Here is a 72,089-nt window from a genome sequence, read left to right as displayed (position 1 = left end):
CCAGTCAATAAAATCAAACCGCCGGTCAATAAAATCAAACCGCCAGTCAATAAAATCAAACCGCCAGTCAATAAAATCAAACCGCCAGTCAATAAAATCAAACCGCCAGTCAATAAAATCAAACCGCCAGTCAATAAAATCAAACCGCCAGTCAATAAAATCAAACCGCCAGTCAATAGAATCAAACCGCCAGTCAATAGAATCAAACCGCCAGTCAATAAAATCTAGCTCCTAAGTACCGCCAGTCAATAAAATCAAACCGCCAGTCAATATAATCGAACTGCCAAGTACCGCCAGTCAATAAAATCATACCGCCAAGTACCGCCAGTCAATAAAATCAAACCTCCAGTCAATAAAATCAAACCGCCAGTCAATAAAATCAAACCGCCAGTCAATAAAATCAAACCGCCAGTCAATAAAATCAAACCGCCAGTCAATAAAATCTAGCTCCCAAGTACCGCCAGTCAATAAAATCAAACCGCCGGTCAATAAAATCAAACCGCTAGTAAATAAAATCAAACCGCCAGTCAATATAATCGAACTGCCAAGTACCGTTAGTCAATAAAATCATACCGCCAAGTACCGGCAGTCAATAAAATCGAACGGCCAAGTACCGGCAGTCAATAAAATCGAACTGCCAAGTACCGCCAGTCAATAAAATCAAACCGCCAGTTAATAAAATCAAACCGCTAGTAGATAAAATCAAACCGCCAGTCAATAAAATCAAACCGCCAAGTACAGCCAGTCAATAAAATCAAATCGCCAAGTACCGGCAGTCGATAAAATCGAACGGCCAAGGACAGCCAGTCAATAAAATCAAACCGCTAAGTACCGCCAGTCAATAAAATCGAACTGCCAAATACTGCCAGTCAACAAAATCGAACTGCCAAGTACCGACAGTCAATAAAATCAGACCGCCAAGTACTGTCAGTCAATAAAATCGAACTGCCAGGTACCGCCAGTGCCAGTCAATAAAAAGCTATACGATTCGCAGACGAACAGAGTTTTTTTTGCAGTTTCGTCATCTGGCAAATGGTTTGCCCTTACTTCGTATTCTACATGTCACAAACGGCGTATTAATCGTACTTCATACGGAGCTAAAAATAAAAGATATAAAAGCTATGTAAACAGCAAAATTCAGATATTTATTATGTTTCTTTAGAACTAATTACCGTACATAACACCAAATGAAGGTCTCTAATTTCCTGCACAACACTTGTATGTAATATATTGGGTATGTTTCTGTCATTTCCTTCGAAACACAGAAATAGTCAAAATTTCCAATATTTTTCAGCCCGTCAGGCAGAAACACTGTAGAAATATAGTTCAGTAAATACTTCTGGCTCATCACGATGAGGTATTTCCTATGAAAATATCAGCTAAAATGCAGTATACAAAAACAGCTTGGATTTAAATTTTTTTGGGTGTGGTGTGAAGGGAAAAGTTACATGATGACAATACAGGAGCTCCGCCTTTCGAAAATATCTGAATTTGGAAATGGTGACTATATGTTATGTCGCACTTTTATAATAGTGCTTAGGGCTATTTGTTGGTGTCAACATTTGATGTAATAGATTTCTGTGTTTCGAAGGAAATGACAGAAACATACCCACGGTGCGGTTGAACAACTTTTTTTCGAAAAGTTCGTAAACATGGGGTTTTCTTGTTAAAAATGATTGGGGTGATCCTAACGATTATTTTTCTCCTAAATTTAAAATGTTTTGCCCGGGCCTTCTCGAGAAAAGTTGATTTATCTTGTCAAAAATGGCCCTTTGTGAAATGTTTTCTACTAGGAAAGCTCGGTAATGTATTTTTTGGTTTTATAAGCAAAATTTTAAGAAGTAGAGACTCAAACCTTTACAACGGTACCTTACACACCATATTCGAACCTTTGATATATGATTGGAATCACGTTTTCGACGAACTTTATGGAAATTTCGATGGTTATATGGGTTTTCCCGGTATTTTTTTTAGGTAATAGGTCCGAGCTAATTTTTTTCAATTGTTTTATAAAGATGACATCCATACCTTTCAATTGATACCAAACAAGACATATAAAGACTCGACTAAGGGAGCCGTAACTGATTTCCTCTCGAGAAATAACGATTTTTTATGAAATAATGGAACTCGGTAAAGTGTTTTACAGCAGGAAATCTCATTTATTCAATTTTTTAGGTTTCTTATTACTTTTGACAGAGAAAGAGACTCTAACCTTCGTAACCTTCAGTTCTAAAGAAACATAATAAATGTTTCTATGGAATTGTGTAAATATCGAATCTATATCTTCAAGATGTGTTGAACCATAGCACTGAACTACTACAATTTTTTTTTTATTGGAAAATCGGCCCCTATTTCTACATATAAAATTGCGTCGCAGTAGCAGTATATCAACCTTACAAACATATAAATTAGAGAAATTTTGACTACAGCGTCGAGGAGACCACTCTTAAAAATTCTCTTGCTTGGTTCAGTACTTTGGTTGATATATTAATATTCCAAACATTATGCCACGCCACATTTTTCCGAGCCCAATACAAAAAAACAATATTCTACTACTTCTGCTTTTGATCTAAATCTATTATGGAAAAAAACCATTGAATTTTTCAGATATTTGTAACATCTTATATAGAATACCTCGTTGTGAGCCAGAATTATTCACCGAAGAAACTTTGTCGTCAAGTCATATTTTCATAACAAATACCTCTTCGTGATGAACCAGAAGTATTTACTGAAGAAGATTTCTTCAGTGAATCTATTTTTTTCCCTGAAAGCTAATTGACTGGATCGTAGGGCTGAAAAATTGGAAATGAGGACTACAAGTTATGTCGCACTTTTATGTTAGTTCTTAGAACTATTTGCTGGTTTTAACATTTGATGGAACAGACTTCTGAGTTTCGATAGAAATGAGAGAAACACATCCAATACTGTACAAGCGTTGTGCAGGAAATTAGAGTCCTTCATTTGGTCAGATGTACGGCATTTAGTTCTAAAAAAACGTAAATGTTTCCATGGAATTGTGTAAATATCGAATCTATATCTTCAAGATTTTGTTGAACTCTCATATTCTGCGACAGCTGTCACAAATGATTTGATACTACACAATGGAACTTTTCATTCAATTTTCGTCGGGTTTTTGCTAGCTACAGGTCGCATCATGGGAACAGGTGATTTTATCATTCATATAAGCCTTCATACCGCATTCACGAATTATTGATAAGAACGTTTGTGTGTACGATCAAAAAAGAATGGGCACTTAAACACTTCAACTTCTCATATTTAATCGTAGATGCTTTCAAACCCCCATAAGACCCTATTTGGCCCAAAAGCACATAAAATTACCTTTAAAATGATACCCCAAACCACCATGTACGGCTCGTGTACCTGGAGAAATTTTGGTACCTGGCAAATTTTCGGCTTTCGATCACCTTTCACCAGCCATAAAAGCTTCGAAGAATTTTTTTGAGAGTGGTTTTGGCTTCTAGGGTCGAAGCCCTTTCTAGGTACCTATAAAAAGTTCCACCAGAAAACACGCCCGATTTCGGTAGGCTGTTTTTCAAAAGAATCCCTCTTAATACGAAATTCGAAATGTAGTGAAGCAACGCTCAATATTAATACAGAATGAATATTGAATATAAAATTAGTGTATGTTATTGCAGTTCACACAATAAATTGTTAGATTTGAGTATCCTTTTCAACACGTATCCTTTTCATTTACGTTTATGTTTCCGTTTCACTTACGCAACAACGTTTAAGTGCCCATTCCACTAAAAAAAAAAGTACTCCGTGAGAGAGCAATCTGTCAAATAAACAAAGAAAAATTGAAAAAATTCAATTTTGTCTCTCACACGGAGTACTTTTTTTGGTAAGAGGAAACTAAGTATAATGTTTAAGTATAGTTTCCACTTAAAAAGAGCACTCCGTTTAGCCTCCGTTTACATGACAGTTGTAAAATAGAACAAAGGAACTGTCACGTAAACGGAGTAAAAAATTGAAATAAATTCAATTTCCACTTGCGTTACAGACGGAGGCTAAACGGAGTGCTTTTTTTAAGTGGAAACTATACTTTAGTTTCCTCTTACCAAAAAAGTACTCCGTGTGAGAGACAAAATTGAATATTTTCAATTTTTGCTTTGTTAATTTGACAGCTCGCTCTCTTACGGCTCTCTCACAGAGTACTTTTTGTTGAGTGGAATGGACACTTAATTTCCACTTAAAAAGAGCACCCACTTTAGAATTTTACAACTGTCATGTAGACGGAGGCTAAACGGAGTGCTCTTTTTAGGTGGAAACTATACTTTATTTTGACATAGATATACTCAAAAGGCCTTACAAAACTTAGGCGGCCCCAGATCAGGAGTCAGGAAGGATCGACCCAATATGAACTCTCACAATTGCTATTACCATTCAGAGAGAAAACGTATCAAAATCGGGTGACATTTACTCAAATTATCGTGTACAGTTCACGGACAGAAGACGGACGTTTTTTGTTGCAGATTCATTGCAAATGACAATTGAGTTACAAACAAATTTTTTATCGATGGAGAACCTAATTATAAGACACTTTGTCTCATATCATATGCCAAAAAAAGTTAAAACTTTTTTTATAAATCATTTTGAAAGTCACTAAAAACACGAAAATTCGAATAGAAATACAGTATGTCATCAAAAATTTTTGTATTTCGATTCGAATTTTCGTGTTTTCAGTGACTTTCAAAATGATTTATAAAAAAAGTTTTAACTTTTTTTGGCATATGATACGAGACAAAGTGTCTTATAATTAGGTTCTCCATCGATAAAAAATTAAAAAAAAAATTGTTTGTAACTCAATAAGAAAATACTTTTCACTGCTTGGAATTCCATCTTCTTCTTCTTCTTCTTCTTTTTCAGCCTGTTTCTATCCACTGCTGGATGTAGGCCTCTCCAACTTCTTTCCATTTCGTACGATCCATTGCCATTTGCTGCCAGTTTGTACCTGCAATATTCTTAATTCCGTTTGTCCATCTCTCTGGTGGTCTACCTATAGCTCGTCTTTTATATGGTCGCCAGTTCATGATCTTTTTGGTCCAACGTTCGTCTGTCCTTCTTGCAATATGTCCCGCCCAGCTCCATTTCAGAGATGCTATTCTTTCCATGACATCAACGACCCTGGTTTGTTGTCGAATCCATTGATTCGTCATTCTGTCTCTGAGTGTTATTCCGAGCATACTCCGTTCCATGGCTCTTTGTGTCACTCTCAATTTATCTTCGGATGCTTTTGTTAAAGTTAACGTTTCCGCTCCATAAGTGAGCACTGGAAGGACACAAGTGTCGAAAACTTTGCGTTTCAGACTATTATTCATTTTGCTTTTGAAAATTAGTCTGAGTTTTCCGAACGCTGCCCATGCAAGACCAATCCTACGTCTTATTTCTGCAGTTTGGTTGTCCAGACCTAACTTCAGTTTATGTCCTAGATATACATAGCTGTCGACTCGTTCAATGACAGTGTCACCAATTTTGATTTCTCTATCGTCCCCGATGTTGGTCATGACTTTTGTTTTCGATAAGTTCATCTTGAGGCCAACTTTGCTCGCCTCTTCACTTAACTGCTGTAGCATAAGCTGAGCCTGACCTAGATTCGCTGCTATCGGTACAATGTCATCAGCGAAGCGGAGATTGCTCAGGTACTCTCCATTTATCTTTATTCCCATTTTACTCCAGTTTAACTTCCTAAAAATACTCTGCAGAATCGCCGTGAATAATTTCGGTGAAATGGTGTCACCCTGCCTTACACCTCGGCCAATTCTGAATTTCTCCGTGCTCTTATGAAGTTTTATACATGAAGTAGCATTTTTGTACACATATCGAATTGTGTTGGAGTACCTTGAGTCTACTCTACATTCGTCTAATGCGTCCAATATCGACCATGTTTCTACTGAATCGAAAGCTTTTTCGAAGTCTATGAATATCAAGACTATGTCGATGTTGTATTCACGACACTTCTCAATAAGCGTTCTCATCACCTGCAAATGGTCGTTTGTGCTGAAACCAGATCTGAAAGCAGCTTGTTCAACAGGTTGGTAGAAGTCGAACTTGTTAGTGTTCCTCTTCGTAATGATTTTCATAAACAACTTGTAGAGTGTTGACAATAGGCTTATGGGTCGGTAATTTTCCAGCTTTGTTATGTCTCCTTTTTTATGCAGCAATGTAATTACCGCATTTTCCCAGGCTTCTGGTACTTCTTCCCATTGGAGACATCGATTAAACAAAGCCGTGATTGCCTTTAATAATCTTCTCCGGGAGACTTTTTGTTTTTCATCTCGGCTACTGCAGCTTTGACTTCATCAACAGTTATGTCGGGCATATCCTCCGATCCCACGTTTCTTATTATTGGTCTATCTTCGGTTTCTTCCGTTGGGCTCTGTCTTGCTGAAGAAAACAAATTCTCATAAAATTCTGTGATTCCATGATTCCATGATTAGGCATAACTGGTCTACTGGACTATGACTTGTTTTCTTCGGTTTCTGTGCTAATTTTTGACAATTTTTCGAAAGGTACTACTGCCGGCGCTCGAATCTACGACCTGACTTTGCGGCTAACAATCAGTCGAATATAATCTATCTATCTATCTATCTAATCTAATCTAATCTATTGTCAATGGCGCATAAGAAGCAAAGTGTTTACAAAATTAGAAACTGACCGTCACTGATTGCGTTCTGATATTAAAAATTGCTATCGCAATTACCAAATCAAAACTACTTCTGAGTGTGTTTCACGTTATCTCGTTTTCGAGTTTAAAATGGGATCAATTCAAAATTTTCGTCATGAATCATTATAATTTATATTTAATTTCAATATCTTAATCTGGAAAGCGTTTAAACCTTGATGATTGGTCCTTAGGCCATAGAATGCTCAGGATCTGATAAAAAGTCAGGTAATATCTGGTTAAACATTTATTTCCTAAATGTGAGAAACTAGATTTAGTTAACATTTTATCTGAATTTCACTTATAATTGTCAATTGCCTAAGCTTGAACTGCTATTAAGATTTAGATAATAAAGGAAATAAGAAAATCTGATGCATCAAGTAGCGACGACATGGCTTGTAGTTGATTTCTCGTTATTTTAAGTGTTTTGTGTAGTTTTTGTTGAAAGAAGCACATGAATGATCGTATTATTGATTGAAGGCTGATAATATTCATTCATCATCCGCCCATTCGAACATCAATAATTAGTGAAAAACAAACAAAATTCACTTGATGTAATCAATGATTACTAATCATGGCGCCAAGTTAGTAAGACACAAGTGACGCAAGTCTCTAACTCAAGTTTGGAATTTAGACTAACACATGGAATTCAAATCAGACCAGTTCGCTGAACAAACCCTATTTGCCTGGCCATAGTTAACGAATTCGCAAAAAAGAAACATACCAAACACCTCCTCGTGACCGCAGTGGAACGGATCGTTTCAAGCTCCTTTCTTTCTTCAGCTCGACAACTTCAACAAATATATATACATTGCAATTCGTATCTATAGAAGAATCCCAACAAAAATCTCTTCGAGAAAAGTGTGACGCAGTCTTTGAAGTACAATTTCTAAAATGAATGATATCGCTAGAGTTGACGCTTTCAGCTTCGTTACGCAAAAATTAAATTTTACACCCAATTTTAGTTCAAACAAGCTGGCTTAGTTTTTCTCATCATCTGCCAAATAATTTTTACCAAAAAAAATTTGACTGGAAACAACCAAAATTTTACCAAAAAAATCTGCGTCGCATGTGGCAGATAAATTTTCTTGCTGGTCTGTTCCTGAACATAATTGACCCACCCATTTCCAACTTTCGACATTTTTCACATATGCCCCTCTGTTCTACTCGTAAAACTCTGAGACTTTGCCGAAGAAAGTAATTCTCTATCTCTCATAACCCAAAAAAATATTAGTCCTTTCATCCTACGCTCGAGTAGCTCAAAATTTGGTCACTCTAATCACTCTAGCTCAAACGAATCTGCCCCGATTTTTTTAATTATTTTTTTGTTCGAATCGTGTTACGAATACCTTTCATTTGATGGGTCGCACGCCTCTGTAGGTTTCAATACAGCTAAGCTACAGCCGAAAACGCGTTCCCGACCCTCGAAAACCACACTTCGAGGCCAATAAAACAAAATTCTGGTTTTTCCTGGGGTAATGGCGTATCACATTTTCATTTTTATGCCCACCCTGAGGTTCCTGTAAAATTTCATGGAGATTGGCTGACTAGTTTCCGAATTCGACCGTCGATAGATAGACAGATAGACAGATAGACAGATAGACAGATAGACAGATAGATAGAAACATACAGAGTAAGTTGAAAGATTTTGATTGTTTGGAAAACATTAATTTCAAAACGATGTATCTCCGGCAATTTTAAAGTTACACAGAGGCGCTTCTAGCATACTGCGCGCCCTGGACCACTACAATCTAGCGCCTCGTTTTTGATTGTTTTTATTTTGTAAATATATTTATAGGTCAAAATTTATTTGTGAGATTAGAGTAAAAAAATCGAGACATGCGTCTTCGACTTCAAGCAAGCCTTTACCAAACACTACCCTTGATCATACCTGATTCACTCTTCCAGGATTGAACAAATACCCCGATAAAAAATGTACGACCGCAATATGTGTTACGAATGTGTAAGCTTTAAATAAAACTTAGTTTTCGTTGTATTCGTTTAACCACTGGTCAATGACCAACTCCAAGAAAAAAGAGCAGAAAAATTTAACGAAATTTCCATAAACTGCTCAGTTTCCTCAGAGCTGTTCAAACTGCTACAGCCAAATCTATTCTCTGTTGAAAGCTAACAAACTCGTGGTCGTTATTGCGGTCGTCATTGGTCTACATTTTTGAAAAAGGATTCTGGTGGAAAGGTACAATCAAAAGTAAATGGAAATCCAGTGTCCAAATGTATGTTTCGTGTCCTGCAGCAGGACATGTAGGACATTTTTTTGAGATAAATGAAAAAAGCAGGATTCCAATTAAGGTTCAAAAACTGCCAGTCCCTTAATCCATTCACATTATTCTGCGATTAAGCTCGAAAATAAAAAAAATCCGTTACAGTCGAAATATAGATTTCGGGATTTTTAGAGATACCATCGTTTCTGTAATTCTCTCAATTGCCATTTGAAATTACATGCGAAATGAGAGAATACAGAAAAACGATGAAAACGATGATGCCTCTTAAAATCCCGAAATCTATGTTTCTCCGACTGTAAATTGAACCAGAGACGAGGAGAAAAGTACATTCCGTTTTGGCGGATTTTCACTTTGATTCCTATTATTTCCTATAATTCCTAATAATTTCTAAGAATTCCACGATATTTTCTGTTACTATCCAATTCATTGTCTACTTTTTAGAAACAATTTTCTAAAATTTTTCTTTCCTTTTCTTTATTCCGATAATTTTCTAAGATTTCCTCCAAATTTAAAGAAAACGAACAAAAACCGTCGAAATTACTGCAGTGTCGTAGCTGCCGAAGTATCCGGTAAATAATAAGAATTGAAGTAAATACTAGAAATTGAAGGAGTTACAAGAATTGACTGGTAATACGAGAAATTGAAAGTAAATGAAAGGATCAATCAGTGAGTGAACTGTATTTTACAAACCGAATAGCTAGGACCGGAAACCTGCAGCGAGTGAGAAGATCAAGTTTTTTTTTTTCATTCGCTTAGTTCTTTCGTTTGTCATACTTATCCGTATTTCCTTTCATTTACGTCAAATTTCTCGTATTTCCAGTCAATTCCTTGTAACTTTTCAACTTCTAGTATTTCCTTCAATTCCTCGTTTAGAGATATGATCTAAATCAATAAAGTAAACTATCAATTTCTACACTGACGGGATGACGATAAAGACTTGAGCGGTCTGCGTAATTTCCTCATACTGTATTCGAAAGATGTCAGTGTTATGATTTTTCCTTTGAGGCAACATCCCATGAATTTTCATGCAAAGTATGAAATTTTTGTTCGCATATTCCAGCGCCCCATTTTTCCAGCGCCCTGGACCATGGTCCAATTGGTCTCTATGAAGAAGCGCCACTGAAGTTACATAGTCGAGTGATAGCTCGTTTTGCTCGTATTTGAAGCGCGAATAAGATAGAATAGGACTTGTGGTGATACAGGCCAAAGGAAAGAAACTTAAATTCTCGCCTATATATAGTTGCCGCGTCTCAAAAAATTGTCTTCGTTCTTTTTTTGGAAGTTAGACTGCGTCAAGTCCTCCGCTATCGCTCCGGACATGATCACCACAGAATCACAGTGTGGAATTTTTAAAAAAATTGGGCATTTCGTCGAACACATTCTGAGATAACACGTGTAAAAACGGTAGAGGCGGTTCACCTACCCTCTCTGGAATTATCTAATGTGTATACACGTACGATTCCAGCTAGGGTATGTGAACCGTCTTTACCGCCTTTACTCGTGTTATCCAAGAAAGTGTTCGACTAAATGCCATGTTGTACGGCTTATGAAGGTTTGACAAAACTTGCCTAAGTTCAGATCGTATGAGACACAAAAGTCCAAACTTTCTTCACCTCGTTCAGGGTCGTAGATTTTCAGGGTGTGCTCAGCTCCAAGGAAAAAAAAACATTTACAAATTCATGGTATATTCTCCTGTTAAGTTATTCATCTAACATTATGGGTCTAACACAAACATCATGACTAATTAATAGGTTTGGACTTGACATGTATAATCTTCTGTTCTTTTATTGTAAAATTAAAAATGCAAGTAGTCAGGGGGCGGATGCCATTGACGAAATAAATAAATAGTAAAAAAAATAGGTTTACACATACATTTGTAATCCGTCTAATTGGTGATGTCAAATCAGCGAAAAAAAATTATCCGTCCGTCCGCTAACAGCGATCGCTAATGTCTAGCTAAAAAACAGTTTTTTAGTTAAATCATTTGATTCAATATTGTCTTTGTTTTTAATGAGATATAACTGAATTTTTGGGGACAAATTACTAGAACTGGTAATCCGGTAAAAGTAATGTATTTGACCGTGTTAAACAAAATATTTTCAGTTTCAAAGCTTTATTGTTTGAAACCTATTTACAATAGACAACAAATATCAGTTTTAAATTGAAGATTGATCTTTCGGAATCGTAATTGATCAATTAATATATGCATTTTCAATAAGTTTTTGCATTTAAATTCAATGTTTTCAAAAAATCGAGAGTTGTGGTATATGATCCGTGAGGTGTGGTGTTTCATATTAAATCGATGGACCGATAGTTGGTGGTATTAGGAACGTCATAACACAACTCACGGTAATTGGGGGATTATTTTCTTTGCGTGTAAATTTCCGTATACAACTCAAGGTCAGGTTTTCGCTACCACAACTCACGATCAAAAATCTTATTTGTTTTTTATGACTTTTTTTTCACAATATTTTGATAATTTATTCATTAAATTCTAATCCTAAAACGTGAATCTTACTAAGGCCGTTTAGCTCTCCTTTTACAAACGAACCAAGCTCCTCTCACTTCTTATTGTTAAAACTTTCTTTACTCGCACCACCCCGCGAAAATGAGTTATTTCATGCATGGTACAAGCATTCAAACTCACTTTCGCAGGGCTTCTTCAGAAAATGATGACAGTTGTGAATGTAAAATGTACAACGATTTTTTGTTCCTATTTTCTTTTGTAATTTTCATTCTAAAAGCGGTAAAATTTGAGTTTTAGGTTTTTAAATAGCTGGAAAGTCTTATTATTCATTAGCGAAATGGTTAACGATCAGCGAAAAAATTTTCGCTAATGACATTCTAGCGGGCGCTAACGCTAGTAGCGACAATTAATGATTAGCGTAATGATTAGCGGCGCAACTTTGTACAATACCAATTGACAAAAAAAAAGTTTTTGGAAACCGGATGACCGACTCGGGAGTTAGAGCCCTTGGTGTGTGCCAGGTAGCGCAATTACGAAAGCCCGTACCTCTCAAATACAACCAACAATTTACGACATTATTTTAGAATCCCAAGATTTTGCCAACTTTTCATTGGGTACTCAATTACCTCTCAAATAAAACAAAAATTAGCAAATTCGGATGATATTTACTCGATTTATGTGCAAAAAACACTTAGGGCCGAGTAGCGGCCTTAGTCCAAGGGCCCAAATTTAAAACTTTTTTTGCAACCATTCTATTAGGCATTCAATTGTCTCTCAAATGAAACAAAAACTAGCAAAATCGGATGAGATTTACTCGATTTGTGTGAAAAAACACTTTGGGCCGAGTAGCGGCCTTAGTCCAAGGGACCAAATTTAAAACTTTTTTCGCCACGATCTTTTCATTATTCAATTACCTTCCATAAAAAACTAAATCTAGCAAAATCGGATGAGATTTACTCGATTTATGTGCAAAAAACACTTAGGGCCGAGTAACGACCTTTGAGCCCTCCCAACAAGCCCGCGTTGCATCTTACCCAAAAACAATGTTCAGCAACTTTGTTCTACTCGTCAATACCTTTCATTTGATATATCACAAGCAGCTATTGCGTGCGTATTTCGTCGGTAGATATCGTCGAAAGACTGATCTACCGAAATACGCACGCAATAGCTGCTTGTGATATATGAAAGGTATTGACGAGTAGAACAAAGTTGCTGAACATTGTTTTTGGGTAAGATGCAACGCGGGCTTGTTGGGAGGGCTCAAAGGTCGTTACTCGGCCCTAAGTGTTTTTTGCACATAAATCGAGTAAATCTCATCCGATTTTGCTAGATTTAGTTTTTTATGGAAGGTAATTGAATAGGGAAAAGAACGTGTCCAAAAAACTTTCAAATTTGGGCCCTATGACTAAGGCCGGTACTCGGCCCTAAGTGTTTTTTGCACATAAATCGAGGAAATCTCATCCGATTTTGCTAGATTTAGTTTTTTATGGAAGGTAATTGAATAGGGAAAAGAACGTGTCCAAAAAACTTTCAAATTTGGGCCCTATGACTAAGGCCGGTACTCGGCCCTAAGTGTTTTTTGCACATAAATCGAGGAAATCTCATCCGATTTTGCTAGTTTTTCTTTCATTTGATAGATAACTGAATGCCGAATAGAATTATGGCAAAAAAAGTTTCAAATTTGGGCCCTTGGACTAAGGCCGGTACTCGGCCCTAGGTATTTTTTGCACATAAATCGAATAAATCTCATCCGATTTTGCTAATTTTTGTTTTATTTGAGAGGTAATTCAATACCCAATGGAAAGTTGGCAAAAAATTTTGGGTTTCTAAAATAATGTCGTAAATTGTTGGTTTTATTTGAAAGGTACTTCGTTCGGTAAATTTCAGTAAATTTGACCATGCCCAACTTGACTTGCATTTTGGTAACAGACGCATTAGAGGGTTGTAGACGTATTAGGGTTCCGGAGGAAATAGGATTACGGCTAGTACGGGGCTAAGTCGCAGCAAACGCTCCGACTGTTCTGATGCCTTGTTTAAAGTGTGTTCAATAATATACACTAGAGGTGTGCGCCGCCGAGTTCAGCCGGCGCGCCGCCGGCTGTAGGTACTCAGCCAAGCGTCGCCGCCGGCACCAAAAAATGACATCAACCGCAGACAGTTTTCATCGGCTGGAGAAAAAAATAAATTTAGTGCCTCATTCAACTAAATATCACGATTTTTAATTCCTCCAATGGAGCTCAGCTTTTATTTGAACGGTACCAATCGCAAGTCTTTGTTCTTAGCACAAAATGTCTTTTAAAAGTCATAATTTATATTAATGTTTGATTACATGGAATATATTCCATAGATATGATATAAAACGGTTAAATGAGTGATGTATAGAGCGTGGAATAATAGATAGTTTGCGATTTTCACTTATTAGCCCCGTACGAAGTACGAAGGGGCTAATAGGATTACGATGCCGTGTGTAATTGATGGAATTCGAAGCAGACGGTAAGGGCAAAGTGTTTGCCTATGTTCATAGATAACGAATCTGCAATAAAAATTTTGTCTGTCCGTCCGTCCGACCGTCCTTCGGTCCGTCCGTCTGTCACGTCGATATCTTGAGTAAATCAAATCCGATTTCAAAATTTTTTTTCCCTGAAATATAGTCGAAATAGTGAGTGAAATAGTGAGCTCCTCCCGAGCTGATTTAACGTTTTCCGAAGATATCTGCGGCCATTCAAAGGCTAAACATGTAAGTGATACGTCGAATAAAAGGTATTTACAATACCGACCGACAAAAAAAGTTTATGGAAATCAGATGATCGACTCGTTAGTTAGACCCCTTTGAGTGATGTAGGTACAGGGTGGCAAGCCGTTTTTGCTTGTAGGTTGGCCAAATTTGAACGGATTTCGATGGATTTTGCTTTATTAGATAAGTATTGACCGTACCAACCAGGGCAAAAAAAGTTCATGGAATTCGGTTTACAGAAGCGTGAGCTAGGTCTCTTGGAGTGAGCTTATATATGGCTACTCGGCCGTACAGTGAACGTGGTGTTTTTAGCCCCGTACGAAGTACGAGGGGGCTTATAGGATTACGATGCCGTGTGTAATTGATGGAATTCGAAGCAAACGGTAAGGGCAAAGTGTTTGCCTATGTTCATAGATAACGAATCCGCAATAAAAATTTTGTCCGTCCGTCCGTCCGTCCGTCCGTCCGTCTGTCACGTCGATATCTTGAGTAAATCAAATCCGATTTCAAAATTTTTTTTTTCCTGAAAGATAGTCAAAATAGTGAGGCTAAGTTCGAAGATGGGCAATTTTGGGTCGACCCTTCCGGAGCTGGGGCCCAATAAGTGCCTAACTGTTTTTCGACGATATCTCCAGACATTTAAGCACTACACTTGTAAGTGATACGTCAAATGAAAGGTATTTACAATATTAAGGATATTCCCTGCTTTATTAAAAGAAGGCATCGAAATTCTGATAGATCGACTAAGGAGTATTTTCAAGAGCTCCATCGCGCTCAGCCATATCCCGAAATTATGGGAGAAAGTTAGAGTAGTGTTCATCCCCAAACCTGGTAGAACTACGCACCACACTGCTAAGGACTTCCGGCCTATTAGCCTCACGTCATTCCTTCTCAAAGCACTGGAAAGACTGCTCGACTTTTATATCAGAGGGGAAGTCCTGAAAAAGTTTCCGCTTCATGCAAATCAGCACGCCTACCAAGCTGGAAAATCCACGGATACAGCCTTGCACCAAATAACGAATAAAATCGAAAGAATGATTCACAATGGAAAGTTGGCCCTTGGTAGCTTCATGGATATAGAAGGGGCATTCGACAACACAGAATTCGACGTGATAATTAAAGCCGCTAAGGCTAGGGAAATGGAAGACATAGCTCTGAAATGGATCGTTAAAATGTTGAGTAACCGTACAGTGCAAGCGACTGTTTGTGGGACGAGTATTAGTCTAAACGTTACGAAAGGCTGCCCACAAGGAGGAATCCTGTCACCCATTTTATGGTGTATGGTAGTAGACTCTCTACTGGTAAAGCTGAACGACTCTGGCATATTTGCTCAGGGCTACTCAGACGATGTCTCGTGCCTGGTCTGTGGTGACTTCCCTGATACGATGGGAGACATGATGAGAATGGCTCTTGATATAGTTGAAGAATGGTGTCTGGTTAACAAACTGAAAGTAAACCCAGACAAAACAGGAATGATTCTGTTTAGTAGGAGAAGAGTCGACTGTAAGCCTATGTTAGGTGAATTTGTACTCTTCAACAAAATGGTAGATCTAACGGAGGCAGTGAAGTATCTAGGCATAATTTTTGACCACAGATTAACGTGGACTCTTCATGTTGAAAATAAGATAAACAAATGTGTAGGCATCTTCTGGCTTTGCAGAAACGCTTTCAGTAGTACGTGGGGACTATCACCTAAGGCACTGTGGTGGATCTACACCGCTGTGGTCAGACCAACACTTTGCCATGGTTGCTTGATCTGGTGGCCTAGAATCGAAACTCAGGCGACGAAAAAGCGACTCAATAGATTGCAACGTCTCGCCTGTATATGTATCACTGGTGCAAAAGACACAATAGCAACCTTGGCACTCGAAGCACTGCTTAATATCCCACCACTCGATCTGCATTTAAAATCGACCGCTCTCAATGCATCGATAAATGTACAGTATAATGGGTGGTGGTCTCAGTCCTCGGGTAAAAGTCATACAACTATCAGGCATCTCATTGCAGATGATAGGTTATTCATGCCTAGCGACCAAATGAGAGCACAATACATGCTTGAAGATTCCTTCGAATGGCTAATTCCAGATAGAACGGAATGGCTTGGAGAAAGTAATACGTACCCACCAAGGAGTGGTTTGATCTGTTTTACTGATGGCTCCAAAAAGGACGGCTTATCTGGGTCCGGATACTACATTGAATCTATGAATGTACGTGGTAGTCTCCCCACAGGCTCCCACGCCACTGTCTTTCAAACTGAACTGTTTGCGATATCGGAACTGTGTGACAAAGAACTAATCGATCAAGTGTCCAACCAAGAGGTTTACATATGTACGGACAGTCAATCCGCCATTGAAGCAATTAGTGCCCCAGTGGTTAGTTCAAAAGCAGTCTGTGAATGCAAAAACCTTCTCAATCAACTGGGAAACTCCAACAAAGTCACAGTACTTTGGGTCCCAGGGCACGAAGGGGTGGCTGGTAATGAAATGGCAGACGAACTTGCTGGAAAAGGAGCAGATATGAATTTCGTCGGTCCAGAACCGGTTTTTGGCATATCAAAAAGATTGAGGAAGGATATAGTGAAAAAGTGGCTGGCAAAAGAACACAAGAAAGTCTGGAATGAATACGTGGGAGCCAAACACACCAAATTGTTCTGTAAATATCCGTGCCTTGAAGTTAGCCAAAGTCTGTTAAGCCTTCGGAAATCTGACATAAAGAGAGTGGTTGAAGCAGTGACAGACCACTGCGATCTCAATAAGCATCTCTTTAATATCGGTTATACTGATAATCCCAGATGTTTGTGTGGTTTGGACGATGAAACAGGATCGCACGTGATCGGTAATTGCCGGAGATATAGGGCTATTAGGAATACTTTCTTTGGTAAACCGTCTCTCAAAGGTGAAGAATTGTTCCTCACCAATTTAAACATGAGCTATCTGGCCACTTTCCTTAAGAGAACCCAGAGGTTTGCGTGCTGAAAGGTATGCGACAGGATACGATACGATGCTGTATGGCAAATGACGACGTGTAATGGTTGAAGACGACCCATGATCTTTTGGACTTTAACCCTGTGCGATTCTACCATGGCTGTGATTTGGATTATGATTTTGACTTTGATTTGGACTTCATACAATTTATATCTAACTTTAACTCTAATTAATTTAATTGTTTTCAAACTGTGACTCTATTTCTACAGGAATGCTAACTTTAAATACCCCATTTTGTTGTCAAACTATGTAAAATTTAACTTTTCTTTTGTTTTCAATAAACGAAGGAAAGGGGGCTTGGAACAAAGGATCGTAGATCCAGGTTCCTGTTCGACCGATGGTTGGACCCTCCAAAACTCCTATCTATCTATCTATCTATCTATCTAGTTAGACCCCTTTGAGTGATGTAGGTACAGGGTGGCAAGCCGTTTTTGCTTGTAGGTTGGCCAAATTTGAACGGATTTCGATGGATTTTGCTTTATTAGATAAGTATTGACCGTACCAATCAGGGCAAAAAAAGTTCATGGAATTCGGTTTACAGAAGCGTGAGCTAGGTCTCTTGGAGTGAGCTTATATGTGGCTACTCGGCCGTACAGTGAACGTGGTGTTTTTAGCCCGTACGAAGTACGAGGGGGCTTATAGGATTACGATGCCGTGTGTAATTGATGGAATTCGAAGCAAACGGTAAGGGCAAAGTGTTTGCCTATGTTCATAGATAACGAATCCGCAATAAAAATTTTGTCCGTCCGTCCGTCCGTCTGTCACGTCGTTATCTTGAGTCAATCAAATCCGATTTCAAAATTTTTTTTTTCCTGAAAGATAGTCAAAATAGTGAGGCTAAGTTCGAAGATGGGCAATTTTGGGTCGACCCTTCCGGAGCTGGGGCCCAATAAGTGCCTAACTGTTTTTCGACGATATCTCCAGACATTTAAGCACTACACTTGTAAGTGATACGTCAAATGAAAGGTATTTACAATACCGATCGACAAAAAAAAAGTTTATGAAAATTGGATGACCGACTCGTGAGTTAGACCCCTTGGTGTGAACTAGGTACAGGGCGGCAAGCCGTTTTTGCTTGTAGGTTGGCTAAATTTGAACGTATTTAGATGGATTTTGCTTTATTAGATAGGTATTAACCGTACCAATCAGGGAAAAAAAAGTTTATGAAATTCGATTCACCGGAGCGTGAGCTAGGTCTCTTGGAGTGAGCTTATATGTGGCTACTCGGCCGTACATTGAAGGTGGTGTTTTTTGTTAATATCTCGAGTAAACTGACCGAATTTCAATTTTTTTTTGTTTGAAAGGTACTAACGAATGTAAAGCAGCCGTACTACATTCCACCTCCTAACAAAATGGCCGTCGGCCGCCATTTTGGATTTTTGTAAAATCAATATAAATCGGTGAAAATGATACTTACTTAATTTTAGGTCAATTCGAAATTTGTGTTACATTTGAAAGGAACGTCGTACGGGGCTTCGTAATTGCGCTATGCGCATTTTTAAGACGTACACATTTCATAAGAATTTTACTTTACCGACGTTTACGGGCGCAGTAGGCTTACGGTAAGAGTAGGGCGACGGACGAACTAGGGTCACGTACGCATTAGATGTACGGGTTTGTACGGGGCTCAGTCGCAGCAAACGCTCCGACTGTTCTGACGGCTCGTTTGTTAATATATCGAGTAAACTTTGACCGAATTTCATCAATTTTTTTTTGTTTGAAAGGTATTATTGAATGTAAAGCAGCTGTACTAATTTCCACCTCCTAACAAAATGGCCGTCGGCCGCCATTTTGGATTTTTGTAAAAACAATAGAAATCGGTGAAAATGATACTTACAAAGTTACTGATCAGTGGGAAGTGATTGGTTATGTGTGTGTGGTGTTTCAAGCATCCCAAATATGGATATATATTTATAAATATATACAGCGATATTGAGCTATATAACGATGTAGATAGTTCTTTTGAGCTATATACTAGCATATTTATTAGTAAAATGTTTATTTATAGGTAAATATAGGTTAATATAAATTGTTGCAAAAATTTGTAAGTTTGGGTTACAGTTGAAAGGAACGTCGTACGGGGCTTCGTAATTGCGCTATGCGCAATTTTTAAGACGTGCACATTTCATAAGAATTTTAGGTTAGTAGGTTTAGGGTAAGAGTAGGGCGACCGACGAACTAGGGTCGCGTACGCAATAGATGTACGGGTTTTTACGGGGCTCAGTCGCAGCGAACGCTCCGACTGTTCTGACGGCTCGTTATTATTGACATAAAGCATTCGATTTATAAGTCGACTGTCAATACAATTTGTATTGAAAAATTAATTGTTTTTTGATCGTTCTACATCAACTAAATTAAAAACGCAATCTGCCTCAATGCCATATTACAAATATCTTGTGTTGAAAAAGGCGTTTTTAGTTTCGCATGTGAAAATGTTTCCTGAATTACGTATTTCCGCCATCATAATACTGATAAACCTTTCCACAATAAAGTTTTCAAAAGCGGTCATGTATATGTATTCTTAAAGCTGATTATGAAAGACTGGTGTTTGGGGCAGAAAACTCTATTTTTTGCCGTGCGAGACTGGTAGCTCTCGTCAAATTCGATGTCTTTAAAAAGTTTGAAAAAAAAAAATAGTCGACTACAACCTCACCTTGCAATTACAATCCAATCGACGCTATTCACTCCACATGCATTACCCACGTTACGACATTTACGTATGTATTATAACGTGTAAATCGTATGTGGAATGTATATCGTCAGTTGGATTGTAATTACTAAAATTATAAGTTCTCATAATTCTCCCACCGTAGGAATGGCTTTCAGAAAATTACATTTCCTAAAATTAATTAATTGTGAGTCTATAGATTCATGAAAGAACACAAAGAAATTCTCAAAGAAAGTCTGCATTTTCCAGACTTACCAGCATATCTCGTAACTAAGTTTCGATATAGTTCTATTTAGCACTATCTGTAACAAAATGTCCAGACCTACCTCTATGACACTTTTCCGTTATGTTCTTTATGGACCATCCCTCTGCATATTATCAAAGATTAACTCGAGCCATACCATTAAAGTAATTAGGAAATACTATTGGCTTTTAACAATGAACTTTAAAAGGTTTGTTGTTCTTTCGACTATTAACACACCCAGTTCATTGTTCTAGTCGAATTAAATTTTTAAGATTAAGATTATAAGATTAAAGATATGAAGTAGGTATTCTAATGTCGAACTATCTGTAAAAACATTGACTTTTGTATGAGTTTTTAGATTTTTTTAAAAATAATTTGAAATCTATCAGCGCGCCGCGGTTGAGTTGAGCCGCCGAGAAATATCGTTTTCAGCGCGCCGCCGCCGACACATCTACACTCGGCTAGCCGGCGCCGAGTAATTACGAAAAACGGATAAAATTTACTCGAGTTATATGTGAAATACACATAGGGCATTAGTAGCGGCCTGAGGCCAAGGACCCAAATTTAATTTTTGTTCAACAACATTCTATTCGGCCTTCGATTACCTTCCAAATCAAACAAAAATTACGAAAAACGAATGAAATTTACTCAAGTTCTATGTAACATATAGGGCCCTAGTAGCATTTCACTTCTAAGGCCCTAACTCACTGTCCACTCACCCGATTTTAAAAAACTTTTTTTTCCTGGATTGGTATTGACAATACCTATCATTTGCCTTGTCATTTACATTTATTTTGCATCGTTTATTTTGCCATAAGTATCGCCATAAGACCTTAAATCACTTAGGTGGCCCTAACTCACGAACGGCCGACCCGAATATGCCCATCTTCGCACTTAGCCTCACTATTTTGACTATCTTTCAGGGAAAAAAATTTGAAATCGGATTTGATTTACTCAAGATATCGACGTGACGGACAGACGGCTCAAATTTTTATTGCGGATTCGTCATCTATGAACATAGGCAAACACTTTGCCCTTACCTTCTGCTTCGAATTCCATCAATTACACACGGCATCGTAATCCTATAAGCCCCTTCGTACTTCGTACGGGGCTAAAAATAAAATTTTTAGGGCGATTTGAAATTTTTGTTCCATTTGAAAGGAACGTCGTACGGGGCTTCGTAATTGCGCTATGCGCAATTTGTAAGATGTACACATTACATAATAATTTTACTTTAACTACATTAACCGGCGCAATAGGCTTACGGTCAAAGTAGGGTCACATACGCACTAGGGTCACGTACGCAATAGATATACGGGTTTGTACAGGGCTCAGTCGAAGCAAATGCTCCGACTGTTCTGATGGATCGTTGATTTTTCGTTGCCAATATTCCATGTACCAACTAAAATCACAACATTTTGTCAGATGGATTCTAAAACTCTCGAAAATTCTTCATATTTTCTAAAATTTCTTTCAAAAATGTAATTCGTGAAAAAATCTATTTGTGAACAAAGGAATGACCATTCCTAAAATACTTATAAGTTTGCGTTGCATAAGCATAACAACATGTTTACAGCAATCAGCTCCGAAAAATTGAAATTATTTTTAGTTAAGCACAAAGACCAAAATCAAAGAAATCAATCACGGACCAGCGATAACATCGATATCTGCTTTAATCCAGCAAACGCATGTACAAAATCTACCGAATTAAGTAAAATTGACCCACTCGTTGAGAACAGACGGTTTCTGTCTAAGTGTAAAAGGAGGTATCGGAACGAACAGTACTTTAGTAGATTACAAACCGGTCGACACGAAATAACATTTTTTTTTATTTCAAAAGAAAAAAGTTGGCAAATAAAATAGTTCAATTTTTTATTCAACAGTTATTGAATAAATTTCTAATTATTTTTCTTTGCGTTAAAATTGAATTTAGTTTTTGAAATGAAACACATACTGCTAGTTACGCTAATCGTATTACTCTCAAGGCATTTGGTTATTAGTGAATTGATAAGTGGTGAGTTGTTTGGGGCTCCTGATTAAACGACATAAAATTTATGAAATAAAGGGAGACGGTCTACCCACTTAATAATCTATGATTCCCTGATCGTTGTGATTTCGTTTAGATACTGTAATAATTTTTTTATAGTTTTTTTATTTAAAAAAATATATTTGAAGTAGCCTAGTCTATAGGCAGAGTTCGTGGTTCGTCCATAAACCTAGTGCGGCAGCAAGGGTAGTGCATGCGTAAAATCCTAGTGCCCCGGTAATCCTAGTGCGTTCATAAGTCTAGTGCGGCCGTAAGCCTAGTATGGCCGTAAGCCTAGTACGTCCGTAACCCTATTGCGTTTGTAAGCCTAAGAATGACGTCCACCTATTGTTGGGGTCTTTAATATGAGGATCGGTATAAGGGGGGCAAGAGAGGGTTGGGCTGAAGATTTTATTGTCTTCGGAGAAATCGGTCTTGAGTTTGTTTGTCCGCACATAAATATACATAAATTTATAGATAATATTTATCGCCCAAAACTTACAGTGGAAGTGTGATGCAAGTCCTGTTATCCACTTACAAAAGGAATGATATCGGCGTGGGTGACGCTTACAGATTCGACACGCAAAAAGATATGCGTTACAAATGGCAGCTGATGAGGAAAGTACGCAAAAGTTTTATCAAAAAATTTGCTTAAAAAAGTGGCAGATGATTTTGCTTTCTTCCGTTTGAATCCTATTCTTTCCTCAACATTTGCCAGTTTTTTTTCACGGAATCGACAGTAGAAGGTTCCCTGATAACAAAAGTAATTGGTGCGTGGAAGCCCCTCCATGGGGTGCCAGGGCCGTCCAAATTTTTATATATTCCTTTTTTGCATGAATCTGTCTAACTGCAGTCAGTATAATCTTCTTCCGTCTCTGAATCGGTGGTGCTGACATTCGAAAGTTCGGAGAAAGGATTCCTAAATAGGGATAGTAAAAATTATTTGTTTGTACAAAGAATTTTTTTTTGAAAAAGTTCGAAAATGATGCTAATGCCGTTACAAACATATTTGATAAACTAATTAGAATAATTTCTTTGTTAATTTTTTTTTAAACAAGGATGGTTTTTGCGAAATAAACACGCATATAAATAAAAAAAAGGATTTTGTAGTGCAGAGTGTAGTGGTCGCCAATTTGTACAACGAAAATGAAGTTGAGTGTGTGAAGGAAAATGAAGTTGATGGTATTTGCATTTAGTATAAAAATTGGAAAAAAAATCTTGTGATAGCACTGGTGCCTCGGGGAGGGGCAACAACAACAACAAAATACGAAAATTTAAAAAAAAAGTCAAAACCTTGGAGAGCCCTGGTGCCCTGGGAGTGCTTTTGCTGCCGAAAAAATTGTCATCAGTGAACCTTCCACATCAAAAAATCTTAAAAAAGAACAAAAATTTCAAAAAGTATGAAAACTTTGAAGGGTCCTGGGCCGTCGAAATTCTTGTTGTTTCGTCATCAGGGTACCTTCAACTATCGATTTCAACCCCACACGCCCCAATCCCAGTTGTTTCCGTATAGTGTATTTTAGCAATGAACAATGAGCAAAATTAATATTTCAGGCAATGAATCGAACGTAATATATAGCGTTGTGCCGAAAAACAGCACGACCTTGGTAATACCACTTGCCAAAGAAGAACATCTATTACACCATTGGTTTCCATGGAAAAACGAACGTAGCTATCACATTCATGAAGGCGATGAGGAGGAAGAATGTGGAGAATCGTCATCAATTGATGAATTTCCCGACGATTTATTCACACGTAATACACACCAAAAATTTGTTTGATCCATGAAATAGAAAATTGTTAAGATTTTTTTTTTCCATAGAGGAGCAACGTCTTCAAGGTGCAATTGTTTTGCATTTTATTGGTGTCATATATTTCTTCACAATGACTGCATTGGTTATTGACAACTATTTCATTCCATCTGTTTTATGTATATGTCAAGATTTAAACATTAGCCAGGTAAGTCCAACCATTCATTTTTTGTAATGTTCTACTGAAGTAGGGTCAGTGGTCAGTGTACCAGTGTCCTAATATGTATGATTAGTCTGTTTTTTAGCCCCGTAAGGGGCTTATAAGAACACCATGCCGTTTGTAACATGTGGAATTCGAAGCAGACGGTAAGGGCAAAGCATTTCTCTATGATTATAGATGACGAATCCACAATAAAAACAAGGCATCAGAACAGTCGGAGCGTTTGCTGCGACTTAACCCCGTACGACCCGTAATTCTATTTCGTCCGTAACCATAATACGTCCGTAGCCGTAATACGTCCGGAACCCTAATACGTCTACAACCCTCTAATGCATCTGTTACCAAAATGCAAGTCAAGGTGGGCATGGTCAAATTTACTGAAAGTGTTCATTTTTAAAATTGCGCATAGCGCAATTACGAAAGCCCGTACGAAGTACCTCTCAAATAAAACCAACAATTTACGACATTATTTTAGAAACCCAAAATTTTTTCCCTTTATTCCATTCGGTATTGAATTATCTCTCAAATGAAACAAAAACTAGCAAAATCGGATGAGATTTACTCAATTTATGTGCAAAAAACACTTAGGGCCGAGTAACGTTCTTTGAGCCCTCCCAACAAGCCCGCGTTGCATCTTACCCAAAAACAATGTTTAGCAACTTTGTTCTACTCGTCAATACCTTTCATTTCATACATCACAAGCAGCTATTGCGTGCGTTTTTCGGTAGATATCGTCGAAAGACTGAAAAACACCCATTTTCGAACTTGACCTTACTTTTGTCGATACCAATCGGGGTAAAAAAGAATTTTGAAAAAAGGTTGTGATTTACTCAAGCTCGAGGGTTCACGGACAGACGGACATTTTTAGCCCCGTACGAAGTACTGAGGTCTTATAAGATTAATATGCCGTTTGTAACATGTTGAATTGGAGACAGACGGTAAGGGCAAAGCATTTGTCTATGTTCATAGATAACGAATCCGCAATAAAAAAAATGTTCGTCTGTCCGTCTGACCGTGACCCCTCTAGCTTGAGTAAATCACAACCTTTTTTCAAAATTCTTTTTTTCCCCGATTGGTATCGACAAAACTAAGGTCCGATTTTGCTAGTTTTTGTTTCATTTGGACTAAGGCCGCTTCTTCTTCTTCTTTTTCAGCCTGTTTCTATCCACTGCTGGATGTAGGCCTCTCCAACTTCTTTCCATTTCGTACGATCCATTGCCATTTGCTGCCAGTTTGTACCTGCAATATTCTTAATTCCGTTTGTCCATCTCTCTGGTGGTCTACCTATAGCTCGTCTTTTATATGGTCGCCAGTTCATGATCTTTTTGGTCCAACGTTCGTCTGTCCTTCTTGCAATATGTCCCGCCCAGCTCCATTTCAGAGATGCTATTCTTTCCATGACATCAACGACCCTGGTTTGTTGTCGAATCCATTGATTCGTCATTCTGTCTCTGAGTGTTATTCCAAGCATACTCCGTTCCATGGCTCTTTTGTGTCACTCTCAATTTTTCTTCGGATGCTTTCGTTAAAGTTAACGTTTCCGCTCCATAAGTGAGCACTGGAAGGACACAAGTGTCGAAAACTTTGCGTTTCAGACTATTATTAATTTTGCTTTTGAAAGTTAGTCTGAGTTTTCCGAACGCTGCCCATGCAAGACCAATCCTACGTCTTATTTCTGCAGTTTGGTTGTCCAGACCTAACTTCAGCTTATGTCCTAGATATACGTAGCTGTCGACTCGTTCAATGACAGTGTCACCAATTTTGATTTCTCTATCGTCCCCGATGTTGGTCATGACTTTTGTTTTCGATAAGTTCATCTTGAGGCCAACTTTGTTTGCATCTTCACTTAACTGTTGTAACATAAGCTGAGCCTGACCTAGATTCGCTGCTATCGGTACAATGTCATCAGCGAAGCGGAGATTGCTCAGGTACTCTCCATTTATCTTTATTCCCATTTTACTCCAGTTTAACTTCCTAAAAACACTCTGCAGAATCGCAGTGAATAATTTCGGTGAAATGGTGTCACCCTGCCTTACACCTCGGCCAATTCTGAATTTCTCCGTGCTCTTATGAAGTTTTATACATGAAGTAGCATTTTTGTACACATATCGAATTGTGTTGGAGTACCTTGAGTCTACTCTACATTCGTCTAATGCGTCCAATATCGACAATGTTTCCACTGAATCGAAAGCTTTTTCGAAGTCTATGAATAGCAAGACTATGTCGATGTTGTATTCACGACACTTCTCATCACTTGCAAATGGTCGTTTGTGCTGAAACCAGATCTGAAAGCAGCTTGTTCAACAGGTTGGTAGAAGTCGAACTTGTTAGTGTTCCTCTTCGTAATGATTTTCATAAACAACTTGTAGAGTATTGACAATAGGCTTATGGGTCGGTAATTTTCCAGCTTTGTTATGTCTCCTTTTTTATGCAGCAATGTAATTACCGCATTTTCTTAAGCTTCTGGTACTTCTTCCCATTGGAGACATTGATTAAACAAAGCCGTGATTGCCTTTAATAAGGAGTCTCCACCTAGTTTAATGGCTTCCACTGGAACACCATCTTCTCCTGGAGACTTTTTGTTTTTCATATCGGCTACTGCGGCCTTGACTTTATCAACAGTTATGTCGGGCATATCATCCGATCCCACGTTTCTTATTATTGGTCTATCTTCGGTTTCTTCCGTTGGACTCTGTCTTGCTGAAGAAAACAAATTCTCATAAAATTCTGTTGCAATATTTAATATCGCATTTCGATCCGTTTGGATCGTTCCTGTTTTGTCTCGTAATTTGAAGATTTCTTTTTTGGCGTTTGTCATTTTTCTCCTTAGGACTTTCATATTACAGTTAGCTTCAATTATGTTTTGAGCCAATTGGACATTATATTTTCTTTCATCTGATCTCCTTGCTTTGTTGATACTTTTAGACAAGTTCCGGTATTCCACCGAATCTCGTCCTCCGTTTTTTACCAACTCTGCTCTGCTTGCGATCAGGTCTAATGTTTCTCTGCTGAGTTTTGATTCTTTCCCTTGGACGGATTTGCATTTGGATTTCATGAAACCCATTATTGTATCGACGATTTTGGTATTCAATTCGTCCAATGTTTCACATTGATTGTTGACGTTATCTAATTCGGCAGTCATTTTCGTAGCAAATTCTTCATTTTGTGTGTAAAGCCGTTGTACGGAGTTATGCGATCCGACCACCGCTTGTTTCTGAACAATCCGACACTGTGCATCAGCATCTGACTGTCACTTCCTCGGTAGAAGAATGTATGCCCTGATTGTAATTTCAGGCATTCCTCTCCAGGTTTTCTCACTTCGCTCACTCCCACAACATCCCATTTTATCTTTTCTAGCTCTTCTTCCATTTCTTGCATTTTTTGTCTTGACGACAATGTTCTGGCATTATATGTGGCCGCTACTCGGGCCTAAGTGTTTTTTGCACATAAATCGAGTAAATCTCATCTGATTTTGCTAGATTTACTTTTTTATGGAAGGTAATTGAATACCGAAAAGAGCGTGGCGAAAAAAGTTTCAAATTTGGGCCCTTGGACTAAGGCCGCTACTCGGCCCTAAGTGTTTTTTGCACATAAATCGAGTAAATCTCATCCTGACCTAGATTCGCTGCTATCGGTACAATGTCATCAGCGAAACGGAAATTGCTCAGGTACTCTCCATTTATCTTTATTCCCATTTTACTCCAGTTTAACTTCTTAAAAATACTATGCAGAATCTCCGTGAATAAGCGTTCTTATCACCTGCAAATGGTCGTTTGTGCTGAAACCAGATCTGAAAGCAGCTTGTTCAACAGGTTGGTAGAAGTCGAACTTGTTAGTGTTCCTCTTCGTAATGATTTTCATAAACAACTTGTAGAGTGTTGACCGGCTTATGGGCCGGTAATTTTCCAGCTTTGTTATGTCTCCTTTTTTATGCAGCAATGTAATTACCGCATTTTCCCAGGCTTCTGGTACTTCTTCCCATTGGAGACATTGATTAAACAAAGCCGTGATTGCCTTTAATAAGGAGTCTCCACCCAGTTTAATGGCTTCCACTGGAACACCATCTTCTCCGGGAGACTTTTTGTTTTTCATCTCGGCTACTGCGGCCTTGACTTCATCAACAGTTATGTCGGGCATATCCTCCGATCCCACGTTTCTTATTATTGGTCTATCTTCGGTTTCTTCCGTTGGACTCTGTCTTGCTGAAGAAAACAAATTGAGCCAATTGGACATTATATTTTCTTTCATCTGATCTCCTTGCTTTGTTGATACTTTTAGACAAGTTCCGGTATTCCACCGAATCTCGCCCTCCGTTTTTTACCAACTCTGCTCTGCTTGCGATCAGGTCTAACGTTTCATGAATCCCATTATTGTATCGACGATTTTGGTATTCAATTCGTCCAATGTTTCACATTGATTGTTGACGTTATCTAATTCGGCAGTCATTTTCGTAGCAAATTCTTCATTTTGTGTGTAAAGCCGTTGTACGTCAATCCTTTCACTTTTCTGAACTAGTTGTGATCTTTGAAATCTGGTATTTAACGTGACTCTTGCACGAACCATTCGGTGATCACTACCGGTTGAAAAATTGTTTAGGACCGTAACGTTCTTAACGGTTGACTTACAGCCAGTTATGATGTAATCGATCTCATTTTTCGTTACACCATCTGCACTAGCCCAAGTCCATTTCCTTTGAGGCTTTCCGGCAAAAAATGAATTCATTGCGTACAAATTGTGTTGCTGTAGGAAGTTGAGTAAAGTATTTCCACGCTCATTTCTTTGGTCGTTGCTAAAACTACCAATAGAAACTTCTGAGTCTTCTTCTCGTTTTCCCAGCTTCGCATTGAAATCACCGATTAGATATTGGTAATGTGATGGGTTTTCGTCCAGAGCTTTCACGACATCTTCATAGAATCTTTCTACTTCTTCGTCATCATGGGTGGACGTGGGTGCGTAAACCTGAATTAATTTAACACTGTATCTGTTATTTATCTTCAGGCTTACGTATATCACTCGATCGGATATGTTTTTCGTGTGAGTTATGCGATCCGACCACCGCTTGTTTATGAACAATCCAACATCTGACTGTCACTTCCTCGGTAGAAGAATGTATGCCCTGATTGTAATTTCAGGCATTCCTCTCCAGGTTTTCTCACTTCGCTCACTCTTACAACATCCCATTTTATCTTTTCTAGCTCTTCTTCCATTTCTTGCATTTTTTGTCTTGACGACAATGTTCTGGCAATGTATAATTCGTTGTGGCTTCGTTTGAAGGTCTCTAGCATTAAAACACCACGCTTGCTACTGCGAGGTGGTGAGTATGAAAGCTTTACTTTGCTCGCCCCCGGTAATCCCCGAGCTCTGACCCGCACATTTCTGCACGTTCCGGGACCACAGTGCCTATCAAAGTGCAGAGTGCCCGACGGGGTAGTGTTACTCTTTTTGAACATTCTTTTTCATAAAGCGTTGCCCATTCTTTTGAACCTATCTGAGAAAAAGGTTATTGGCGTCTTTTAAAGGACGTCCTTTAAAAGCTTAACCTAGTAGCTAATAAGAATTATGGGATCGTTCTATCCTTTGGCTTCCCGATCGTGTTGTTTCACCTCAACGTTGGTCCCTTAACCCCAACTCTTTCGACTTCCAGCTCAAGATTCATTTAGCCTTAGGATCTATCTAATCCTAATCCTAATCTACTGCTACGTCCTCGTTAAACTTCATTCCCTCCACTCTATTTCAAACTGGCTTGGGACAGTCTTTGGCGGTGTTTTTTTGGACGATGCTATCGTTTTTTTAGATGATACTATCGTTAATATCGTCCTGTATGAAAATATACCCTGGACGATATTATCGTTATTTTCTTTTTCTGAACAATTTTATCGTTATTTTAGGCGATAATTTTTGGGACGATAATATCGTTTTTATTTTTTATTTTTTTATTTGAGACGATAATATCGCCCAGGACGATAATATCGTTTTTAATTTATTTTATTTTTAAATTTGAGACGATAATATCTGCCAGGACAATAATATCGTTTTTAATTTATTTAAAATAAAAATTCTATACGATAAACTGGGCTCAAAATAAGTTTTTATATTCTGTGTGGTTCAAGAGTTTTTTGTTCCACAATACCCACAGCGCTTTGAAAGCTAATTTAATAACCATGTCCTGCTGCCCTCTCATTCAATTTAGTCGAAGCTATCAATTTCTCTTGAGACAATACATACAAATTTTTCGGTTGAAAAATGACTGTACCAACTACATAAATACCGACCTATTTAAATGAAAAGTGATGCAAGTCAGGTTCTATTTTTAATTGATCAATTAGTTTTCGCGTTTCTTTAATAAATTCTGACGCGTTACGTGATTGTAGAGTGAGGCTTTACTTTGCACACATCAATTTCTTCTATCTTAGTTCTTACTTAGTTTATGTATCAATCGAGTCCGCTGGTGATGTTTTATGTTCTCATATGTCTAATGAAGGACAAAATACAAAATTCCTAAGAACTAACCGAAGAATAAAATATTTTTAGGATTGTTAATAGTCTACGTTCTACAATATGAAAATGTAACGACATTTTAGTGGACAACATACCGAGGCGATTATGGAAAGTTCAGTTAGAACAGACATCTGAAAAGAATTGCGATGGTCGCTTCTATTTTTCTTGTGAGGCTTGATCTATGAATTAGATAAATAATTTTGTTTTCAACTATTTTCCCTAAGAAAAAGTATGCAGAAAAGGCAAATTCAAACGTTGCACTGTCGTTTTATTTAAAATTTCGACAGTCAACGGTTTGATTATCTTTTCTCATGCGAATCGCGTGTTTGGAATTTTTTGTCTTTTGTGCTGACTTACAAAATGTTCGTCGTTTTGGTGGCCAAAATGAAATTATAATGAAATTTCGCGAGTTTTAGTTCTGAAAGTTATCTAATGAAACTTCGGACAAGCAGAATATTAGCAACATACTTCTCGTTTTTCTTCATTTTTTTTATTACTGAGAAGTTAATGGACAACAAAATAAAATTACTCCGCAAATAAATTAATCAACTTTTTCGTTTCGACCGTTTAAATGACCTGAATTAAAATCAAAACTTCCGACTGATTTAAGCCTAAATGTGAAATTATGTTGATGATCACTCAAATGAGAAGGGTAGGAAAAAATGTTCTATGTGAAAGCAGAGTCGACAATGGTAGCAATGTACCTGATATTTTATGTTCATAGCAATTTTTGGAGTCCCTTTTTCCTACTTTGTTTATGATCTGCTGTCCTATTTGATAAGCGACGTTTCTGTTGCTCTTCCTACTTAATTGCTTGTGTGCTCACATTACTAGTGTATTGACAAGGAACTCCCGTAATAATCTACAGTTTAACTTAATTTTCCGTCAAAACTCAATTGATATTTGGATTCCAATTAAAGGTTCGATCAAACAAAAACAAAATGCCTGGAGCTGTCTTCTACATTTTGAAATTCTCGGACGATTTTACGCAATACAAAATTTGAATGTTTCAAAATTGTTAGTAAAGTAACTAGGTCAAGGTGCTACTACCAGAAGAAAAAAGAACGGTAATCCGCAGCGTTGAATATACTAAAATATTTGACGAGATCCAGCATTTGTTTGGCGATTGTAAATATAATTGTAAAACCACTTCTCTATTGAAAGCTTCTGCTTGTCCGAGCATCAAAAATTACAAAACGAGCCGTCAGAACAGTCTGCGACTGAGCCCCGTACAAACCCGTACATCTATTGCGCACGTGACCCTACTTCGTCCGTCGCCCTACTCTTACCGTAAGCCTATTGCGCCCGTAAACGTCGTAAAATTCTTATGCAATGTGTACGTCTTAAAAATTGCGCATAGCGCAATTACGAAGCCCCGTACGACGTTCCTTTCAAAAGTAACACAAACTACACTTCCCACTGATCAGTGATTTTGGAATTATCATTTTCACCTATTTATATTGATTTTACAAAAATCCAAAATGGCGGCCGACGGCCATTTTATTAGGAGGTGGAAAGTACAACGGCTGTACATTCATTAGTACCTTTCAAACAAAAAAAAAATCATGAAATTCGGTTAAATTTTACTCGAGATATTAACAAAGAACACCACCTTCACTGTACGGCCGAGTAGCCACATATAAGCTCACTCCAAGAGACCTAGCTCACGCTCCGGTAAACCGAATTTCATAACCTTTTTTTTCCCTGATTGGTACGGTCAATACCTATCTAATAAATCAAAATCCATCTAAATCCGTTCAAATTTGACTAACCTACAAGCAAAAACGGATTGCCGCCCTGTACCTAGTTCACACCAAGGGGTCTAACTCACGAGTCGGTCATCCAATTTCCATAAACTTTTTTTTTGTGGATAGGTATTGTAAATACCTTTCATTTGATGTATCACTTACAAGTGTAGCCTTTAAATGGCCAGAGAAATCTTTGGACAACGTTAAAGCACTTATGGGGCCCCAGCTCTGGAGGGGTCGACCCAAAATCGTCCATCTTCGAACTTAGCCTCACTATTTCAACTACCTTTCAGGAAAAAAAAAAAATTTGAAATCGGATTTGATTTACTCAAGATATCGACGTGACAGACGGACAGACGGACAGACGGACAGACGGACAGACGGACAGACGGACAGACGGACAGAAGGACAGACGGACAGAAGGACAGACGGACAGACGGACAGACAAAATTTTTATTGCGGATTCGTTATCTACGAACATAGGCAAACACTTTGCCCTTACCGTCTGCTTCGAATTCCATCAATTACACACGGCATCGTAATCCTATAAGCCCCTTCGTACTTCGTACGGGGCTAAAAATATGTTGTAAATATTCTGCTTGTCCGATGTTTCATTAGATAACTTATAGAACTAAAAATCGGGAAATTTCATTATAGTTTCATTTTGGCCACCAAAAAGACGAACATTTTGTAAGTCAGCACAAAAGACAAAAAATTCCACACTCGCGATTCGCATGAGAAAAGATAATCAAACCGTTGACTGTCGAAATTTTAAATAAAACGACAGTGCAACGTTTGAATTTGCCGTTTCTGCATACTTTTTCTTAGGGAAAATAGTTGAAAACAAAATTATTTAACTAATTCACAGATCAAACCTCAAAAGAAAAACAGAATTGGTTGACACTTGCACAACAATGATGATAAATAAAAGAAATGTCATACACCAACAAATGTGTTCGTCGAAAGGCGACTATCGCAATTCTTTTCAGATGTCTGTTCTAACTGAACTTTCCATAATTGTAGAATGTAGACTATTAACAATCCTAAAAATATTTTATTTTTGGGTTAGTTCTTAGGAATTTTGTTTGTTGTCCTTCATTAGACATATGAGAACATAAAACATCACCAGCGGACTCGATTTGTAGAATAAATTTCGCACACTATTGATACATAAGATAAGAACTAAGATAGAAGAATTCTATATGTGCACAGTAGAATCAACTTTACAATTAAGTAACGCGTCAGAATTTGTAAAAGAAGTACAAAAACTAATTGATCAATTACAAACAGAACCTGACTTGTAACACTTTGCATTTGAATCGCTTGGTATTTATGTTGTTGGTACAGTAAATATTCAACCGAAAAATTTGTATGTATTGTCTCGAATGAAATTGATAGTTTCGACTAAATTGAATGAGAGGGCATGGTTACTAAAAAGGCTTTCAAAGCGCTGTGGATCGTGTGGAACAAGAAAAACTCTTGAACCACACAGAATTTAAATTCTTATTTTGAGCCCAGTTTAATATCGTCCTGGGCGATATTATCGTTCTGGATGGTTGTTGAAGACATGTCGCATCGTCTCATAATTAGTCTGTGAAGTTTTTTAGACCCGTACGAAGTACTGGGGTCTTATAGGTTTACGCATACGTTTGTAACACGTCGAATTGGACTCCCTGAGTAAGGGGAAACCTATTGTGGTTGTCTAGAGATGCCAAATCCGCGAAAAAAAAATGTCCGTCTGTCCGTCTGTCCGTCTGTCTGTCTGCACGATGACTTGAGTAAAACGCATCCGCTTTTGAAAATTCTTTTTTTTCCCGTTTGGTAATGTCAAAAGACAGGCTAAGTTCGAAGATGAGTGATTTTGGATCGACCCCTCAGGAGCTGTGGCCCAATAAGTGCTTTACGGTTTTTCGAAGATATCTCCGGACATTTAAACGTTAAACTTGTAAGTGATACGTCAAATAAAAGGTATTTACAATACCGATCGACAAAAAAAAAGTTTATGAAAATTGGATTTTTTTTTTTATGAAATTATGTTCTCCGGAGCGTGAGCTAGGTCTCTTGGAGTGAGCTCTTATCTGGCTACTCGGCCGTACAGTGAACGTGGTGTATTTTGACAATATCTCGAGTAAATTTTGACCGAATTTCATGAATTTTTTTTTGTTTGAAAGGTATTAACGAATGTAAAGCGTCGGTACTATTTCCGGTCTCCTAACAAAATGGCTGCCGGCGGCCATATTGGATTTTAGTAAAATAGAAATATCTTGGGAAAAATGATACTTACAGAGTTTCTGTTAACATGGAAATAATTTGTTATGTGTGTGGGGTTTCAGGGATTCCATATACGGACATCTATATATACCTATATACAGCTATATTGAGCTATATACAGGCATATAGAGCTATATAATAGCATATATTTATCTGTGAAATGTTTATTTATAGTGAAATATAGTTAAATATAGCGGTATATAGCTGTTTAAATAGGAATTTATGAAATTTGTCTTCGTACGGGGCTGTCTATATTGCCTCCGGCAATTTAGTTGTATATGATAACAAGGCAAAGAGTGGATAACAGTGCCTATATTCGCGAAAATATTTCAAGAAAATTGTGAAAATTTGAGAAAATTCATGAAATTTGTGAAAATTTGAGAAAATTTATGAAAATTCACGAAAATTTGTGAAAGTTTATGAAATTTGTGAAAATTTATGAAATTTGGGAAAATTAAAGAAAATTACTTATTTTTTCATAAAATTTTCTATATCGTTGCTTTTCTCGTTTTTTTTTCATTTTTTTTTTATTAGACTTACAGTTTGTTCATCTTTAAAAAACACAATTTTCGATTTATCAGAGTTTTAAAAGTCATCCATGTTCCCAGTCAATTAAGTGCTTCCCAGTCTATGATGTTTTGGCGTTTGAATTCGCTAATTAAAAAACGCACTTTACTAATTATTTGTGGATATTTAGTAAATGCTGTCGTTTGTTTTTTTTTTTTTTTTGCTAAATAATCGTTTTTTAAACTAATTTGACGCAACGCATTATTCCACTGAGTCAGTACTACCGACTTGGAGGTTTTTCTTTCGTCACAGAAGTAAAAAAAGCAACTCGCAAAGACCACCGTAATCGATTTTCGTATGGACTATCAAAGTAGATGTAGGGTTGTCTGTAACAAGAACTACATGGGTATTGACATCTTTGGCTGAAAATATAGATCAGCCATTTTGGAGCAGTTTTTGCTTATTATGATGTTTAACAACACTTAAAAATAATTTGTCCAATTTATAGTTCCCCATTATTTTCATTATATTCATCTGTTATCGAAGCTCTGTGTAGTATGATTTCAGTATTTATATAGTAAAATGCATGTTAAAAAAATTGAAGTACAAGATTTGAAATCAACCGATTAAAAATACTTTTATGCAATTCGGTCGCAAAATGTTCACTTTTTCATGCATCATTTCAATGGTATATTGATTTACTTTTTATCACTAGTGACAAAAAGGACTTCCATATAACTTTTTGTCACTAGTGATAAAAAGTAAATCAATATACCTTGAAATAATACATGAAAAAGTGATTTTGCGACAAAATTGCATAAAACGTTGCGAAAGTGGTTGTTTTTGTCACACGATGTTGTTATCAAACTTGCTACGCTCGTCTGATAACATCACATCTAGTGACAAAAACAACTACTTTTCGCAACTTGTTGCATAAATTACTATGATGGATGCAAGTAATAGGATAGTAATATTGAAAACTGAAAATCGTAGCACTTTATCGAAACAGAAACAAATGTAACTCAGAACTAGTTTCTCTTCGTCGTATCGGGATATAAATGTATATATTTGTTTGATACGAGTACGGGGCCGTAATCGTTTTTCGTTTCAATTCGCTCCTAATCACATAATTTGGTCATATGTATAAAACAAAGAGCATGAATATCTTGACGTATCAAATTGCACGTATGCACCATATTTAAACAATGTAACAATAGGTTTACAAGCGGTTTTCGTGCGTTTTAAACCAACGTGAACCTCTTTTGGTAGGTGAGCTGGGCACTTTTCAGTTAGAATAAGAAAAGTTATTTATTTTCGTCAGCATTTGAACGGATCTTACAATATTTGGCATTCATACAACTACGAATAAGAAAAAAGGTTCGAAAGACCGCATTTCCTAAATATCCATCAAATAATTAGTAAGTCTACGAAAAAAATTTGAAAAAACAGGAAAGAAAACAGCGAAATCGAAGATTTCATGAAAAATACCCACCCTGTACTTTCCAAAAACATTTTGATTTCTTCATTCGTGTTCAGAATTTAGAGATTCGCATATCCCAGTTAATATATATATATATATATATATGTAAAACACTTGAAAAGAGAAGATAATGGCCCAAAATTAAGCATTTTTTCAATAACTAAAAATTTCGACTTTGACGATTTTTTCAGCTTATCCTGTATTTTACACAAACTAATTTTTTATCTTTTCGAGTTCTCGTGATATTCACTAAAAAACTTGAAAAACACGGATTTTCGGATGCCGCCGCCAAAAGTTATTGCCCAGGATCTTAGCCTTAACCCTAACTTTTCTTCATCAGGATACTAAACTCAACCGAAAAACACTTTAACATGCTCCGGACCTCACTTTGACACAGGGTTTTCAGTGACCCATCGACTAAATGTTAATTAAACTGAGTGTTTGACGATTTTCTAATAGTTCTCTTGTTTATTCGTTTTTCCTAAATTTCATGAAAATTCTTGAAAACTCATGAAAATTTGTGAAAACTTAAGAAAATTTGTGAAATTTCATGAAAATTCACGAAAATTTGTGAAAATTCAAGAAAATTTGTGAAAATTTATGAAATTTGTGAAAATTGAGAAAATTAAGAAAATATTTTCGCGAATATAGGCACTGGTGGATAATGTAAGTGATTTTAAAGGGAGAATAGTTTTTCAGCAGAGAAGAAAATGAAGTAAGAGAAATGAAGATGTTTTTATATAAAATTTAAATTTACAGAACCAAATACGGCAAATATATATTAAAAATTGGTTCATTTGGTTCTGTAAATTTAAATTTTATATATTATCGTTATGTTTAAACCATAGTATCGTCCTGGACGATATTATCGTTTAAGAAAACGATAATATCGCCCAGGACGATATTATTGTTTTGGACGATATTATCGTACAGAAAACGAAAATATCCATTAGATTTTCTAGAACTGTAATATCGTCCAGAAAACGATACTATCGTCCAGACAATATTTTTGAATTTTTCAATTACGACGATATTATCGTCCTGGATGAAAATTTTTTGGGCGTCCAAAAAAAACGATAATATCGTTCCTGACGATATTGACTGTGTGGAAATGTCCCGCCACCAGTTTCAGGCATTCCATATATCATGAATATGGACATGGTCAGAAAAAAAGTTTCAAATTTGTTCTTCTAAAATTACTTCATATATTTTTATTATATTAGAGAGGTACTTTGTACGTTGTTTCGTAATTGCGCTATGTTCAATTTTTACGACGAATATGAATATTTTCATTAAAATTTAGGCCCAGTAGGGGGGCAATAACAGTCAAGTACGCAACAGGGTTACGGAAGCGTTGTGGTTAACGGGCGCATAAGGGTTATATAGTAGTATTAAGGCTACGGACGTATTAGGGATACGGAAGAATTAGGGCTCAGTTAGGGCAAATGCTCCGAATGTTCTGACGGCTTGTTTCCTATAATTCGTCAATGTTACATGTCCCCTTTTACTTCATTTATATTCAACATAGAGATGTAAACATTAGCCCATTGAACACGAGTCTTTGACCTTCGGTATTTGAATGGTTTCCCCCTCGACTCACATATTTCCATTTCTACCACCTTTTGTAAGCCAAAAACCTGTAACGTTCCATTCATAGAATAAGATCTTAAGAGTCTGCCACAGAAAACAATATTCTGTGTACGATAAGATCAAACATAATCTATAATCCATGAGACCAAATGTTTTGATCATTCTAGGCCAGTTCAGTTTTTAAATTTAGGTTTTTAGCTATTTTTAAGTATGATAATTAGTCTCAATCAGTCTGTAATCTGTATCCACACGGACAATCAAAGCTTTTAGCTTACTGTAATTTGCTCCGCTTTGCAATAATCCGCAACAATAGGGATTGTCATCTTTACACCGACCCTAAGTTTTGAGAGTAAAAGTAACTGGCATATATGAAAGCTGTGAGATAGTTGAAAATAGTCTTTCAATTAAAAGTTTTAGATTATATCTGCACTTATAGCAGGTGGAATATTGGTGGAATTGGTTTTGTCCATAGATTTTTTCGATTTTTTTTCACTTATTCGGTTATATTGATCTAGCCGCCTTTTTTGATGTAGCCGGCCGCCGATAACCACCGGCGTCATATTAGCCCCCGATCCCATTGGCTGAGACCGGCGCGCAGTTCTAGTTGCAACGTCCTAAAGTTTTATCCAATGAAAGGAACGGTTTGGGATAAGAAATATAAATGGGCTCAAAAAGAAGTGCTTAGGAGTCGAAGACCTCGATAGTTCTTAAGAGAATTGTACCTAAATGCGAACAGGAATTACTAGTTTATCACTGTATTAACAATCTTGGGTGAATTTTGAATGCCCACGCTGAAACTTTAGACACCCTGGAAAGTAGTAAAGGAGTCGAGGGTTACCTCCAAATAAAATTTAAAAAATCTAAAATTTAAATTTTGATTGCAGAATAATGCCCACGCTGGCACTTTAGACACCCATGGAAAGTAGTAAAGGAGTCGGCGGTTACCTCCAAATAAAATTTAAAAAATCTAAAATTTAATTTTTGGTTTTTAGTAATTTATTTGGAGGTATTCCTCGACTACTTTACTGATTTCCAGGGTGCCTAAAGTCGACAAGTCACAGTAACCGGCAAAGTGTTAACTTGTGTTTGAGTGTGTTGGCTTTATCATAGGATTTTACTACTACAGTCGTTAAAGTTCTTAAAATGTTTGATTTGAGTAAATAAATTTAGTTTATTCTTCTATTACATCTTTTGACAGCTTATAACGTTTTAGTACGTTTTCTCTCCGGTGCGAATGTGAGCACCCAAAATCAAAAGTGTCAGAATTATGTTGAACAAAAACTTTGCTGGACATGTTAGTTTTCACTTTTCGCTTGGACTTTCATATCAATTTTTGTCAGTGTTTTCGAAATTAGTTTAGCTAAATGCAAAAGATTTGCTTGTTCGAATGTGGGATTTGTTGTATTAAATCAGTAAAAATGTTTTCTGTTTTGATCATCTTCTATCATTGTTTGGAATATTCTGTTTCGAATTGTTACAATATTATTAACCAAGATGGTTCAGTATGTTTCTCAATTCGTCGGTCAGAAAATCATTAAATTGAAACAACTTTAAATATTTTGTGACCTTAACGTCATAATGTCACACCTCATCAGCTGTGGCTCAAAATGTATAAACACAAAAATCAAATTAGAATTTCTTACGTGTAGTCGAATTGACGAAAGTTCTACTTCAGAAAAAAAAAATCAAATGTCAAGCAACAATAATGAAATAATGAACAATACATTTCAAAACGAGAGGGTAGTAGATCCGATCATAATTTGTTTCAGATGTCTGTTTAGTTTATTGAGATTGCGTCGCTCTTTCGTCCACAAAAATTTAATAAATTTGCATGTAGTAGTCGTAGGCAAGCCACAATACAAAATTATTCAATTATTTTGTAGTTTATCGAAATGTTTATTCAGTGACTTATTGCAGAAAGTTACACTTGTTTAAATTACATGCAAATAACCGATGTTGCGTTATTATAAAGATGAACATATTTGTATAAAATGATAAACATTTGGTGTGATAAAAAAGTATTTCACCGAATGTTCGTTTTTAAATGCATTTTAAAGATGTGACAGAAACATAGCTAACGCCGACCCGTACGAAACACCTATTCGTATCAAAAGCCTTTAATGTGAAACTCTTCATTTCTCTTACTTCATTTTCTTCTCTGCTGAAAAACTATTCTCCCTTTAAAATCACTTACATTATCCACTCTTTGCCTTGTTATCATATACAACTAAATTGCCGGAGGCAATATAGACAGCCCCGTACGAAGACAAATTTCATAAATTCCTATTTAAACAGCTATATACCGCTATATTTAACTATATTTCACTATAAATAAACATTTCACAGATAAATATATGCTATTATATAGCTCTATATGCCTGTATATAGCTCAATATAGCTGTATATAGGTATATAGATGTCCGTATATGGAATCCCTGAAACCCCACACACATAACAAATTATTTCCATGTTAACAGAAACTCTCTAAGTATCATTTTTCCCAAGATATTTCTATTTTACTAAAATCCAATATGGCCGCCGGCAGCCATTTTGTTAGGAGACCGGAAATAGTACCGACGCTTTACATTCGTTAATACCTTTCAAACAAAAACAAATTCATGAAATTCGGTCAAAATTTACTCGAGATATTGTCAAAATACACCACGTTCACTGTACTTCCGAGTAGCCAGATAAGAGCTCACTCCAAGAGACCTAGCTCACGCTCCGGAGAACATAATTTCATAAAAAAAATTTTCCCTGATTGGTACGGTCAATACCTATCTAATAAAGCTAAAACAGACGAAATATGTTCAAATGTGGCCGACCTACAAGCAAAAACTGCTTGCCGCCCTGTGCCTGTTCCACACCAAGGGGTCTAACTCACGAGTCGGTCATCCGATTTCCATAAACTTTTTTTTTGTCGATCGGTATTGTAAATACCTTTTATTTGACGTATCACTTACAAGTTTAACGTTTAAATGTCCGGAGATATCTTCGAAAAACCGTAAAGCACTTATTGGGCCACAGCTCGGGAGGGGTCGATCCAAAATCACTCATCTTCGAACTTAGCCTGTCTTTTGACATTACCAAACGGGAAAAAAAAGAATTTTCAAAATCGGATGCGTTTTACTCAAGTTATCGTGCAGACAGACGGACAGACGGACAGACGGACAGACGGACATTTTTTTTTCGCGGATTTGGCATCTCTAGACAACCACAATAGGTTTCCCCTTACTCAGGGAGTCCAATTCGACGTGTTACAAACGTATGCGTAAACCCATAAGACCCCAGTACTTCGTACGGGTCTAAAAATAAACTAAACTTACTCAAATCAAACATTTTAAGACCTTTAACTTTAAATTTTTAAGGATGTGGGAGCTGCAGTTTTCATGGCTACCGCAACAGCAACACCAGAACTATTCACTAATTTAATTAGTACATTTATCGCTGATTCAGATCTCGGCTTAGGCGCAATTGTCGGATCAATGATGTTTAACATCTTAGGTGTAGCTGCCGTTTCCAGTCTTGCATTGAAAGAGGTTGACAAGCATCGAATATTGACGAAAATTGTAATAAACTAAAAATTCATCTTGTATAGAAAGTGAAAATGGACTGGATTCCGATTCTACGTGATTGCATACTGTATTCTGTAAACGTTACATGTCTGGTTATCATAACATGGTGAGTAATACTTTGAATTGAACTAATTTATTGACAAATGTTCAAAAATATTTTCACCTGACTCACAGGGATGGTTACATTAATTGGTACGAAGCACTCATATTAACTTTGCTGTTGATTCCATATTTCATCGTTATGTTCCAATCAGAACGAATTATTCGCTTTCTGACAAGAATTGCTGAAAACATGAACTGCTGCAATCAGGACAATTTTGGTAAGATGAATTAACCAGTCCTTGTCTTGAAATATTTAACTTAATGCAAGGACAGTGCACAATCACTGTTTTACTCAGGACACAGAATTTTCAGGGCGGGAAAGATAGTTTTTGTTTACAAACTGTGTACTCGCCTTTAGATTTGTGAAATTGACAATTCATTTGACATTATTTGAGAGAAGAAACCGCTATTTGACACTGATCAGTTGATCAGTTGACTATTGCAGTTGATTTTGATGATATAGTTCTTATATAACTTCTTATCCTAACAAAAATCTCTTCGAGAAAAGTGTGACGCAGTCTTTGAAATACAATTTCTAAAATGAATGATATCGCTAGAATTGACGCTTTCAGCTTCGTTACGCAAAAATAAATTTTACACCCAATTAGTTCAAACAAGCTGGCTTAGTTTTTCTCATCATCTGCCAAATAATTTTTACCAAAAAAAAAAAATTGACTGGAAACAACCAAAATTTACCAAAAAAATCTGCGTCGCATGTGGCAGATAAATACTCTTGCTGGTCTGTTCCTGAACATCTGCCACTTTGCGACGCAGATTTTTTTGGTAAAATTTTGGTTGTTTCCAGTCAAATTTTTTTTTGGTAAAAATTATTTGGCAGATGATGACAAAAACTAAACTAATTTGACGAAAATTGAAAATTTGACGAAAATTGAAAATTTGACGAAAATTGAAAATTTGACAAAAATTGAAAATTTGACGAAAATTGAAAATTTGACGAAAATTGAAAATTTGACGACAATTGAAAATTTGACAAAATTCGAAAATTTGAAAATTTGAAGAAAATCGAAAATTTGACGAAATTCGAAAATTTGACAAAATTTGAAAATTTGACGAAAATTGAAATATTGACGAAATTCGAAAATTTGACGAAAATTGAAAATTTGACGAAAATCGAAAATTTGACGAAGAAAGCAACTCTCTAACTGCAACAATTCAAGAAATAGCTCATTTCCCATTTCCAATTTTTGACATTTTTTGCATATACCAGTCTGTTCTACTCGTAAAACTCTGAGACTTTGCCGAAGAAAGTAACTCTCTATCTGCCACCATTCACAAAATAACTCTAAAGCCCTAATTGACCCACCCATTTCTAACTTTCGACATTTTTCTCATATACCAGTCTGTTCTACTCGTAAAACTCTGAGACTTTGCCGAAGAAGGTAACTCTCTATCTCTCATAACCCAAAACGAGCCGTCAGAACAGTCGAAGCGTTTGCTGCGACTGAGCCCCGTACAAACCCGTACATCAGAGGCACTTTTAAGCTTTTTGAGTAAATACACACTTTTCTCCAAAAACCAAAAACGTACCTTTTTGCAGATTGAAAATGGAAAACCGTACCTTTTTGCAGATTCGAAAAGTGTGTAATTACACATTTTCTTTGTAAACAAAAAAGTGTGTAGAATACACACTTTTTAAAAGTTTTTACACATTCCACACTTAAACTTCGTATATAGCATCCTCAACGTTGTAACAATTAACTCGGTTTTAACTTGGAAACCGGGACTATTTTTGGGAAATTGATTTCCTAAATTTGCTAATATTTTCCGAAATTTGCCTAGATTTTCAAAATTTTGTCAAATTTGTAACTTAAAAATCATATTCGACAAAATTTTAACATAGTTTTATTTTTGTCTTATTTTAATCTTAAAATTGAAGTTTCGAATTTTTGTTTTATGTTTTACATGTGACTAGAATTTCGGTTGTATTCGAGCCTTGATTCTAGCGATATAGTTTATTGTAATGATTCAATAAATAAAATATAAAATATAGAAATCATTCGAAACTGAAAAATATAACTGCACGTTGAGCACAAGAGACTATTTTACTGTAAAACATACCTCACATTAACAAGAACAAACCGCAGCCCCATAAAATCTTTCTCTGATACGAAAATCATTCTCGTAGAATTCGGAACAGTTAAACTTTGTTGAAAAATAAGAAAATAAGAAGTTAAGCTGTCTAACTAACAAAATTTTATTTGAAATTATCAGAACAACTAAAAGAAAACCAAAAAAATCTGCTCAAGTGACTTATTTGAAAAATTGATTATCATTCCAGACACTAACATTCTAGATAAAGTATCTTTGTTGATAAAGACCCACCGTTAAAGTTTAGCCGGTCATTTTAAATTTATTATTTCAACAAATGTTTACTTTTCGAAAATGCTATTTGCAGGAACTGCAAATAGTGGTTCATGGAGACTATTCGCAGTTCCTGCAAATAGTGGTTCATGGAGACTATTCGCAGAACATTTTTCTTTAAAATGGAAAAATTCGAATTCCTTAAAAATGTTTGAAAATGACTGAAAAATAGAATACAATCGTGAATCCACTGGCTGAAAAAGGTTTGAAAAAGTCTGTGGAATTCCAGTCCACAGTTACCAATTTATACTTTAAATTAAAGTCTTTAATGGTATTCAAACTCAACGCTGTTGGTAATTATATTTCACCAAAGTTATCAATAGCACATAATTATAATCGTCTCTTAAACAAATCTTAAGTACAACTAGTGCATATGAATGTTTTAGAATTTTTGTACCGAAAACTTTCAAAATAGAGCCAGTGCAAACAATAATCACATCGTACTTGATAGTTCGATAAAGCAGAATTACATTTTGAACAATTCCATTGATTTTCTTGATGTTAGCTAATTCATTCTGTAGAAATGCAAAACATGGATCGTCGACAAAACTTTTGATTGTCCAGCAGACATACTACTCTTCGTCTACCACTAGATGATTGATGTCGCTTCGGTTATTCTTTTGGACAGATTTGATTTTTGTCGCTCGCTTTGCGATAGGAACCGCAGTCAACTTGGATCCTTTTGGTCGAGTCGACCCAGGAATTTTAATATCAAGAATTTTGATATTGTAAATGCTGGACAATATCGCAATAGGTAGACTGCAACTGATTGTAGTTTGTTGAATATCAATATTTTTCGAGGGGAACACTTTGTCGATTTTATTTCCCATTCATTTTCTCTCAATAATTGGATACATACGAATCGGATGGTGTTTTTGTCGATAAATCTAGAGTTGACACGCCACACTCAAATTACTAAGCTAGATCGGAACGGTCGGCTTGAAACGTTAAGCCTGTATGGGTCATCATAGATAAATATTATTTGAAATTTCGACCTTTGTCCAAAATAAGATTTTGAGTTGCAGGTGACTTTATTTATAAGTTTACTGCATTTTTTTTCTTCAAAATAAGATACAAAATTTGCTTCTATATTGAATAAATTATTTTTTTGAATAGTAGTCTCCATGCAACACTATTTGCAGTTACTGCGAATAGTCTCCATGAAGCACTTTTTCCAGGAACTGCGAATAGTCTCCATAGTCGGTCTTTTCTTTTTCCCAAAAGTGTGTAGTTGGACATTTTTTGTGCAAACATAAAAGTGTGTAGAATACACACTTCTTAAAAGTTTTTACACACAGTGTAAAAAAGAAGTGTAAAATACACGCTTAAAAGTGCCCCAGCCGTACATCCATTGCGCACGTGACCCTAGTTCGTCCGTCGCCCTACTCTTACCGTAAGTCTACTGCGGCCGTAAACGTCGGTAAAGTAAAATTCTTATGAAATGTGTACGTCTTAAAAATGCGCATAGCGCAATTACGAAGCCCCGTACGACGTTCCTTTCAAATGTAACAGAAGCTACACTTCTAACTGATCAGTGACTTTGTAATTTTCATTTTCATCGATTTATATTGTTTTTACAAAAATCCAAAATGGCGGCCGACGGCCATTTTGTTAGGAGGTGGACAGACGGACAGAAGGACAGACGGACAGACAAAATTTTTATTGCAGATTCGTCATCTATGAACATAGGCAAACACTTTGCCCTTACCGTCTGCTTCGAATTCCATCAATTACACACGACATCGTAATCCTATTAGCCCCTTGTACTTCGTACGGGGCTAAAAATGTCCGTCTGTCCGTCTGTCAACCTGTCTGCACGATAACTTGAGTAAAACGCATCCGATTTTGAAAATTCTTTTTTTTTCCCGTTTGGTAATGTCAAAAGACAGGCTAAGTTCGAAGATGAGTGATTTTGGATCGACCCCTCCCGAGCTGTGGCCCAATTAGTGCTTTACGGTTTTTCGGAGATATCTCCGGACATTTAAACGTTACACTTGTAAGTGATACGTCAAATAAAAGGTATTCACCATACCGATCGACAAAAAAAAAGTTTATGGAAATCGGATGACCGACTCGTGAGTTAGACCCCTTGGTGTGAAACAGGCACAGGGCGGCAAGCAGTTTTTGCCTGTAGGTAGGCCACATTTGAACATATTTCGTCTGTTTTAGCTTTATTAAATAGGTATTGACCATACCAATTAGGGAATCAGGGTTTTTGAAATTATGTTCTCCGGAGCGTGAGCTAGGTCTCTTGGAGTGAGCTCTTATCTGGCTACTCGGCCGTACAGTGAACGTGGTGTATTTTGACAATATCTCGAGTAAATTTTGACCGAATTTCATGAATTTTTTTTTGTTTGAAAGGTATTAAATCGTCAGAACTATTTTTGGTCTCCTAACAAAATGGCTTCCGACGGCCTTATTGGATTTTAGTAAAATTGAAATATCTTGCTGTGAGGGCTCTAGCATATCTGAAGAATATTTTTAATTTTCAACTGATCAACAATTTTGAGCTAGTTTATCCCTAAAATTTGGAACCAGTCATGTATTTAGGTTAGCAATCTATCAAAAACTAAGAGAGGTGGTTTACTCTGAAAGTCATATTCTCATATTAAAAGATCCATAAAAATGTTGCATTAAGCGATAGGGGTAGAGGCTTGTTTATCGCTACAAATCAGAAAAAGTTATTGAATCTCTTATTGAGTATGATTGTTCTAACAATGCTAAAATGCGAGAGGAGAAACTGTTCAAATAAAATAGATACCGTAGTTGCTCTTGAAATAATGTTGAAAAATACCTCAGAGACAACGATGGATTCACGTCATAGACTTGAAATCTGATCATCAGATATCTTGAAAATTTCCAATGGAACAGTTGATGGGTGATAACTCGAATAACTTTGCTCGTTCAAGATCCCTAGACTTGAGGTCGCATTCAATTGTCAGCCCTAAATGAGCCCTAAACGTGAAGCTATGATTTAATTAAGAAACACATTTATATCAACAAAACGCCCATTATGACATGCTTTTTTTCTTAATCATCGGATAACTTTGGTCACTGAGCGGCTCCAAACTCTGGACCGGTTTCAATCAGCCCTAAATGAGCCCTAAACGATAGACTATAATTTTAGTCAGACGCTCAGCCCTAAATGAGCCCTAAACGATAGACTATAATTTTAGTCAGACGCTTTTTGAATATCGTTGAAAGGGCTAATATGACATGTTTGTGTTTAGAGAAAGCTGAATATCATTGACGGGATAGCAGCCCTAAACTCAGGATTGGCTTCAATTGTCAGCCCTAAACTAGCCCCAAACGTTAATATATACTTTCAACTAGGAACACTATGAATAACATCCAAAACTGCCAATATGACATGTTTTTTCGAGAAAAAATTGAATAACTATGGTATTTGAGCAGCCCTAAACTCGGGACCGGTTTCAATCGTCAGCCCTAAACTAGCCCCAAATCATAGATTGAGTGGAAAGTCAAAAACCTATTCAGTTTATGACAAAACACTTAAGTGACATGCTTGAAAACTTCAAAACGGTATAACTCACGTAAATCGACAGCCCTAAACTCGGGACCGGTTTTATTCGTCAGCCCTAAACGTGCCATAACTCCACACAGCCCTAAATGGTGGCGGTGCCAGCGACATGTACCTCTCTTTTTGTCCTCTTTTTTCGTACAAAATGTCCTCTTTTCGAATTTTCAAAAATGGCAACCCTACATATAAGCTCAAGAGACCTAGCTCACGCTCCGGTAAACCGAATTTCATAAACTTTTTTCCCGGATTGGTTCGGTCAATACCTATCTAATAAAGCAATTTCAAAACGATGTGTCTCCGGCAATTTTAAACCTACATAGTCGAGTGATAGCTCTTTTTGCTCGTATTTGAAGCGAGAATATGATAGAATAGAATTTGTGGTGATAAAGTCCAAAGGGCAGAAACTGAAATGTTCGGCTATACATAGTTGTCGCGTCTCAAAAAAATTTCTTCGTTCTTTTTTTGGGGGTTAGACTGCGTCAAGTCCGCTATCGCTCCGGACATGATAAAATCAGCTCGATTTGGAATCAAAAATGGCCGACCATGTATCCATATTTCATAAATTAATTTTTAATTTTTGTAAATTTCATGCAAATAAAGGAAGAAACTCATATTAATGGACCTTAGAATTATGGCAATGAATTAATTTTTAAATTTGAAACAGCGATTGCTGATATATTCAGAGATGAACAAGTGCCTGATATTAGCGACCTCACAGATATTAAACTTAAAGGCAACATGGCGTCGACTAACTCAATATTGTTGCCTTTATCGTTGGTACTTGCCAATACCGTACGGATTTAAGCGTTAAAAAAATCTGACGTTCTCTAATAAATGAACGTGATCGGAATCACCTGCAATTTGTAAGGTAATTGTTTGAGCGATATGATTTATTATCGAAGTTACACAAGGAATAGCGCAACTATTTTCTGTTTAGAGTTTTGTTTTGGGATTTGTTAGATGTGCCGAATTAAATTCGAATCGCTCTGCTCATAATCGCAAAATGTGTCCTTTAGCAATTCAGGGATATCCCGTTTAAGATATACACAATAACATTGACCCCTTCCAGATTTAGAGAAAAATGGTAAAAAAAAATTATCCACCACAACTGTCAAGAAAGAGACAATTTCAACAATCTCAATTTCAACCAACAAACCAACGGACGAGACGAAGGTGGATGACGTACCTGCAGAATATGAACGAAAATTGGCTGAAGGTAAATTTTTAGTTTTTCTATTATCAGATTCAATAAAAGGTCAATATTTTTGCGTGTCTTTAGAAAGAGAAGCACATCAATTATTAAAACGACAGAGATTCGGATTATACCCGTGCCCAAAGGACGCCAAACTCCGGTAAATTCTTGTAACCTATTCATTGAGGTAAGACACTCAGCGTTCGGTAATTTTTTTAGAACATTTTTCTGGTTCTATACATGGCCAATCAGGCTAGTATATTTCTGCACACTGATTAATGTGAAAATACACCGCAAATGGTATCCGTACACATTCATAATGAGCATTGTGTGGATCGGTGCCATTACATATATGCTGTTTTTCATGTTGGTTGTTATTGGTGGGTGTTTCCTTTGTTTAAAGTTCGTTTATGAAGTACGTAAAATGTACGTAAAACTCCACAGCTTACACATTTAGCATACCGGAGTCTGTTATGGGACTTACATTTTTTGCATATGGCGCTTGTACACCGGAAACAATTACTGGGTTTATTATGGCTCGCCGAGGTGAGTTTGTGGCACTAGTTGATGTAAAAATAAGAAGTTGTTGTGTTAGTAGTTAGACTTTGTTTAATCAATGTCTTCAATGGGAAGAAGTACCAGAAGCATGGGAAAATGCAGTGATAACATTGCTGCATAAAAAAGGAGACATAACAAAGTTGGAAAACTATCGACCCATAAGTCTCTTATCAACACTCTACAAGTTGTTCATGAAAATAGTTACGAAGAGGAACACCAAGAAGCTCGACTTCTACCAACCTGTTGAACAAGCTGCATTTAGATCAGGATACAGCACAAACGACCACTTACATGTGATGAGAACGCTAATTGAGAAATGCAATGAATACAAGATTGCTGTGGTCTTGATATCCATAAACTTTGAAAAAGCTTTTGATTCAGTGGAAACATGGTCGATATTGGACTCCTTAGACGAGTGCAGAGTAGACTCAAGTTACTCCAACACAATTCGATACGTCTATAAAAACGCTACGTCGTGTATCAAACTTCATAAAAGCACTGAAAAATTCAGAATTGGCAGAGGTGTACGACAGGGTGACACCATATCACCTAAGTTATTCACATCGATTCTGGAGAGTGTTTTTAAGAAATTAGAGTGGAGTGAAATGGGTATCAACATAAATGGAGAGTACCTGAGTAATCTCCGTTTCGCAGATGACATCTCCCTGATGGCAGCTGATCTAGATCAGGCGCAAATTATGTTGCAACAGCTGAATGAGGAGTCAAACAAAGTCGGCCTCAAGATGAATTTGTCAAAAACGAAAATCATGACAAACATTGACGACGACAGAGACATTAAAATCGGTGGTACTGTCATTGAACGAGTCGACAGTTATGTGTACCTAGGTCACAAATTGAATTTGGGTCTAGACAACCAAACTGCAGAAATAAAACGAAGAATTGGTCTTGCATGGGCAGCGTTCGGAAAACTCAGGCTAATTTTCAAAAGCAAAATGAACAATAGTCTGAAACGTAAAGTGTTCGATACGTGTGTCCTTCCTGTGCTCACATATGGAGCGGAAACGTTAACGTTAACAAAAGCTTCCGAAAATAAATTAAGAGTGGCACAAAGAGCTATGGAACGAAGTATACTTGGAATTACGCTCAGAGATAGAATGAGAAATCAATGGATTCGACAACAAACAAAAGTCGTTGATGTCATGGAAAGAATAGCATCTTTAAAGTGGAGCTGGGCGACACATATTGCAAGAAGGACGGACGAACGTTGGACCAAAAAGATCATGAACTGGAGACCACCTAAAACACGACCTAGAGGTAGACCACCAGAGATATGGAGTAATGGTATAAAGAGAATTGCAGGGGCAAATTGGCAACAAGTGGCAACTAATCGTTCGGAATGGAAAAGAATTGGGGAGGCCTACGTCCAGCAGTGGACAGAAACAGGCTGAAAAAGAAGAAGAAGAAGGCGCAAATTGGCAACAAGTGGCAACTAATCGTTCGGAATGGAAAAGAATTGGGGAGGCCTACGTCCAGCAGTTGACAGAAACAGGCTGAAAAAGAAGAAGTGTTAGTAGTCGTAATCTAATAGAAGTGTTATATACGTCTATAGATCATTAGTAATCACTATACTAGTTTTGCTGCCTATTCTAGTCTTAAAGACGCTTTTAGTACCAAAATATTTTACTGTGGTTACAGTATGAAGTTGAGCCACATACCTTATATCTATGATGCGCTTGAATCGAAAATCCATTAAAGTGTGTCTTTATTTACAGATAAATCAATTTTGATTTCAATTTTTTTCCCTGTAAGATAGGTCCGGTAGGACGTGGGAAAATTTGACATCAAAATTTTGTAAAAGGAGTCCGAAAGGAGTCATTATGTCGATGACATGGCTAAAAAGCATATGGAGCAATAAACTTGAGTGTGCGAGTTCACCTCTTAGGTAGTTTAAAAGTGTGTTCTTTTGGCACCGTGTGCCAGATTACCAGATACCGTCGGTAGATAAAGAGGCTAAGTTCGAAGATGGGCATATTAGGATAGTCTCTTCGTTAGTTAAGGCCGCCTAAGTGCTTTAACGTCTTTTAGGAAAATTGCAGTTTATAGATTGGGGATGTTAGTGTAAGTAGGTAAGGTCGATAGGAGGAGGTCCCTGATCACGACAAACCAAGGGCGCTTTTGCGATAAGGGGTGCTACCCTTGCCGATCCAACAAAAAAAATCTTACTTTGTATTAAAAGTGGAAAATTTGGAGCACACTTTGAAAAGCCCTGATGTCACAGGGAGGAGCTTGTGAACTCCAAATCTTGTTGTGTTGTCATCAGGGGATCTCCCTCTACCGATCTCACCAAATAAAACCTCATTTTGAATGAAAATATGGAAAATCTGGAACAAACTTTGGCGGGTCCTGACGCCTTATGGAGGGGCCAAAAGTTGGTTTTTCGTGATCAGTAAACCTCCTTCTGTCGATCCTACCCACTTTCGTACCAATCGGGGTTTGTACAATAAACTGCAATTCATGTTTTTCATAATTTTTGCTTCATTCGGAAGGTAATCAAAGCCCGAATGGAATGTGGGGAAAAACGTTCCCAATTTTTTGTTTATTTAGAAAACAAGGCATCAGAACAGTCGGAGCGTTTGCTGCGACTGGTATGAGCCCCGTACAATCCCGTAAACCTATTGCGTCCGTAACCATAATACGTCCGTAGCCCTAGTACGCCTGTAACCCTAATACGTCTTCAACCCTCTTATGCGTCTGTTACCAAAATGCTTCCGTAACCCACTCGCGTCCTTGACATTATTGCCCACCTAGCCGAAGTTGAGCATAGTCAAATTTATTAAAAGTGTTCATTTTTAAAATTGCGCATAGCGCAATTACGAAAGTACCTCTGATATAAAACCAACAATTTACAACATTACTTTAAGAACCCAAAATTTTTTGCCAACTTTCTATTCGGTATTCAATTACCTCTCAAATAAAACAAAAACTAGCAAAATCAGATGAGATTTATTCGATTTATGTGTAAGAACCACTTAGGATCGATTAGCGGCTTCAGTCCAAGGACCTAATTCTAGAAACTTTTCCACAACACGCTATTTAGTGTGCAAGTACATCTCAAATTTTACAAAAATTGGCGAAAACGGATGAATTTCACTTAATTTTTACCGATTTATATCGTTTTTAATAAACTCCAATATGGCCGCCGGTAGCCATTTTGTTAGGAGACCCGAAGTAGGTCTGACGATCTACATTCTTTAATATCTTTCAAACAAAAAATCATGAAATCGTGAAATTCGGTGAAAATTTACTCGAGATATTGTCAAAATACACCACGTTCATTGTACTGCCGAGTAGCCGGATATGAGCTCACTCCAAGGGGCCTAGCTCACGCTCCGGTCAACCAAATTTCATTTTTTTCATTTTTCATTTTTTCCCCTGATTGGTACTTTCAATACCTATCTAATAAAGCAAAAGTAGTCGAAATCCGTTCAAATTTGGCCGACCTACAAGCAAAAACTCCTTCCCGCCCTGTACCTGGTTCACATTATAGGCTCTAACTTACGAGTCGGTCATCCAATTTCCACCGATTTACCACCGATATGAACTGATATCAACGAACACAACGAAAAACAAGCCGTCAGAACAGTCGGAGCGTTTGCTTCGACTGAGCATCGTACATCCCGTAATCCTATTTCGTCCGTAGCTATACTACGTCCGAAGCCTTAATACATCCGTAGCCCTAATACGTCTTCAACCTCTCATGTCTCAAATAAAACCAACAATTTACGGCATTATTTAAGGAACCCAATTTTTTTTTGCAATTTTTGGTATTCAATTACCTTCAAAATGAAATAAAAATTGCCCAAAACCACTTACAGTGGAGGTGTGATGCAAGTCCTGTTATCCACTTACAAAAGAACTGATATCGGTGTAGGTGACGCTTACCGATTCGACACGCAAAAAGATATGCGTTACAAATGGCAGCTGATGAGGAAAGCACGCGAAAGTTTTATCAACACAAATTTCACCCGAAAAATTTTAGGAAGAAAATTATAACAAAAAAATTTGCGTCAAAAAGTGGCAGATGATTCGGCTTTCTTCAGTTTGAATTCCATTCTTTAAAGCAAAATATTTCACAATTATAAAAATTATTTTGCGCCATTTGTGACGCATATCTTTTTGCGTGTCGAATCTGTAAGCGTCGTCACCTACACCGATATCAGTTCTTTTGTAAGTGGATAACAGGATTTGCGTCACACCTCCACTGTAAGTGGTTTTGGGCGATATCAGCTCTTTCGTAAAGTTAGATTTTTTAGAATTTGGTCGCAGATAATAGACAATCATATTGTGCAGTTTGATCGAAAATATTCTTCTCACAAAACTGTATAACTTTCTCTTTGATCTGAGCCTTTCAGCTTTCATTTGACAAAAATCGAAAATATTACTAAATTCAAAAATTTGACGAAAATCGAAAATTTGACAAAAATCGAAAATTTGAGGCACTTAAAACTTTCAAATAAGCGAATTCTTAGGAAAACCATGAAACACGTATCGACTAGAATCTAAAACTCTATAACTTTGTCTTTTACACGAGGTTTCTATCTGCCGTATATTCAGAGTTATGGATGACATAGCTCGCACTTAAAACGCTCATAGCTCTTAAATAGACAACTTTTTAGGAAAACCATAAACCACGTGTCGACTAGAATGTAAAACTCTATAAAATTGTCTTTTAAACGAACTTTCTATCTGCCTAACGCTCATAGCTTCCAATAACACAATAAAATTCTCAGATGTCGTTCGAGTTATGGATGACATAGCTCGCAATTAAATAGCTCCCAAATAGACGACTTTTTAGGAAAACCATGAAACACGTGTCGACTAGAATCTAAGACTCTATAACTTTGTCTTTTACACGAGGTTTCCATCTGCCGTATTTTCCGAGTTATGGCTGACATAGCTCGCACTTAAAACGCTCATAGCTCCCAAATAGACGACATGACTTTTTAGAAAGACAATGAAACACGTGTCGACTGAAATCTGAAACTCTATAAATTTGTCTTTTAAACGAACTTGGCACATACATTTTCTGAGTTATGTGTCCTACAGCCCAATAGCTTAACACGCTCATAGCTCCGAAATTATAAGCTTTTATAAAAGTTCCTTCAAATTGGTTTCTTAGAATTACGTCCTTAACATACCCTGAAAATTTCAGCCAAATTCACCGCTAAATTCAAAAGTTTCGTTGTAACAGAGTGACAAAGTAACAAAGGTTGGTAAAATTCATCAATTTCAAAATGTATGAAAATCCATTTCTTCATACAAATTCATACAAATTTCCAAGTTTTGAAATTTAATATCTCGGCCAAATCTTAACCTTATGAGGCGTGTGATAGCTCGTTGAACTCGTATGGACGCCCAGAATACTTTGGGGGTAGTAGGAGTTGAGGGGGAAAGTCAAAAAAGTTGTGTATATATGTTCCTCAATCCTGCGGAAAATTTTTTTGTCAAATTTTTCAGTGTGAACGGGCTTGCGTCACGGCCCTTCACTAACGTAGGGCCATGACTTTTGAAACTTTTTCGCCACGTTCTTTTCGGTATTCAATTACCTTCCATAAAAAACTAAATCTAGCAAAATCGGATGAGATTTACTCGATTTATGTGCAAAAAACACTTAGGGCCGAGTAACGACCTTTGAAAGGGAAAGAATCAAAACTCAGCAGAGAAACATTAGACCTGATCGCAAGCAGAGCAGAGCTGGTAAAAAACGGAGGACGAGATTCGGTGGAATACCGGAACTTGTCTAAAAGTATCAACAAAGCAAGGAGATCAGATGAAAGAAAATATAATGTCCAATTGGCTCAAAACATAATTGAAGCTAACTGCAATATGAAAGTCCTAAGGAGAAAAATGACAAACGCCAAAAAAGAAATCTTTAAATTACGAGACAAAACAGGAACGATCCAAACGGATCGAAATGCGATATTAAACATTGCAACAGAAATTTATGAGAATTTGTTTTCTTCAGCAAGACAGAGTCCAACGGAAGAAACCGAAGATAGACCAATAATAATGAAGTCAAGGCCGCAGTAGCCGAGATGAAAAACAAAAAGTCTCCCGGAGAAGATGGTGTTCCAGTGGAAGCCATTAAACTGGGTGGAGACTCCTTATTAAAGGCAATCACGGCTTAGTTTAATCAATGTCTCCAATGGGAAGAAGTACCAGAAGCCTGGGAAAATGCGGTAATTACATTGCTGCATAAAAAAGGAGACATAACAAAGCTGGAAAATTACCGACCCATAAGCCTATTGTCAACACTCTACAAGTTGTTTATGAAAATCATTACGAAGAGGAAAACTAACAAGTTCGACTTCTACCAACCTGTTGAACAAGCTGCTTTCAGATCTGGTTTCAGCACAAACGACCATTCGCAGGTGATGAGAACGCTTATTGAGAAGTGTCGTGAATACAACATCGACATAGTCTTGCTATTCATAGACTTCGAAAAAGCTTTCGATTCAGTGGAAACATGGTCGATATTGGACGCATTAGACGAATGTAGAGTAGACTCAAGGTACTCCAACACAATTCGATATGTGTACAAAAATGATCTTCATGTATAAAACTTCATAAGAGCACGGAGAAATTCAGAATTGGCCGAGGTGTAAGGCAGGGTGACACTATTTCACCGAAATTATTCACGGCGATTCTGCAGAGTATTTTTAAGAAGTTAAACTGGAGTAAAATGGGAATAAAGATAAATGGAGAGTACCTGAGCAATCTCTCCGCTTCGATGATGACATTGTACCGATAGCAGCGAATCTAGGTCAGGCTCAGCTTATGCTACAACAGTTAAGTGAAGAGGCAAGCAAAGTTGGCCTCAAGATGAACTTATCGAAAACAAAAGTCATGACCAACATCGGGGACGATAAAGAAATCAAAATTGGTGACACTGTTATTGAACGAGTCGATAGCTATGTATATCTAGGATATAAACTGAAGTTAGGTCTGGACAACCAAACTGCAGAAATAAGACGTAGGATTGGTCTTGCATGGGCAGCGTTCGGAAAACTCAGACTAATTTTCAAAAGCAAAATGAATAATAGTCTGAAACGAAAAGTTTTCGACACTTGTGTCCTTCCAGTGCTCACTTATGGAGCGGAAACGTTAACTTCGGAGCATCCGAAGATAAATTGAGAGTGACACAAAGAGCCATGGAACGGAGTATGCTTGGAATAACACTCAGAGACAGAATGGACCAAAAAGATCATGAACTGGCGACCATATAAAAGACGAGCTATAGGTAGACCACCAGAGAGATGGACAAACGGAATTAAGAATATTGAAGGTACAAACTGGCAGCAAATGGCAATGGATCGTACGAAATGGAAAGAAGTTGGAGAGGCCTACATCCAGCAGTGGATAGAAACAGGCTGAAAAAGAGGAAGAAGAACGACCTTTGAGCCCTCCCAACAAGCCCGCGTTGCATCTTACCCAAAAACAATGTTAAGCAACTTCGTTCTACTCATCAATACCTTTCATTTAATATATCACAAGCAGCTATTGCGTGCGTATTTCGGTAGATATCGTCGAAAGACTGAAAAACACCTATAGGGCCCTAGCTCTGGAAGGGCCGACCCTACCATGCCCATTTTCGAACTTGACCTTACTTTTGTCGATACCAATCGGGGGAAAAAAGAATTTTGAAAAAAGGTTGTGATTTACTCAAGCTAGAGGGGTCACTGACAGACAGACGGACATTTTTAGCCCCGTACGATGTACTGGGGGCTTATAAGATTAATACAGTTATTATGACTATGGGATTGTAGGATGCATTACTTTTACATCCAACTTAGTTACCAAATTCAATTGAACCAACAAATTCAGCTTCATTTTTGATTTTTTCGATTGGCACCATTGACGTACAAGTGGTTAGTTCTCGTTACTTGCTTGTGGTGGCACCACATACATTGCGTGTAGAAGCAGTTAAAGAAGCACTAGGTAGCGTCAATGAAAATTCTGAAAGGAAAATATAGCTCACATCTAACTTGATCACAAAGGCAGTAACACATTTAGAAGAGATATTTTTGTGGACTATATGTATTGGACGAAGAAAACCAACAAAAGCGGTAAAAACACATGATGATTGTTGAGTTCAAATTGGACAAAATAGCAAAATACTAATCATAATAGATTGTGAAACAAAATGGCAATCGGCTGTACCTCTACTGTTTTTGAGATCAGCCTTCTTGGTACATGACATATGCAAGATTCTTTTCATAATATTTTCATTGTTCATTCGTCAACAGTGCAAAGTGACATTTTAGTGCATTTTTTGGCTTTTCGTGATATTGTAAAAACTTCAAGTGATTTCATTAACTTTGGGAACACGGGTTCTCCAATTGAAATGAATGATAGGTCGTTGGATTCGTCTTTCAATTCTAGAGAAGACCCAGCTTTAATTTTTGCGATTGATTGTATCTATTTTCGGTGCAAGGCGTTCAAAAGTGAAGGCTTGTCAGAGGGTCCCGTAAAGAGTTTTTCGCCAATAAATCAAGAAATAATTATTGTAAATCATTGTTCTGCTGTACTAATGTCGGTCATAGGAAGACGTACTACAGGTGGAGTGTATGCACTGGTTGGTGCAAGTATATCCACAAGAACCTGCAATCTTGGGAAAAAACATGCTGAAAAATTGAAGATTTTTTCTTTCTTTCTAGGGGCTCTACTGCTGGAAATATCGAAGCGTATTTCTATTGATAAAGTAAAAGAATAGTGGACGATAAAATGACTGCCCTTCCAGACGCTGTTCCAGCAGAAGAGCCCCTAATTTCAGAGTAAATTTTTCCCAAGACTTGCAGGTTCTTCCAGGTTCTTCAACCAGTGCATACACTCCACCTGTAGTACGTCTTCCCATGACCGACATTAGTACAGCATAACAATGATTTACTATAATTATTTCTTGAGTTATTGGCGAAAAACTCTTTACGGGACCCTCTAACAGGTTCCTGATGTGATCTGCAGTTACTTCGCCGATTTCTTCGAAAGCGTTTACCGTGCTGATGACCCTGACGACTCTGATGCTTCTGTTGTTGGTGGTCAGAATGGGTGTTCACACAGGCTGAGCATACAGAAATGTGCTATTTTGAAGTCTCTTGAATCTATAGACACGTCGAAGGGTAGTGGCCCTGATGACATTTCGCCTCAGTTTCTGAAGAACTGCGCAGATGGACTGGCTGCTCCTCTTTTTGAACTATTCAACCGGTCTCTTTCTTCTGACGTCTTTCCCACCAGATGGAAAACGTCGTACGTGAAACCAATTCACAAAAAAGGTTCTAGAAACGTCGTCGGTAATTACCGTGGTGTGGCGATACTGCCAACTTTCGGGAAGTTATTCGAATCAATGGTATGTGATTTGATTTACGATAAATTTTCGGCTATGGTGTCAATGAAGCAACATGGATTTGTCAAAGGTCGGTCTACTTCAACGAACCTAATGGAGTTTGTCAGCCATGCAATAAATGTTATCGAATCTGGTTCACAACTCGATGTAATTTACACGGACTTCCAGAAAGCGTTCGACAGTGTTTCGCATTCGATTTTGGTTCAGAAGCTCATCAAGCTTGGAATGGATCCCAATCTGGTTTGCTGGATCCGATCCTATCTCAGTGGTCGTTTCCAATACGTTAAAATGATGGGTCATGAGTCTCGGAAATTTGTTGTCAGCTCTGGTGTACCACAAGGCAGTCATCTCGGTCCATTACTGTTCATATTGTTCATGGATGACGTCACAAAGACTTTTAAATCAATGCAACTGTTGTACGCGGATGACTTAAAATTATGTGGAAAAGTACGAAAGATTTCTGATGTCATTCAACTTCAAATGGACTTAGACGCTCTCTCCAACTGGTGTAAACAGAACCGTTTGGATCTAAATATTGAGAAATGCAAGGTTATAACATTCTTCAGGATTCGCTCGCCGATTAATTTTCAATACTCGATCGATGGTATTTCATTGTCTCGAGTGAAAGTTATACAAGATCTTGGTGTTTGGATGGACGAACGACTTAGCTTTGATCGACATATTGAATTTATTACGTCTAAGGCTTACTCAATGTTGGGATTTGTCAAGAGGATTTGTAAGCAGTTCACCAACATTCAGGCTCTTAAAAGTGTTTACTTTGCTCACGTTCGTTCGTACTTGGAATATGCTTCAGTCGTTTGGCACCCTCATCAAATGTCTCATATGATGAAGATAGAGTCAATCCAGAAAAAATTTCTGATGTTCGCATTGAGAAGAACAGTGAGAAGAGACAGCAATTATCGTCTACCAAGTTATCTTGATCGTTGTGCTTCCATCAACATCGAACCACTATGGCGTAGAAGAATTAACTTGAACGTTCTATTCGTTTTTGACCTGCTGAGCGGCCGTCTACGTGCACCGTCATTAGCTTCGAAATTGAGAATTAATCATCCGAACAGGACTTTTCGGAGGCATGAGTTCCTTATTGTTGAGTACCACCGAACGGATTATGGTCAACATGAGCCTATAAACAGTATTGTGAGGATGTTCAACTGCTTCTCCCAGACGTACAATCGTTCGATGTCAAGGGACATATTTCGGAACTGTGTTAGGTCAGCGATGCTACCATCTGTGCTGGTGGATCAATTCAATCTCCACTCACTTGCCTCATCGCTCGATCAGGGTTGATGTCGTTAACTTCTTGATGTGTTTTCGTTTTAATTTAATTTTCATTTTGGAATTATTTCATTGTATTGTTTCATGCTTGGGATGGTTGATTGTTTTTAAACGAGAAAAAATTGTAGTCAGGTAGCTTATTGCGGTTGACGTAAGAATAAATAAATAAATAAATAAATAAAAACAAGCCTTCACTTTTGAACGTCTTGCATCGAAAATAAACACAATTAATCACAAAAATTAAAGATGCGACTTCTCTAGAATTGAAAGATTAATCCAACGACGTATCACTAATTTCAATTGGAGAACCCGTGTTCCCAAAGTTAATGAAATCACTTGAGATTTTACAATATCACGAAAAGCCAAAAAATACACTAAAATGTCACGTTGCCACTGTTGACAACTGAACAAGAAAATATTCTGAAAAGAATCTTTCAAATGTCATGCACCAAGAAGGCTGATCTCAAAAACGGTAGAGGTACAGCCGATTGCCATTTTGTTTCACAATCTATTATGATTAGTATTTTGCTATTGTGTCCAATTTGAACTCAACAATCAACATGCGTCTTTACCGCTTTTGTTGGTTTTCTTCATTCAATTCGTTCCATTGATTCTACATGTATTTCTTTAGCGTTTAACATTTTCTCCATTTCACACGAATTTCCTTCTCACGCAGAAAAGTATGAGTATTTTACTTGACTTGGGATATATAGATAAAAAGTAGAATTTTGTTGATCCGAGGCGCAGCCGAGGTCAATAAACACACAAAAACGAGACTTTTCATCTTTTTATCCAGAGTTATGTAATGGATTTTACATGCTTTGGGCGTCGTAACTAGTGCTTGAAACATGAAAAGTACGGTTTTTGACGCATGTAGCATGTTAAATACATATAGTACACAAAAATATCTATTCTAAATGTGTTACTGCCTTTGTGATCCAGTCAGATGTGAGCTATATTTTCCTTTCAGAATTTTCTTTGACGCTAACTAGTGCTTCTTTAACTGCTTGGCACGCAATGTATGTGGTGCCACCACAAGCAAGTAACGAGAACTAACCACTTGTATGTCAATGGGGCCAATCGACAAAATCAAAAATGAAACTGAAATCGTTGGTTCAATTGAATGTGGTAACTAAGTAGGATGTAAAAGTAATGAATCCCACAACCGTAGTCATAATATAATTGGGCCGTTTGTATGCCGTTTGTAACACGTCAAATTGGAAGCAGACAGTAAGTGCAAAGCATTTCGTTATGTTAATAGATGACGAATCCGCAATAAAAACAAAGCATCAGAACAGTCGGAGCGTTTGCTGCGACTTAGCCCCGTACGACCCGTAATCCTATTTCGTCCGTAACCATAATACGTCCGTAGCCGTAATACGCCCGGAACCGTAATACGTCTACAGCCCTCTAATGCGTCTTTTACCAAAATGCAAGTCAAGTTGGGCATGGTCAAATTTACTGAAAGTGTTCATTTTTAAAATTGCGCATAGCGCAATTACGAAAGCCCGTACGAACAATTTAAATAACCAACAATTTACGACATTATTTTAGAAACATAAAATTTTTTGCCTCTCAAATAAAAAATTAGCAAAATCGGATGATATTTACTCGATTTATGTGCAAAAAACACTTGAAAATTTGAAACTTTTTTCGCTACGTTCTTTTCGGTATTCAATTATCTCTCAAACGAAACAAAAACTAGCAAAATCGGATGAGATTTACTCGTTTTATGTGCAAAAAACACTTAGGGCCGAGTAGCGGCCTTAGTTTAAGGGTCCAAATTTGAAACTTTTTTCGCCATCATTCTATTTGGCATTCAATTATGTCTCAAATGAAACAAAAACTAGCAAAATCGGATGAGATTTACTCGATTTATGTGCAAAAAACACTTAGGGCCGAGTAACGACCTTTGAGCCCTCCCAACAAGCCCGCGTTGCATCTTAGCCAAAAACGATGTTCAGCAACTTTGTTCATGCAACCTTTCATGATATATCACAAGCAGCTATTATGTGCGTATTTCGGTAGATATCATCAAAAGACTGAAAAACACCTATAGGGCCCTAGCTCTGGAAGGCCCTACCATGTCCATTTTCAAACTTTACCTTACTTTTGTCGATACCGATCGGGAAAAAAAAAGAATTTTTAAAAAAGGTTGTGATTTACTCACAGACAGACCGACAGACAGAAAGTTGCTGAACATTGTTTTTGGGTAAGATGCAACGTGGGCTTGTTGGGATGGCTCAAAGGTCGTTCCTCGGCCCTAAGTGTTTTTTGCACAAAAATCGAGTAAATCTCATCCGATTTTGCTAGTTTTAGTTTTTTATGGAAGATAATTAAATGCCGAATAGAATTATGGCAAAAAAAAGTTTCAAATTTGGTCTCTTGGACTAAGGCCGCTACTCGGCCCTAAGTGCTTTTTGAACATAAATCGAGTAAATCTCAACCGATTTTGCTAGTTTTTGTTTCATTTGAGAGGTAATTGAATACCCAATGGAAAGTTGGCAAAAAATTTTGTTTTTCTAAAATAATGTCGTAAATTGTTGGTTTTATTTGAGAGGTACTTCGTTCGGGCTTTCGTAATTGCGGTATGCGCAATTTTAAAAATGAGCATAGCTAACGCCGACCCGTACGAAACACCTATTCGTATTAAAGGCCTTTATTGTGAAACTCTTCATTTCTTTTACTTCATTCTTTACTGAAAAGCTATTCGCCTTAAAATCACTTACATTATCTTTCTTTGCCTTGTTAGCATATACAAATAAATTGCCGGAGGCAATATAGACAGCCCCGTACGAAGTCAACTTTCATAAATTCCTATTTAAACAACTATATACCGCTATATTTACCTATATTTTCCTATAAATAAACATTTCACAGATGAATATGCTATTATATAGCTCTATATGCCTGTATATAGCTCAATATAAGTGAATATAGATATATATATAGATGTCCATATATGGAATGCCTGAAACACCCCACACACATAACAAATTATTTCCATGTTAACAGAAACTCTCTAAAAGTACCATTTTTCCCAAGATATATCACTTTTATTAAAATCCAATATGGCCACCGGCAGCCATTTTGTTAGGAGACCGGAAATTTTACCGACGCTTTACATTCGTTAATACCTTTCAAACAAAAAAAATCATGAACTTCGGTCAAAATTTACTCTAGATATTGACAAAATACTCCACGTTCACTGTACGGCCGAGTAGCCAGATAAGAGCTCACTCCAAGAGACCTAGCTCACGCTCCGGAGAACATAATTTCAAAAACTTTTTTTTCCCTGATTGGTACGGTCAATACCTATCTAATAAAGTTAAAACAGATGTGGCCGACCTACAAGCAAAAACTGCTTGCCGCCCTGTGCCTGTTTCACACCAAGGGGTCTAACTCACGAGTCGGTCATCCGATTTCCAAAAACTTTTTTTTTGTCGATCGGTATTGTAAATACCTTTTATTTGACGTATCAGTTACAAGTGTAACGTTTCAATGTCTGGAGATATCTTCGAAAAACCGTAAAGCACTTATTGGGCCACAGCTCGGGAGGGGTCGATCCAAAATCACTCATCTTCGAACTTAGCCTGTCTTTTGACATTACCAAACGGGAAAAAAAAAAGAATTTTCAAAATCGGACGCGTTTTACTCAAGTTATCGTGCAGACAGACAGACGGACATTTTTTTTCACTGATTTGGAATCTCTAGACAACCACAATAGGTTTCCCCGTACTCAGGGAGTCCAATTCGACGTGTTACAAACGTATGCGTGTGATGTTTGAAAGGTATTAATGAATGTAAAGCGTCAGTACTAATTCCGGTCTCCTAACAAAAGGGCTGTCGGCGCCCATATTGGATTTTAGTAAAAGTGATATATCTTTGGAAAAATGGTTCTTAGATAGTTTCTCTTAACGTAAATTTGTTATGTGTGTAGGGTGATTCAGGCATTACATATATGTACATATATATTTAAATACATATTGAGCTATATAATTATTTGTATATGATAACAAGGCAAAGAGTGGATAATGTAAGTTATTTTTAATATCGAATAGCTTTCAGTAGAGAGGAAAATGAAGTAGGAGAAATAAAGAGTTTCACACTAAAGGCTTTTGATACGAATAGGTGTTTTGTAAGGGTCGGCGTGAGCTATGTTTTTTCGCTGATTTGGCATCTATGGACAACCAAATACCACAATAGGTTTCCCCTTACTCAGGGAGTCCAATTCGACGTGTTACAAACGTATGCGTAAACTTATAAGACCCCAGTACGTCGTACGGGTATAATAATGCGTATTTCTTGAGTTACAACTTTGTCTGGCAACACTGAACAAAAGTCAGACAGACGAACGTAATGAAAAGACTTATTTTTCTGCCTGACCTGATCATAATGCCCCACATACTTACACGATGGAATGAAAAACAAATAGTACCTTCGCGATTACTTCGTGCTGTCTTATTACTATAACTCAAACTTAGTATAACAAATTATTTTCATCTTTTTGTCTTTTACTTTTGCAGGCATGAGTGGTGTAAGTGTTTCCAATTGTCTTGGCTCGTCATCGTTGGCCATATTGATTGGATTGGGCTTACCGTGGTTTTTCCGCGCAGTTATATCAACGTATGGCCATGAAAATTCTCATGTTCATTTACATTCAAATGGAATGGAATTTATTATTCTATCGATGCTGCTGTTGGTTGGAATTTTTTTAGTTGTTTTAGTCATATTCCGCTTTGAGCTGCGGAAAACAACTGGCTTAGTACTTATATTTACATATTTCGCATTTCTAACTGTGGCTGTGTTAATGGAACTAGGATTCATAGTCGAACTTATTTGCAATCCAAACAATTTAATAGTTTAGCAAAATGCAGTATACGGAAGCAAGGAGAATCGGTGCGAGTGGAAATAGCCGGATCAGTTGAGGGCATTGGTGGACGAACAAGGCCACCGCTGACCACGTAGTACTATCCTTCATAATAAGACCGAAAGTTACCCAACCTCATTTAAGCTCACCTAGCTTCCTTTGGCTACCCCCGTCCAAAGGAGTTTTGGCCAACCTCTACACCGAGTGGCTGGCTACCTCATCCAAAGGTTACGTAGTCATAGAAATTACAATAATACTAATACAATTATTAGTCGCTGGTAACGCGGAAACGCAATTAAGACTCGTCATTTGAATATGACAAGACAATTTACCGAAAAAGTATGGAAAATTGTATCACAAAAATTTACCAAAATAATTCAAATCTGATGCTTTCCATTGCATTCGTTCACAGCCTCCTTAGGTCGCTAAGGTATATTTGAAGACAAAATAGTACCTAGGAATAAAAGTTTTTTTTTAGCGTGTGAGAAGTTTCCAGACAGAGACGAAGGCGAGGTCTGGAATCGAATACGCTAAAAAAGACTTTTAGTCCGTGGTACGAATAGTATTTTTCATATTGGACGGAGACAAAGTTCGACGAAGTCGCACTTTTCGGGTCCTAGGTATGAAAACACTTTTTACTCGATCGATAAAAACACAGAAAATATTTCGACATAACTGTGACACTTCGCTATTATATGTACTGCAGTTACCCAATCATATTATGGCTATGGGATTTTCTTACTTTCCACATTCAATTGAACCAACGAATTCAGTTTCATTTTTGATTTTGTCGATTGGCACCATTGACATACAAGTGGTTAGTTCTCGTTATTTGCTTGTGGTGGCACCACATACATTGCGTGTCCAAGCAGTTAAAGAAGCACTAGGTAGCGTCAATGAAAGGCAAATATAGCTCACATCTGACTTTTTCACAAAGGCAGTAACACATAATATGTGTTTTATATGCTACATGCGTCAAAAACCGTACTTTTCATGTTTCAAGCACTAGTTACGACGCCCAAAACATGTAAAATCCATTACGTAACTCGGGATAAAAAAATGAAAAGTCTCGTTTTCGTATGTTTATTGACCTCGGCTGCGCCTCGGATCAAAAAAATTCACGGTTTTTTTTTGGTTTTTCGTGATATTGTAAAAACTTCAGGTTATTTCATTAACTTTGGGAACACGATTCTCCAATTGGAACAAGTTATAGGTCGTCGGATTCGTCTTTCAATTCTAAAGAAGACGCATCTTTAATTTTTGTGCCTATTTTCGGTGCAAGGCGTTCAAAAGTGAAGGTTTGTCAGAGGGTCCCGTAAAGAGATTTTCGGCAATAACTCAAGAAATAATTATTGTAAATCATTGTTATGCTGTACTAATATTGGTCATGGGAAGACGAACTACATGTGACAAACCTGCTTTGACAAACATTCGCTGAGCTCTAATTATTCTCTGCAAGCAAGTTGTAAGCTAAGTGCAGTCTTATTAAGAGTCAGATCGCCAAGACTTCAGGCGATTATGGAACAAGCGGTCTCCGATTTTAATGAGTGATAGCTCGTTAGATTCGTTTTTCAATTCTAGGAAACATGTATCTTTCACTTTTTCTTTAAAAAAATTATTTTCTGTCAAAAGCAATCAAAAGTAAAGACATGTCAGAGGGTACCGAAAACAGTTTTTCGGCAAAAACTCAAGAAAAAATTATTTTAAATTTTAAATACGAATGTCGGCTTTACAAGTAGAGTATACGCACTGCTTCGTGCGAGTACATCCACGAGAGTTATGACTAAAAATATAGTGAATGTTCGGAGAGTTTGGATTCTCTGCAGCTTCGTTGTTCCACGGAACTGAGTATAAGGTGTTGTAGCTGGCCTCACCCACTATCGTTGCACATATAAATGAACCCAGTACTTTTGTGCTGCAAGCCCACAGATGTCTTGGAAAAAAGTTGGTGCCAAAATCCCGAGGGGCGACTCACTTCCATTTAATCCATTAAATCCATTTAATCCAAAAAAAAAATTTTAGTTTTACCGAAATAATTAGGCTACGCACCTAAAAAATGTGTAAACTAATTACGAAAATTAGATCCGGAGTCCTAAGATCATGCGCTATACGCTAACACTTTATTTGACTAAAATCCGCTTAGAAAAATTTAATAATTTTACACTCGAATTACTAACCGTGGATATGTTGTAACGATCTATGTTCGCGACATAGCGAAGCGTATAAGGAAACAGAATGGTAGACTATATGAAATTATTCCCGTAGAAGCGTTCCAGACGCTGTTTCAGCAGTTGGGCGTACAGAAAGAAGGAAAAAATCTGCATTTTGGCACCAACTTTTTTTACAAGACTAGGTAGGTTTGCAGACAAAAGTACTGGGTTCATTTATATGTGTGACGATAGTGGGTGAGGCCAGTTACAACACCCAGTTCCGCGGAACATAGAAGCTGCAGAGAAGGCGGACTCTTCGAACATTCACTATATTATTAGTAATAACTCTCGCGGATATACTCGCACCAAGCTGTAGGTCTTTCCAAGGCCGACATTCGTACATCATTACAATAATTTAAAATAATTGTTTATTGAGTTATTGTCGAAAAACTGTTTTCGGTACCCTCTGACATGTGTTCACTTTTGAACACTTTTCACAGAAAGTAAATTTTTTTTCGAAAAAGTGAAAGATACGTGTTTCCTAGAATTAAAAGGCGAATCCAACGAGCTATCACTCATTAAAATCGGAGACCGCTTGTTCCCAAAGTTACAAAAATCACCTGAAGTTTTGGCGATATCACTCTTAATAGATGCTCTCCTATTGTTGAAAGAATGTCCGCTGAGATCTTGTAAAGTTTTGAAAAATGGTCAGTGAGCTTTATTAAATGTATACGCTACCATTTGTAAACAGTTTGATGATGTCCAACACTTTTAGAATGAAAATATTTTACTGCCAAAATGAACACGCAAATATAACACGCAAGTATAACGAAATTTGGACGTCCACTTTATTTCTTGAAGTTTCTGTATAGTTTCATTACTTAAAAAAAAAAGCTCATCGGCGCATCGGTGCAATTAAACGAGTTTAGCAAAGGTGTTATTTGATGTGACGGAGTAGCAACTTTGTGTGAGAAACCGACGGTTTTTCCATCATCGCTGCGACTCCGATACACGGCTGCAGTATGTATCTACTTTTCTGAATATCACTTAAAGAAAATCAAATCAGTTGAAACGCAATTGTGAGTAATATTTAATTTGAAGTGTCTGCGTTACACATTTATTAGGGGTAAAAATGAAAGTTGGGAAAATCGTGCTTTGATGGTTAAAACTTGGGAACTGGTATTTATCGATAATCAATATAATTATCGCCCATTCCCAGTAAATATTTCCAGACGTCAATGACGCATATTTTTGCATAATTACAATTTTGTTAATTTAAAAAAATACTTGCCAGGTTGAAGTTTTGTTAAACGAGTTGAATAAAGAAAATTTGTCTTTAGCTAAAAGTGGACGTCCTCCGGGGAGGGGGGGGGGGGGGTATTTGAAAACAAACATAGTGGGGTATCGAAAATCCCGTAGGACGTCCTAATTGTTTTTCTCGGGCTGAGTCAAGTTTTTTCTTGAAACCCGACCCGACCGAACCCGGCCCGAATCGTTGACTTTGAAACCCGGACCCGATGAATTTTTGAAGCCCGAGCCCGAACCCGGTCGAATTGGGTTGGGCGGTTTCGGATCGTTGTGTTTCGGGCGGGCCGCACATCTAAAGGGGGCCCGCAAAGGAAAAATTTACTTCCACCGCTAAATAAACTACATAATTGTGCGGAAATCGTTGTTTTGAATCGTGTGGTTGTGCACTCTTCTACTATTTCTATTTGCATCGATTAAAAAATGTTTTACATGGAAATTATCAGAGATGAATTTCTTCGAATTTTTTGGTGAATTTTTCTAATAAAATTCCATATATTTTCGAAAATTTGTCATTGCGTCAGTCCAACCCCCCAGGCCATTTCCACCTACAGCCAGACTAATCCAAGCTGCTTCCGTATACTTTATTTTTGCCACATAAATTCTATTGGTAAATTCAGGGAGAGGGAATTTACTTAAATTAATATAAAGTACAGTTTCTTAACTGTTGATGTTATGTTTGTGCAGTAAAACAAAACCAATTAGCAAAAATGTGAAATATAAGAGCTTACCAAAGTTTAGGAGTATTTGTTTTCATATTTCGAATTAAAGTATTGCGATATGGTAGTTATACTCACGAGCTCGCTGAAAATATTTGATTCATTTTTATAAGAAGGACCCGTACTTAGTGTGCCAAAGTATTTTTTACATATAATAATAATAATAATCCGTTTATTTAGCATAGGCTATTCAAAAACACTTTACACCGTAATTCCCTCTTTACATTAAACATGAAGTTCTCCTTCACCGTTATTTACATTTAATTCTTCTCCCTCTCCTCCCAATTGCATAAAAAATTTACATTCACTCTGTAATCATTCGATCTATTTTGATAAATAATTCACACTAAAATTCTGCGCTTTTTTGAAGATCCCACATTTATCAGCCACTGGAAATTTAATGTTCCGATTGTCGTCATGTAAGCGGTCCTTTGTGTCGAACATCTTCTGTATACCTTACGCGACGTTTCTCTTTTTAGTCCAGACGCTTGTGTCACGAAAAGTGCCTCTGTGTGATTCGAGGTTTTAAGATTTTGTGAATGGATTCTGATAGAGTATCAAAAGTTGTAAAACTAAATTTTTTTCTTGAGGTCGATGAACCGGTATTACCAGTAAAATTACCGTTTTAGTGTAAAACTAAGAATCGCTATAACTGAAGATAATTAATGAGTTTAAGTTTAATTGAAGACATACTCCACTTTTTAAATGAACAAATTACGATTTTTTTGTAATTTTTTAGATTTTTGATCGAAATTGACTCTCTAGATAAATTTATTTTTTTAATTGCTGCTGTTGATGTATCTAAACCGATATAAAATGTTTCCTGTTCAATATTATATTCCAAATTGAGAAAACGGCAAAAAATAGTTCAAATTTCGTAAGTTTTGACCAATTTTTAACATTTTCGACTCCTCCGTCCCATATAAAACAAGGCATCAGAACAGTCGGAGCGTTTGCTGCGACTTAGCCCCGTACGACCCGTAATCCTATTTCGTCCGTAACCATAATACGTCCGTAGCCGTAATACGCCCGCAACCTTAATACGTCTACAACCCTCTAATGCGTCTGTTACCAAAATGCAAGTCAAGTTCACGGAAAATTCGGCAATTTCGACATTTGTTGTGTGCTGCATATATTTGCTGCAGACTGAATAATGTTCCCGTGTGTTGTATTACAATAAACATGTAATAGGGTGGGTCGATTTTAAAAACTTGAAAATCCACACCTAGTGGCATGTGTAGCTGGCCAAAACTAGTCAAACTGCATCATTACTTTTTCTTTCCCGAATACTTTTGAGTACCGCACAATAGATTGAATGGGTCTGTCAGGCTTCTTTGAAATTTTCATAGAATTGTTTGTTGAAAATAGCTTTGCAAAGCCTTGTAGAGGCTGAAATGGACTGAAACAAACAAAATCAACGCAATTTGAAAAAATCGGTGCAGTCGAAGTGAAAAATGTACATTTTCTATATAAAATTGGGGGTATGTCAACTTTTAACCACCATAATATACAATAAACTTCCTCAAATTTGATAAAATCTTTCTGTTAGAGTTAGAATAGGTAAAAACGACAATGATGGATATTGTCGGAATGGCTCAGATTGATTATTACCGAAGTAATAGTTCCAGAGGTCTATTAGAAAAAAAAATTCATGTTAAAAATGTCATTTTTCGAAGTAGTAGATTCTGTTGTTAGAACGAAATATGTTTTTTCGAATCTACTACTACTACAACGCTACATAAATGCATTTCAGATAGGGGATGGAATTTGTTTATGTTTTGTCCGTTGACAAGTGGATCGCCACCGGTTTTGAGGGGGTTTTGTTTTTTGTTTTTTACATGTTGCCACACATTGTTGTCAAATTCAAGATTTTTTATTTACGAAGGTTACGCTGATTGCTTAGCGAAAAAGGACTTCACCTAGCACAAATTAGACGACCTTAGACATATTTGACATTGCACTGTGAGCAACATAGCGAAAATTAATTTCAAAACCCCCCGAAACCCCGTGCTTCCACCTACATAAAAAACACGAACCGAACGAGCCAATCTCAAGTTATTAGTTTGATATTTCCAAAAATCTCTTACACAAGTTGTGCATGTGCAAACATTGAAAATCATGTCCTAATCTGAGACATTCCAACAATATACATCATTGTCGTTTTTACCTATTCTAGGTCTAACAGAAAGATTTAATCAAATTTGAGGAAGTTTATTGTATATTACGGTGGTTCAAAGCAAGGCTGTATAGTGTATACTTTGGGGAGGTCACGCAGTTACAGATACGCGGGTTACACACCACAGTTGATGATAAAATGGCCGATTTCATACAAAAATTCACCTACTCTGATGATTCTCGTCGTCTTGATGATGTGGTGAATTTTTTGTATATGTAAAGTCATCAGAAGTGGTGTGTTCCCGCGTATCTAATAAAATGGCGGTCTGCGTGACCTCCCCAAAGTATACAGCCTTGGTTGAAAGTTGACAGACCCCAAATTTTACATAGAAAATGTACATTTTTTCACTTCGACTGCACCGATTTTTTTCAAATTAAGTTGATTTTGTTTGTTTCAGTCTTTTTCAGCCTCTACAAGGCTTTCCAAAACTTTTTTCAAAAAAATTTCTATGAAAATTTCAAAGAAGTCTGGCAGACCCATTCAATCTATTGTGCGGTACTCAAAAGTATTCGGAAAAGAAAAAGTAATGATACAGTTTGACTAGTTTTGGCAAGCTACACATGCCACCAGGTGTGGATTTTTAAGTTTTTAAAATCGACCCACCCTAACATGTAATATGAATATTTTCAAAATATAGTTCCGGCAACAATATTATTCAGCTCGTAGGAATATTGTGAGGTTCCCAGGTATATATTTGCTGTGTGCTGAATTATGTCTTCAAATTAGTTGTGGGATGTATTACTTAACTT

General features: G+C 37.1%; 1 protein-coding gene and 1 long non-coding RNA gene across 2 annotated transcripts; one reads left to right on the top strand and one right to left on the bottom strand.

The window, feature by feature from the left end:
• Positions 1 to 21,861: 21,861 nt before the first annotated feature.
• LOC119079782 (sodium/potassium/calcium exchanger 3-like) lies at positions 21,862 to 65,061 on the top strand. Its single transcript, XM_037187853.1, has 11 exons — positions 21,862 to 22,036; positions 23,603 to 23,803; positions 23,871 to 24,007; positions 41,482 to 41,652; positions 41,712 to 41,794; positions 41,863 to 42,008; positions 48,783 to 48,929; positions 48,993 to 49,065; positions 49,125 to 49,285; positions 49,350 to 49,451; positions 64,647 to 65,061. The coding sequence occupies exons 1-11, from the start codon at positions 21,964 to 21,966 to the stop codon at positions 64,985 to 64,987; spliced, it is 1,635 nt and encodes a 544-aa protein (XP_037043748.1). The 5' UTR covers positions 21,862 to 21,963; the 3' UTR covers positions 64,988 to 65,061.
• LOC119079783 lies at positions 32,177 to 63,534 on the bottom strand. The gene is made up of 3 exons (XR_005088232.1): positions 63,511 to 63,534; positions 52,877 to 52,972; positions 32,177 to 32,241 (listed from the first exon to the last, which is right to left on the bottom strand). It is a non-coding gene; the product is annotated as an uncharacterized LOC119079783 (long non-coding RNA).
• Positions 65,062 to 72,089: the final 7,028 nt, after the last annotated feature.

The sequence above is a fragment of the Bradysia coprophila genome, unplaced genomic scaffold (assembly GCF_014529535.1).
Source record: "Bradysia coprophila strain Holo2 unplaced genomic scaffold, BU_Bcop_v1 contig_333, whole genome shotgun sequence".
In the NCBI taxonomy this organism is placed as follows: Eukaryota; Metazoa; Arthropoda; class Insecta; order Diptera; family Sciaridae; genus Bradysia; species Bradysia coprophila.
This window is presented reverse-complemented; position numbering and strand designations above follow the sequence as displayed.

Excerpts from the sequence above, each read along its gene's own strand:
- LOC119079782 (XM_037187853.1), top strand. The coding sequence starts at position 21,964 with ATGAAACACATACTGCTAGTTACGCTAATCGTATTACTCTCAAGGCAT. Across the intron at positions 23,804-23,870 it reads TCCCGACGATTTATTCACAC|AGGAGCAACGTCTTCAAGGT; the intron begins GTAATACACACC and ends TTTTTTCCATAG. Across the intron at positions 41,795-41,862 it reads TGTCTGGTTATCATAACATG|GGATGGTTACATTAATTGGT; the intron begins GTGAGTAATACT and ends CCTGACTCACAG.